The sequence below is a fragment of the Tasmannia lanceolata genome, unplaced genomic scaffold, assembly GCF_043159265.1.
Source record: "Tasmannia lanceolata isolate RefF3 unplaced genomic scaffold, GAP_Taslan_0.1 ptg000023l, whole genome shotgun sequence".
Classification (NCBI taxonomy): domain Eukaryota; kingdom Viridiplantae; phylum Streptophyta; class Magnoliopsida; order Canellales; family Winteraceae; genus Tasmannia; species Tasmannia lanceolata.
The window spans coordinates 24,982,496-25,054,584 of record NW_027518700.1 but is presented as its reverse complement, the minus strand read 5'-3'; positions in this window follow the sequence as shown (position 1 = coordinate 25,054,584).

Sequence of the window (72,089 nt, the reverse complement as noted above, 5' to 3'; positions counted from 1 at the left end):
GCAAAAACAAGGTTTGATGGTGGAGAGGCTGGCCGGAGATGGGGATGGTGGCCAAAAACAATGGAGGAGAGTTTGGGTTTTCGAAAATGGGTTTTGGGGAAAAAGGCTGAGATGGAGAAGAGGGTTTGGATGGTGGCTGATTTGGGTAGAGGGAAGAAGAAGGAGCTGGAAAATAGCCGGAGCTTGGCCGGATTCCGACCGGAATCTCGTCGGAGAAGACAAAGATGGGTTAGGGTTTGGTGATTCTCACATTTGCTCTATTTTTCTCTCTGTTTATAGGTGAAAATGGGGGTAGCTGTGGTGGGAAGAAGATGCAGAGGTTGTGGTGGGTGGTGGAGCCAAAGTGGAGGCACGACGGTGGTGGGTGGAGCTCCCTATCTCCTCCTTCTTCCCTCAATTTCTTCTCTCCTATCTCTCTCTCTCTCTCTCTCTCTCTCTCGAATTTTCTTGCAAAAAGAAATGAGGCCTCTCCCTTGAGAAAACCCTAGCCGAACCTTTTATTGAAAGGTAAATGATATATTCCACCCCCTTTTCTGCCTTTGAACATCCCTATAGTGGTTTATGACAACTCTTTTTTTAATCTAAAATGGGGAGCCTAGGTAGAAAATAGGGTAAAAAATTCTTTTCTCCTCAAATGATCCTAACCCTCTAATTCGATCCAATGGCTGCTAAGGGTTGCTTACAACAAAAGTAATACCAGACTTACAAAATTACCCTTGTAAAGATAGCAAACCCCCTTTTCACCCTGAAGAAGGAAAATGATATCAACACACCAGATTTTGATATTTGCACAACTCAACTTGTCTCTTCTTCTTCCCTTATGATTTTTGCAGGGTATTTTATAAAATGATAATGATCACTGATGACCCCTTAAGTACCTAAAGAAGATAAGCTATCTAACATGCCATGGAGCTTAGGGGTACGAATAGAGGAGTGGTAATATCAAAACTCACAGGCATTTCATAATTTCAGGAACATGGGTACGAGGACCAGGGTCGGCGATTCCAGGGTACAAATGCGATCTTGGGTTTTCCTGGGTTGTGAAAAATGTTCAATGGGCTAGGCAACAACAATATTTTTCAAAAATTTTGGGTTTATTTCTCACCTGGGACCTTATTCAACCTCGGGATTTTATTTGAATACGCGGGTTTAGGGCCCGGTCAAAATGGGGTGTCTACAGATGCCCCTCTTTGGTAGAGGGCATACGACGCGCGAATGCCGAAGCTGAAGAGACAACACATTTTGACTGGCCCAAGATTTCAAACGGAAGGGATGTAAAAGTATAACAAGATGGGTTGACGAGATAAATTCTCATCAGATTAATAAAGAAATGAATGATAAGATGAATTGACGAGACAGATTCTCTTAAAGAAAACTGAGATAGATGATTAATAGTGAGACAGGCTATTATCGAATAGTGAGACAGACTCTTAATGGGATGGTGAGACAGACTCTCAAATAAATGGTGAGACAAGCTCTCAGTGGATGGTGAGACAGGTTCTCAAAGGGACAATGAGACAGACTCTCAATGGGATAGTGAGACAGACTCTCAATGGAATGGTGAGACAGACTCTTAATGGATGGTGAGACAGACTCTCAATGGGATAATGAGACAGACTCTCAAGAAAATAGTGAGACAGACTCTCAACTGAAGGACGAGACAGACTCTCGATGAAATGGTGAGACAGACTTTCAATTGAATGGTGAGACAGACTCTCAATGGGATAATGAGACAAACTCTCAACTGAAGGATGAGACAGAATCTCGATGGGATGGTTAGACAGACTCTCAACTAAAGGATGAGACAGACGCTAGATGGGATAATAAGACAGACTCTCAAAAGGATGATGAGACAGACTCTCAATGGGAAAATGAGACAGACTCTTGAAAGGATATGGAGATAGACTCTCAACTGAAGGACGAGATAGACTCTCGATGAGATAATGAGACAGACTCTCAAAAGGGTGATGAGACAGACTCTCGACTAAAGGACGAGACAGACTCTCGATGAAATAGCAAGACAGACTCTCATAGAAAGCACAATGGAATGGTTAGACAACCTCTAATTAAGCAACTCAAGGATTTAGAGGATTACAGAGCGGAATGATTAGACAATCATCATAATCAAGCCACTACAAGATCTGAGAAGACGGCTTCTTAACCGATCAACAAAGCAGAATGATTCGACCATCATCATGATCAAACCACTTTAGGATCTTAGAAGACGGCCTCTTGACAGATCAACAAAGCAGAATGATTAGACGATCATCATGACCATTCCCAATCCAAGAGCTGAGAAGACGGCTTCTTAACAGATCGATAAAACGGAATGACTAGACAATCATCATAATCATTCCCAAATCAGGATATGAGAAGACGGCTTCTTAACAGGTCAACAAAGCGGAATGATTAGACCATCATCATGATCAAGACATTCCAGGATCTGAGAAGATGGCCTCTTGACAGATCAACAAAGCGAAATGATTAGACCATCATCATGATCAAGCCATTCCAGGATCTGAGAAGACGGCCTCTTGACAGATCAGCAAAGCGGAATGAATAGACAATTATCATGATCAAACCACTTTAGGATATGAGAAGACGGCCTCTTAACACATCAACAAAGTGGAATGATTAGACAATTATCAAGATCATTCCCAATTTGAAAATTTGACTTGGAAAACGTGTTCAAGTTTCTCAAATCTTGACTTGCTAAGATTGCTATCTCAACTATCATCGCATGCTAGGTATCTTTTATGGCTTGACTTTTACCAGGACATAAAAGATGCCCATAGTATAATTTTACATCCAATACAGGAGTCATAACAAAACTCGAACAGATTCAAGCTTCCTTTCATGAAATTTGGGTTACAAAGATTTGGTTTTTTGAAAGTTTTCTTTTTCTTTTCAACAACTTTGAAAGATTTTTTTTTTTTGAAAGTTTTTTCTTTTTCTTTTCAACAGCTTGGGAAGATTTACAACAGTTTTTACCATACCATAAATTGCAATGATAAGACAGTTGCTCGTCACATAACCACTTAAGTTTGTGAGACAGTCTCTCACCAAGCACACACTAAAATTGTGAGACAGTCTCTCACTAAACAAATCAAGAACATGAAACTCAAGAAGGAACGATTTTGATTCAAGAAACTGAGATTTTGATCAGTTCCGTTACAGGATTGATCGTCTCTTGCTGAGAACTTTAGGAGTGTCTATTGAGAACCAGACCCTAGTAACTTGCTGAGGTTGAGTATTGACCATTTTTTCTGAGAGAACTGAATTCTGCTGGGGATTGAAGGCTGCGCGAGCAAATTCTAGACTCCGCTGGGGAAACTGATTTTCTTGGAGAATTGACTCTTCTGAAGAGTGGACTCAACTGGGGAGTTTAGAGGTTTGGCTTGAGATGTGCTTGTACCCCTCTTATCTTAACTTGCTGGAGACATTGTTACTGATTGCCTTTGTGTGGTTGACATCTTTTATGACGCAAGTCATAAAAGATGCCCCTAGTATATTGTATTTCCGTGACAAGAGTTTTAAGGAGGCAGGGCAATGATGGTTGAAGAAAAGATGTTTCGTTTCATGAAGGCTTGAGGATGCAAAGTTTTTTTTTATATAGAGAGAGTAGGACAATCACCATGATGGCTAAGTCTGAGAATCCCTTCTTTCGCATTGCTCACTTTTGGAGGCTTAAGGTCTCAGGTAGGTTTGAACAAGATGTCTCTCGCCCCTTCTGATACCTAAACCAGGATTTACTCTGAATTTTCTTCGCATTTTGGAGGACACACTCCCATTCTTCCAGCACCCAACAGTTTGGATTTTGCAAGGAAAGGGAACACAAATATGAAGGAGGAACAGATTTCCAAGGACTCAATCAAAGAAGATTCTTGTTGTTCGAAGGACTCGACTCGCTTTCGACTCACTCTTAGATCTGATGTGTTATTTTTCAAGGGTATGGCTTAGCCACTCTTAGAGTATTTCGAAGACCGTGTCAAGAGGCACTACTCTCCTCTTTCGGTGTTTATGTCATGGTTATTATTCCTTTCGGATTGCTCGGTTTCAATGCCCCTAGTTTAGAGGAATGTTAAAGTAAGCTTGCTGGCACTACTTGGACTCCGAGATTTTACCCTGGTTGAAGACTGTTTCTCCATCTCAATGATTCGCTTTTTTTGTTGGAAGTCATTGCCATTGACCAGATTGCCTTTTTCAGGTTTTCAATCTGACAGACCGCTTGCCCTAACTTTTGCCTGGTTCCCCCTTTCGGGTTTTCAATCCAGCGGGCTTGATACCCTAACTTTTGCCTAAGCCGACCTTTCAGTTGTCAACTTAGCGGGTGAATGACCAAAAATTTTGCCTAGACCGCCCTCTCGGGTTTTCAGCCTAGCGGGTCTTCAAACTCCATCGTTTTTTTTTTCTCTTGACTTTGAACCTCTGCTTATTCACCAGAAGGACTTTCTAGGTGGGCTTGGGTTCAAATGGGTTGGATATTTCTTTTGGATTTCAAAGTTGCGACCGAACCTGGATTGGCCAGGTTGCCTACGTACTCCAAAACTGGAGGATCAGGTCCGCGTAGTTCGCTGGGGTTTGGAACAGAATGATTTGGCTTTTAAGCTCAAAGGTTGAAAGGGAATAATTTGACTTTTATTCCAAAGGTTGACTGAACCTGAATTGATCAAGTTGCCTACGTACCCTGAAGAAAGGGATCAGGTCAGACGTAGTTCGGAACGAAATGCCCCTGGTTTGTGGGTGTTTGAAAAGAATGTTTGATTTTGTTGAGGCTCGAAGGTGTTTGTAAAAGGATTTTTTTAAACTTGGGATTTTGGCATTTAAGGCTCAGGCGTCCAAGGATGGCCTTCTGATGTTTTGGCATACAAGCTTCTTGAATGGCTAAGGTTCAATGGCTTTGAACTTTTTCTCTTTCTCTTTTTTTTGAGGAGTCTGGCGGCATTTTCTGGCAAGATGAAGACTTCATCTGCACTGTGCAAGCTAGATGTAGACACCCCCATTTTGCTACGCTTTAAAAAGCGAAAGATTAGGTAGTATCATCGAGTCTTGAGTCCGTATTCAGCATTAGATTAGGCATCTATGCATTTTAGGGTAGATTTCACCTCATTATGGGAGTTTTGAAGTTGATTCGCGATCCTGAAGGTCTCTAGGGGGTTCCTTTGGCTTCTGGAAGATGAAAGTTTAAGTTTCCAAGCAAATGAAAAAACCTGCTATTTTTAGAATTTTCAGGGTTTCCCTCATTTTTGCCTATTTTGCACTGCAGGGGTATTTGGTCATTCCCGATGTGTCTCGTTTGACCCCCGAGTTATATTTGAGAAATCTTGAGAGATTTTAGAAATTTTGAAAAAGCTGCTATTTTTAGAAACTCATGAGGCTTCCACATTTTCATCATCTTATGGATATTTCAATCATTTCTCATATGTCCAAAACCATCTCGAGGGTACGGCTGATGGATTAAGAGTAGTTTCGTAAGATTTGGGAAACCTGCTAAATTTAGATCTCTCAAGATTTTCTCTTAGTCTTGCACTTCGGGGGTATTTTAGGCATTTCCAAACATATCATATTTGGTCCCTAAGTTGTGTCTAAGAAATCTTGAGTCCGTTCATAAATTTTTGAAAATCTGCTATTTTTAGAATTTCTCAGGGTTTTCCCTAGTCTCGCTAAATTCTAGCACCTCGGGGTAATTTGGTCTTTTCCTGTGTAATTCTTTTGATCCCCGAAATATGTCTGAGAGATTATGAATGATTTCCTGACTTTTGGAAAACCTTCTAAATTTAGAATTTCTCAGGAGTTTCGCTTAATTTGAAAATTCTAAGTGTTGAGGGCATTTTGGGTATTTTCAGGGGATACCAAATGATCATGTTTAATATTGCTCACCGAAAGGACCCAATTTTAAAAGTTTATATTTTTGAAGTTTGAACACAACGACTTTCCATTTTTAATTTTTTCCTTTAGGGGTGAATCAATCTGAGGGTATTTTGGTCGCTTTTGGATGTCTAACGGTCAAATAGGGGCATTTTGGTCCGAAAGGTTATTTTCCAAAAAAGATGGTCCGATCATGTGTGAGGGATGCACCATAAATGTCAAATGGGTTTGGGTCCATATATAGAATGTTGAATTTAGAAAGATTTTATTGATTTTTTACGGAAAAACCCAAAACCCGTGTGAAATGGCCCATTGGGATAAAACCCGCAAAGATGGAGCTCATGTGGGTTCACCCATATGGGTCAACCATCATGGTGGGCGGCCCATATGGTTGACCCAAATGAGTTGAGCACCCAACCTTGATGATGTCACAATGGTGACATCATATTTGCTAAAAGAAAAATAAAAAGAATAAAAAATGAAAAGAAGGAAAGAAGGAAAAGAGGAATGATTGCTTAAAAAAGTTTTCTTTCAAAGAAGTAATGTGGAATGAGAATAGCATGTCTTGATTGACAAGAAATTAAGATTGGAATCAAATCCAATTTGGAAATAAGAAAGAAAGAAAGCAAGAGGGAAAAATTGGAAACAAGCCAAAAAGGGAGCTCTCACATTGGAAATTACTATTTCTCTCTTAACCCTAGCTTTTTTGTATAAAAATCAAAGCAAACAATGCTAGAAAGGATTGGAAAAAATCCAAATTCGTCCTTTTTCTCTCTCCTCCCAAATTTTTTTTTCTCTCTTTAAGTGTGATATCTCTCTCAAGTGTTCTTCACAAAAGAAATTCTTGAATTCCTTCTTCTCCAAGGCATCACACAATCAAGAATTATTGGAGTGTTCTTTCTACCTTTTTTTAGCGTATAAAAGGGTTGGACAAAGCGTATATCTTGGATCACCAACCCTAAAGACAAGGATCGCGATCAACGGTAAGGATTCCTCATCTTTGTGAAGTAGAAAATGCATGCTAGGGTTTTAATTTTGATGGATCAAATCAACGAGTTTTTCTTTGAAATTCCAGTATGTTATAATATAGATTATGAGTTTTCAAAATCCAAAATTTGATCCAAAAATTAATTTTTCTCAATTTAAAAATGGTTTTATTTTGTTTTTAATCAATATGGATTTAAATTAGATTATCAAAGCAAGTGTTTCAAAACATGTTTCTTTTTAAAAAAATGATATTTTCTGGGTTTTATATAAAATACAAAACTACTGGAAACTTAATTTTCAACCGCGGTTCAGCCGTTTTATTTTTCATTCTATTTCTCAAAGAATAACCCCGAAAAGGGTTATTTCTTGATGAATGGAGCCAAAATTATATCAAATCATGTCCAAATTTAGTGAAAGTTTGTTTCGAGTAGTTTTACAAGGTTTTTAGATCACCCAAAAATTTTCATATTTTTTGGAGTTCATTTAATTAGATTATTAATTATTTTAAATTTCGGCTATTTTTAATAAATACCAAATCATTTTAAAAATTGATGAAAATTTCCAGAATTAAAGCCTAATAATAAATGGAAGTTTCCATTGAAAAATAGTTTAAAACAAATATGATTTTTACTATTTTCTAATTGCTTCCCTGTTTTACGTGCCATAATTATTTTTCTTAATAAATTAATATATTTTCAAAATTTTTCTTTACAAACCAGTAAATTTGGTGACTGGAATGTTAGAGAAATATTTTCAATTAATTTTGCAGAGATTTGATAAGGTTTTACAATTTATTTTAATAAACGGGTTTTAACGCCTAGGAAACAAATTGATCTCTTATATTTAAAAACCAATTTTATGGAGGAGATTTAAATTTTAAGTTTTGAAATTTGATAATAAATTCTATAATATATTATATATCTACTGAAATTTTTCATTTGATTTTAGGATGCCATTAGGTTTGCTTTTTAAGTAATTCTTTGGTTTTATTTGATTTTTGTGTGAATTTAAATGTGCATCAAATCATCATAAAAATCCATGAAAGTCATACAGTAGTCTAATCTCATGATTATCTTTATACGGTAAGAGTTTAAGTTGATTTGAAATTGATATGCTATAGGTTACTGTGTTAATCTATAATCTGATTTGAATTTTAAAAAATCGGACATTGATATCTAATCTTAATGATAATTCATGCAAAATTTTCAGTAACCTTTAATCATTTATATCTTTATTCTGTAAAAGTTTGGAGTAATTTAAAAGATATGATATAGGTTGCTGTGTTAATCTATAATCTGATTTGGATTTTAAAAAATCGGGAATTGATATCAAATCTTAATGATAATTCATGAAAATTTTCCAGTAAGCCACAATCATCCATATCTTGTTATTGGAAAAGTTTTAACTGATTTGGAGTTCGATTGCTTAGGGTTACTGTGTATTCTTAGCAATCTGGTCTTAATGATATTAAATTACAATTTAATAGCAAATCAATACAAAATTCAGTAAAAATCTCCAAAAAATCTTAACTTTTCATCATAAATTCAATCCCTAACCTTTTTAAAATAGAAACCTTAGGGTTCATAGATTGCCTTTGTAAATTGGGTATCTATGACAATTTAACTGCCGAGATCGCAACCGTAATCGTATACTAATTGCGATTAATCCTGCATAATTGGAGTGCGTAAATTATAATATGATATTGGCTCCGAGGTCCACTGTCCACGGAAAGCCTGAGAAATATGCCAGGCAATAAGATACTATAATTTACGTGCTAAATTATACAAGTGTTGAGAGCACGATTCCCTTCCATGGTTGCGATTCGAGGCCGAAACTTGCGAACCATAGAGCCTTTGGTATTCCTTAGATGTTTAGGAATAAAAAATCCTCAAAAATTAAAAATCATTAAGTTCAACAAATCAAATTAACTCGATCCGTGTCTTAGGAGCCGTTGGATTACGGTCTCCTATCGTAGGAACCTTTAGGGCCCCTTAGGAACACTTATGTCACGTTGTGTCCTAAGTTTTAGGGGGTCCTAGAGTTAGGAGTCCAGCCTCATCACGGGCGTTTGCTATGGATAGCAACCGTGCCATAGATCTAGTTACACTAGTCACCCAATCTTTCCCTAGGACAAGCCTAGTTACCTAGGATGTAGGTTAACCTGCATTAGTCTAAGGGACAACTTGCACTTAGATAGGATCATATAGCATCTTAGATGAAGTCCTAGGATAATAAAATCTTCAACTTGAATTAAATAACTTCTCTTAAACTGTTGAAACAGTCAATCCAGTCTAGATCGGTGACTTAGATGAGTTAGGCATAAGTAGCTTAGCTTAGGTGCCCCGAACTACGATCGACTCTGATCCCAGTGATGCTTGGGTACGTAGGCAGCTTGGATACTTGATGGCATACCAATCACGAGTCGGCTCCACACATAAGTGGGGTTTTGTATATTAATCCTTAAATTAAAAGTAATTAAATCACTTAGGACTTTTCATGAAATTAGACTTTAGGAGAACTTTTACTTAGATTGAATTCAAACAAATTAAGAAAATTAAGATACATATTTAGGAATTACATTGAAATTAGATCTTAGGATGCATGTTACATAGTTCGCACATTAATATAGAGTTAAATGAGCCATTTAAAAGAAATTCAAAAGAGTTAACTTTTGGAATTGAAGACCGATTATCGGGCAGGAATGGTGCATGTGGTGGTAACTCCCCATACCTTCCATTCTCGTAACCAGGTAACGAGTCTAGATTTCTTGTCAATTATGGGTCCTAGATCCCTCATCTAGGTGACGACTCTGTCACTCTGTTTTGCGTGGAATTCGGATTGCCTTAGTGATCCCAAGTTCACGGAAAAAATGAATTAAATCACACCTCGCTAGGCTCGGCGGCTTACCCCTGCCCTTAGGGGTACTGGGTTGCACGTTTGTTTGCACCTTATGGCTTGGTTGCTGCCTGCTTGGTTGGGTAATTAAAATCAATAATAAAAAGCACACGCCATTCGCGTGGGTACGAGAGACCAAGAGAGAGCGTGGCGCCTCGTGCGCTCGCGACCCTCTCGCGGGATCGGGTGCCACACTAGACTGATTGAATTCCTACTTTGTCTTTGGGATCATGCACTGATATTCAAGATTCTACGACTCTGGGTCTTCTCTGAATGCTGAAGATGATTTTGAAATTTCCAATCTATTTATCGACTCCGCTTCCTGCGATTCTGACGTTCTTGAGGAGTTGACGTGGGGGCATGCTCCCTTCTCCTTTCTTCTCTGGATTCTATCTTTTTTTCTTTGTTCATTATTCTTTTTTTTTCTCACTTGAAATGCGGGAATGCCCTTACTCTTTGATTACTTTGACTTAAAATTCCATCGGAATGTATAGCCCAAGTATTCTTTTTGGGGTTCATGTTCTATGCTCATGACTTTGTTATCCGGAAGTCTTCTCTCAATTTTTCATTAACTTCATTTGATGTCTGGTATTCTTCATTTGAAATTTTTGCTTTTTCGACATGATGTCTGAAGCTGAGGGTGACTTACGTTGAACAGTGCCAATGCACGCTTCCGGTTTATCCTCATAGGACCAAGCAACACTTCTTTGAACCCTCTAAATAGGTTTATCGATTCTTTATGCTCTTAGGGAGATAAAATTTTACCAATCCTTATTTCTCGAGTTTCAGATTTCGATACCACTATCCATGGTATCGATTTCATCTTCAAGTGGCTTTGCTCGACACTCTTTCTCTCGTTGGATCATCTTTCAAATCTCGAGGAGAATTTCATCGGCATCCTCGTCCGAGGAGGGTGTCTTAATTTGTTTATTAACATTAGATCCAAGAGTGAACATATACAAGAATATTGACGACACTGGAATCAAATGTTCATTGCATTGAATGTTTGAAGTACATCAATGATTTTTGACGCGCCACGATAGGCTCAAATTCAACAAAAGACTGGACATTGGCTCACAATGTGAGAGACCAATAAACACAACATACTTAGAATTGATAGTGACATGGTTAGACTTGCCAACTTTGACAGGAGGGTTGGTATACACACTTCAAAACAAATTTCAATGATGAGACACTTCATCGGAGGCCACGGATTGGCGCTGAAAGTTCAAGGACAACGTGCCTTCCTTAATGATGATAATGATTGGAGAGATCGACCCTGGAGTTAGAATCTTAGAAGGGGCAATCCTATAATGTCCTATCAACTTGGCTCAAACTAATCCATTGGCATTGGTGGGATTTTCTCTGGCATGGTTTATCTCCTGAATTTCAAACTCTGACATCTTTCATTTTCCTTATGCAATCAATTTACTTCCTAGCCCCAGGTTGGTATAGGTAAAGGTGGTAAGATATATGAAGGGTTGAATTGGTGAAATGGTTCTCATGGTGGGTGAAAGAGGTGCAACACGGTTAGGTGTAGGGTTCTTGGAAGCACTTGAGTTCAAGAATAATGACGGGATCTTTGTCTATCAGGTCATGGATATCATCATCATCTCTCTCATTTCTGTCAAGACGAGATTTTCAGTATTTTCAGCCATCTGGGCAATGTGAGAGGAAATAGGTACAACGGACTAGCTAGACCAAGCGAGTTTAGAGATGAAAGCTCTTTTGGGGTTGATGGTAGATGAGTGACTAAGACTCCTGTCATGGACACCATAAACACTAGGCTCAATGAGAATTAATCGCATGACAATGTAATGTGCAAGTTGAAACAAAAGGTAGCACAAACACATCCTTCCCTTCGATAAAATCCGACAGCATAACAGCTGTACATGAAGATGTGGTACGGCAAGTACATGGTTTGTCAACAAGCCTAAAAGGATGATGACCACACTCAAGGTATTTGGAGAAAATTCGGCAGCATAACGGCTATACTACGAAATGTGGTAAGGTAAGCGCATGGTTTGTCAACGAACCCAAAAGGATAATGATTACGCTCAAGGGTTCTGAAAAAAATCGACAGCAAGACATTTATGCTAGGAGGGTCTCAACAACTAAACATGAAGAGTATGCAGTCATGGTCAAGATAAAGCAGGGCTTTCAGCAAAAACACACACTCCGGTAATGATAATGGCAAGATAGACTCATAATCGACATGCGGAGTACATCTGATCAGGATCAATCAAATGATCAAGCTCATGGGAGATAGATCATGGCTAAAAGAGCCAAGCATCTGATGATAATCCACAGAATGGATAGAGAGGAATAATTGATTAGATTATGAAGAAAAACTTAACTAGATTATTTGAGTATCATATCATTCACATTCATTCTAGATACTTCAATTCATTGATTCATTCTTTGTATCTAGATTATTTGAGCTTAATTGTTATATTCTTTTATCCATGAATATAGATCTCATATGTGTGATGCTTGTAACTTGCGATGTATCTATATTCATTTGTGCTTAAATGGTCACATATTTTTATTTTTATAATCTAAGTATAATTCAATAATATATTTTATCCTAGATTATAGTTTTATGTTTATTGAATATCTTTTAGAAAAGCCTATCTAAGTACAAATCACATCACTTGTGCACTTAGCATCCACATAGTAAATCCACAATAGAAAATTCAAATGTGAGAACCATATGTGTGGTTCCATAAAAATTAACCATCCCTTTTTGCCCTCGAGTTCAAATTGATATTTCAAGTTCATTCCCTTCATTTTTAAACTCTATCTAGGACAGTTTTGGCATTTGCTAGATCTTTATATATTCAACTTAGGAAGAATATCATTTCTAGCAAAATTGAGTGTTAAAAGTCATGTCTATGGAAATCCACTTTGATCCTTTCTTAGGCATCTCATTTGCCCTAGGTGAGTAAGTATGTTTATTACTATGCACCTAGTTGTCCTTTAAACCCATTCTTATGTGCTTAATGATTATCATTAAATGCATAAGAAATCTTGAAGGGTTAAATTGATGTATTACAAAAAGCTTAAAATGAATATCCTCTCATGACTAAGATAAAATAATCTAGTCATAGTAGTTTATTTTGGAATGCATGTCTCTGAGGTGTTCATCACTTGACATTCTCTAGAAGTCCTTGGACTATTCTCTACAGTCCCGCATGAATATCTTTGTTTGTGTAGAGAATTGAAAATGAGTCTAGATTGAATGTATGAAATTCAATTGAGTAAAATTAAAAATGTCATAGGAATCTAGTACCATTGTTGGGAATTTTCTCATTGTTATGGTTATCATGTAACACATTGTGTTGGGAACACTTGTTTCCCACACATATTGGGTTTTCATGGGCCTTTTGCACTTTGTGCTTAAATGCCCTATTTTTATATGGTTGTTTGTGGATATAGGCATAGATGTTTGGACCATGATTCGTGTGTCCAAACATGGTAGACTATCCATGAATGCTCTCATTGAATGAGCCATGGATGTCCCTCTTAGACATGAGATTCTATTGATCCCTCTTATAATATCTAAGTTCTATAGAATTGTGCTTAATTGATATTATATATATATATATTCTATAATTTTTCCCTTGTATGCTACTGGGTAAATGGTAAAGATGGAAAACTTAAATTTAAAAAATCACTCAATTAGTACTCTTAGTCCTTTTACCCTGTAAGATGGAGAGTGTACACTCATCTTTAATTAAAACATCTAATTACTTTGGCTTTTAGCCAGCATCTTAACCATAATAAGCCATATGTGCCTTGTGTGTTATCTATACATATATATTATTTGCACATATTTAGGGGGAGCATGGTTTGCTAGGTTGTCACATCTTTTGGTATAATATGACTACCTATAACAATCATGCTTTAGTGGCCCAAGGGTGGTTTGAAAATCATTCACCTTTAAATACCTTGGTGTCTATGTGGTTGGACAACCCTTTGGATTCATACAGTGTATGAGTCAGTTACAAAGGGAGAGCTATACATGTTCAATGTTTGTCCATCCACCTTATCATATGATGTGTGATGTGCATCACATATGATAAGTACACTCATGTGGAGCCACATTGCTCCATGTGTGTTGTAGTTGGGTCTTGTCCTATTATTTAAACTTGAGATCATCTCTCATCATTTGACAGGATCCCTTTGCCTGTGCCTCAGTGCCATATCTTCTCAGGCATTATACTTATCTTGGATAGACTTATATGTTTCTATCTTTGCCAATAATAAGTATCTTGTTCTAGAGTTTGAAAAATCTCTAGAACTCCTCTGTATAGAATAGTGATTGAGATGATCATCCTATCTTCTATGAAGTAATCTCTTATCATGTATTTTTAAATGAAAATATGTTATTATGATAAGTTCCAATGGCTGTGCTTTTACATTCTTATTTATAGCCATTGTGTATTTTCAGGCCTTGTATTATAAGAATTATCAAAGGCCAATGACAATCTCTTGGAAGAGGGATGATTTAAAAATATTTTTGAGTTTGTCATATCGCATCATCTCTTCAAAGATTATAGCTTCGGAGGACCCCACTCAGATCATATGTCATTTCTAGCTTGTCTATGGTACTTGTCTCATTTCATCGTGCCAGATGTAATAAGATGGTAGATGTATTCAATTTTCCTCTGTCCATCTCTACATTCTTCCACAGTGAAGGATGAACAGAGACTTAGGAAATTGAAGACTCTGTCTAACGGCTGGCATGTGTACTTCATGATCATCCTCTCAAGGATGACCTTTTGATGAAGGAGAAGAGTTGAAATAAGTACCCAATCTCTCAATCCGGAAATAACTTTTAAAGATGCTCCCTTACATGGAAGAAATTGTCAAGCATTGATCTAAGCTCTTCTAAACATTCATCAGTAGAAGTGTGCTGGATAGAATAAAAAAAGTTCAGTTTTACTTCTTTCGAGAGATTTCCAAATACCACTTTTATCATTTATTGAAGTGATAAAATAAATGTGGTATTAATCTTCCATTTTGATCACGTATATTGAGCTTTATGGTTCTCATCTATTTATACATAATCTTTTGATCGCCATGGATATGGTATTCACTATTTTATTTTTGTATCCATGTGTTTATTAGACTATCTTCTTAAACTCATATCCTCGGTCTAATAATCATCCATTCATATTCAAAGTGTGATTGGTTTATAAATGGAGCAATCCAAATGGATAAAGGTGATTAATTAAATCATGGGTTCTATGTGCCTTGAACTATTACATTTAAATTAGATGCACATAGTCAGGGGGAGCTTTCATTTGCAAATATACAAATCCTCTAAGGGCAAGTAACTGAAACTCAAAAGTTATTTTATAGTTCTGAGCATGTTCATGCTCAGGAAGAGACTTATCTGCCCTATGACAAGAAAACCCCAATTCAAAGCAACTTGTGAACCTAAATGGTTATGTCATCAATTTGAGCATATTCTTGCTCAGATAGAGACTCGTCCTCTTGCAAGTTGCAAATGAAGCACAAGGGTTTAAATCACTCACCTTTTTAACCATTCTGTCTGGTCATGCCCTTTCACATAGGTTTCACCTATGGCCAATGACAAATAAAAGGGGGGAGAGCCAAATGGTTGCTTTTTCATGTTTATATAGACCATTGTGATATGCTCACATAATCTGTTGCGCCCATAATTATGCTTAACTTACATAACTTTCGAAAAAAAAAATCTGCTTATCATGCATTTTACTTTGTTTTATATTCTGATAAGCATTCTATGAGCTTTATTGTCAAATCATATACACTTTGAATAGCTCGTACGCGTTATTCTTCATCTTGACACCCCACTTGCACTTTCACTTGCATATCCCTACCTTTTTGCTGTTGCCAAAAGGGGGAGAATTTTTAGAATTGATTAGGTAGTCCAATTGTATATGCACCATATGTTTTACAGTCATTAATTATATTTGTGCATAGAGTGAGGGGGAGCTATGCTCTATTGTGTATATCATATCATGCTTATTCATCTATTGGTTGATATCTCCTTCCTCCCTAATCAATTTATTTGCCATCATAAAAAATGGGAGAATGTAATCCTAAGGGTTCCCATGGGTTCAATCATTCGCCTTACCTTCTTGTTTTTATGCTAGCAAACCAAATTGATTAGCATTTATGGGCTCATGTGTTGCTTTGAGGTGTTGGGTCATATACAGGATTTTCATGTTATAATCGCCATTACTCAACTCTTCTCAACACATGACTTGTGGATCAAGGATCAAAGGAACCAAGAGATTGCACCTACAATTGAGACATCCTCATTTGAAGATGTTCAAGTCATGAAGCTCATCATGAAGATCCTACAAGTTCCCAACAAGTGTCAAGAAGAAGCTTGGAGTTGAACAAGTCATTGGTGACACCTCATGCACCTTCCAACATGCATTGAAGATTGGAGGAGTCACAAGAATCAAACGAATGTTCAAGAAGTTCACTCTCAAGATGAAGAAGTCCAAAGAAGTACAAATGAGCCAAGACATTTCAAGAAGACTCAATGGTATACACTATTAGAATGTATTTGGAGTCTTAATTCTATGTTTAAATGCACTTTCAAAAGGTTTTCAAATAGTTTTTATACTTAACATTTTACATCTTTGAAAACCATCAACACACCTAAAAATGTGTTTGAAAACCTTGGACTTAAGCCCAAAGACCACTGCCCAAAAGCCCTTGGATTTTAATGTTAAAATGGAATTTCACTCAGGCCGGTCGACCGGGCTATGCCGGTCGACCGCGGGATGGAACCTGAAAATCCAGGCCATCTCGAATTTTATCGGGCCGGTTGACCGGGTGAAGCCGGGCGACTACAGATATGTGTCTGTTTCAAAACAGAACAATCTTACATGGTTTGGGCGGGCGATCGCCGTGGGTCGGTAGACCGGGATAGGTTTTATGAACCAGATTTTTGAGCAAACAGTTGGCCTTCGCCAGGCGACCGCCATGTGGCCTGTCGACTGCGACGGTAAGAAATTTGAAAATAGAATAGGGCTCCCGATAGGGGTGGACGACCGCCATAGCCCGGTCGACCACCGCGGTCGAGCAAACTAGCCGTTGGGGCATTTTCTAATCGACTTTTTCAAGCCAATAATTTACAGTTTTACCCCAAACGGTCATATTTTCAAATACTCTATATATACATGATTAAAACCTATCTCTACAAGCTTTTGAACATTAGAGAAAGATCAAATCCCATTTCTCTTTGAGCTTCAACATTTTATTTCAAAAGCTGAAAACCTCTTTGATCTTCAATTTCTACATGTTATCAAGAGGCACTCCATAGGGCTTTTATTTGTTTACTTCTCGGAGTGAATGTGAGCTTATGAAGTTGTAATCCGCCTATTAAGAGGCATTGAGTGTTTTTCATTTTATTTGTTCTTTGAGAGGGTCTTCTCTTCGGCCTGTAAAGAAAGGTGAAGAAAATGGTCTCCGATTCAGCCCGTGAAGAAAGGTGAATCATGTGTGAGGGTTTGATTCCTTTGCCAAGGCTTCGTGCGACGGGCTTTGCTTTGGCCCTTGAGAATGGAAAAGCTTATTGTAAGAGCTTCGAGATTAGGCTTGAAATCTCACCATAGTGGAGTACCCAAGGAGCCAAACTTGGAAGAGTGGAGTAGGTCAAGTTGTGTAAGCCCAAGGGTCTACTCTCCTTTCTTGTTTTGATGATTCTAAACATAATTGATTATGTCCTTGAATACTAATCAATTTGCCCTGAAGTGTTGTGTGTTAAGAAATGTTGATCATTGAAGGAACCAATACACCACATGGTCATGCTTGAAGATGTACCACACAAGAGTCAAATGAGCTAAGTGGAGCTCACATTATCTCTCAAGCAAGCATACACAAGATGGAAGACCAATTGAAGACCAAGGCTAAAGAGAAGTCACCTAGATTTCATTGTACATCTTTTCTTTTTAGATTTCTAAGTCAAGGCAAGGTTTTTCAAAATAGTTTTTAAAACCACTTGAGAACTAAAATGGTTAAGTAATGGTTATGTGGTGGACCAACATGTTGGGACCCTCATAAACATTCCAAATTATCATAGGAATTGAGTTCCAAAAGCCCAAAATCAAATAAGGAATAAAAATATAAAAATCTGCTTATTTTAGGCTTCTCGAAACTCCGAGAAATGGTCCAGTAGTATTTTCCAACTTCTGGCCATTTTCTCGAAATTCCGAGAAATGGTCCAGTAGAATTTTTCTTCTTCTGGCCGTTCTCTCGGAACTCCGAGAATGGTTCTCGGAACTCCGAGAACGTCGCGACAGCACAGAATAGAGCCGTTGGGATTTGAATTAAAAATTAATTTTTGTTATTAACACCCCAAACGGTCATATCTTCTCAAGGGCTATAAAAACACTTTCAAGAGGGTTATTTTTCCTCTCTTGAACTATTTGAAAAACACCCTTAAGCATTTCAAAGAACTTGCAAATTCCTTTGGCTTGAGATTTTATTTTTCTCCTCTCCAAACTTGCCTTGCAACTTGCAAATCTTTTGAGTTTGGATTTAGGCTTTCATTTGCATTCTATTGTGGAGAAGCATTCAAGGGGACTACATCGTGCATCAAGCTTTCAAGAGAAGCCAAGCAATTCATCTTCTATTCTTGTAAAGGTGGCTAGGGCATCTTATCTTAATACCCTAGGGAGTATCGCTTAGAACTCGGCGAAGAAGGAGAGTCGGTGTAAAGGTATCAAGGGCATCCTCATTTAATATCCCTTGGAAGTGTAATCGTGTCGGAGCCGGGCATCGTGGAGGTCTCGCATAGTGGAAATCCTTAAGGACGATCTTAAGAAGAGTGGAGTAGGGCTTTGCCCGAACCACTATATATCGGTGTGTTCTTTCTTTGTCTTGCACTTTCATTCTTGATTTTGGTTTGGCATTTCATTTTGTTTGATCTTATTTTGAACTAACCAAAATCTAATCAAGAGAAAAAAAATCAAATTAGGTTTAATACTTAAATTTAAATAGGTATAAATTAGTGTTAAAACCAATTCACCCCCCTCTTGTTTATTTCAATTGGTATCAGAGCGTCGTCTCTACTTTATTTAAAATCCTAACCGGTCTAGAGAAAAGATTCTAAAAATGGCAAACTACCCTCAACACCATGAAGTGTACTCAAACACTAAGCCACCCTATTTTGATGGAACCAAGTATGGATTTTGAAAAACCAAAATGAAAATCTTTTTAACCCAAGATTACCAAATGTGGAGAGTCATTTATAATGGATATACATTACCCACTAGAAATCTAAATGATTGGACCGAACCCGAACATTAAGCCTCAAACTACAATGCCAAAGCCATGAGTTCCCTTATTTGTGCTTTGTCACCCGGAGAATTCAATAGAGTTTCAAACTTGAATTCGGCAAAGAAAATTTGGGACACCTTAGAAGTTACACATGAGGGAACTAACCAAGTTAAAGAATCTAAAATGAATCATATATTTAGGCAATATGAACTCTTTCAAATGACACCTGATGAAACTATTGCCCACATGTACACTAGATTCACTAACCAAGTAAATGGACTAAGGGGACTTGGAAAACAATTTTCAAATAGAGATTTAGTGACCAAAATCCTTAGATCCCTACCTTTGTCATGGGAATCCAAAACCTCCGCAATCACCGAAGCCAAGGACATGAACACACTAAACCTAGATGAACTAATAGGGTCCTTGATAACCCATGAGATGAATTTCAAACAAAAGCACCCGAAATTGAAAATAAAATTGAAAAAGGAAAATGTGTTGCTTTTGCTTGCAATTTAGGTGATGATGAAGAGGCTAAGGAAGACATGGAAGATGATGTAGCCCTCCTAACAAGAAGGATCAAGTTCTTGCAAAGGAATATGGGAGGCATGAGAAATAGAAGAACCAATCCTCCATTCAAGAAGAAAGAAGAGCTCGGTGACGGATCATCTCAACCCCGATGCTACGGATGCAAGAAACTTGGACACATTCGCCCGGATTGTCCACTCAACAATGAGCCTACTTCAAACAATCATTTCAAGAGAAGAGAAGGCAAGAAAGGAATGACCGCCACATGGGATGAGGACAATGAAAGTGAAGGTGAACCAAATGATGGAGAAGATTCCTTGATAGCAAAAAATGTTTGCTTCATGGCCTCAACAAATGACAATCAAGAGGTAAGTACTTTAAATGATGTCATTATTTTAAAAGAAGTTCTTGATTCCTTGCAAAGTGCACATGATGAACTTGAAATAGAACTTGATAAAAATGCATCTCTTGAAAATTCTCTTTCTAGCATAACAAAGGAATTTGGTTGGTTAAAGAAAGATCATGAATTTTTAGATGATGAAAATGAAAAATATAAAATTAAAATTCATAATCTAAACGCTACCATCAAGATTTTAAATGAAAATCGACAAGAACTATCTATTGAAAACAACAAGCTAAAGCAAGAAAATAGTAAACTATCTCATGAATATGATGAGTTAAAGAAACTCTTTGAAAAATTTGAACATGGTTCACTAAAATCGGATAGGCTTGTTAATATTCAAAGATTATCACATGATAAAAGTGGACTTGGACATAAATGGAATACTACAATATCAAACTATAAAAATAAAATTGTAAATGCTTCTTCTAGTGGTACTAAAACTTGCTTTTATTGTGGTCTAGAAGGACATTATAAGGTTGCTTGCATGTATGCTAAACAAGATAAAATCAAATTGAACTCTAGAGTGAAAATAAATGAACTTAGCAAGATTAGGAAAATTTGGGTACCTAAGGGATCTCATTTGCTTATTCATATGAAGGTATGCCTTAAAAGCAATAACAAGAAGAACACATGGTACCTTGATAGTGGATGCTCTAGATACATGACCGGAGACCTCACTCAATTTGCATCCCTATCACTCAAGGATGGTGGAGATGTTACCTTTGGAGGTGATAAGAAAAGAAAAGTCAAAGGAGAAGGCACCATAGGTAACTCTACCTCTCCCATACATGATGTACTTTATGTTGATGGCTTATCTCATAATCTTATTAGCATTAGTCAATCGTGTGACAATGGTTTTGAAGTAGTCTTCAACCCCGACAAATGCATTGTTAAAAATAAGATAGATGGAAAAGTACAATTCATAGGTTCTAGAGACAATAACATTTACACTATTGTGCTAGATGATCTTAGACTCCAAAATGTAACTTGTCTTAATGCCATTAGTGAAGATTCTTGGTTATGGCATAGGAGATTGGGTCCTGCCGGAATGGATCTCATTTCAACCCTCTCCTCAAAAGACATTGTTAGAGGATTACTTAAGTTCAAATACACCAAAGATCACATTTGTAGAACTTGTCAATTAGGGAAACAATTGAAGAACTCATTTGCCCCTAAAAATATAATCTCTACCACTTACCCCTTGCAACTACTTCATATGGATCTTTTTGGACCAATGAAGACAAGTAGCCTTGGTGGAAAGAGGTACGTGTTTGTCGTTGTAGATGACTTCTCACGATTTACATGGGTCATATTTTTAGCACATAAAGATGAAACCTATGAAAATTTTCTTAAGTTGTGTAATCAAGTCCAAAATGAGAAAGATATTGCCATATCTTACATTAGGAGTGACCATGGAATGAAATTTGAAAATGTACACTTTGACACTTACTGTAATGAACATGGCATCAAACACAATTTTTCGGACATAGCAAGGCATATAGAGTATTTAATAGAAGAACCCTAGTTGTAGAAGAATTCATGCATGTCACATTTGATGAGAGAGAGCCAACACCTCAAGAAATGCCACATGATGAGGATGAACCTATTGAGTACCTCTTACCTAAGACAAATGCTCCTCCCCATGCATCTACAAGTAATACATTACCTAGTGAGGAAGTTGAGAGTGTAGATGATGCCTCATTACCTAGGGATAGGAGAATATTGGTAGATCATCCTGAATCCCAAATCTTAGGTGATGCCACATCGCCGGTAAGAACAAGATCATACTATCGAAGTGTGAGTAACAACTTGGCGTTCCTATCCGAATTAGAACCTAAGTCCATCAAGGAAGCAGAAAAGGATGAATATTGGTTGATGGCTATGCAAGAAGAGTTAAGTCAATTCGAAAGGAACAAGGTGTGGAGGCTAGTGCCTAGGCCTAGTGATCATCTAGTCATTGGCACAAGATGGGTGTATAGAAACAAAATGGATGAAAATAGAATTATCACTAGAAATAAAGCTAGGCTTGTAGCCCAAGGGTACAATCAGGAGGAAGGAATAGACTATGATGAGACATTTGCTCCTGTTGCCCGTATGGAAGCTATTATGATACTCCTGGCTTATGCATCTCATAAAGGATTTAAACTATATCAAATGGATGTCAAAAGTGCCTTCCTAAATGGCTATATCCAAGAGGAAGTGTATATTGAGCAACCTCTAGGTTTTGAAGACTACAAACATCCAAATCATGTCTTCAAGCTTGATAAAGCTTTATATGGGTTGAAGCAAGCTCCTAGAGCTTGGTATGAGAGGCTTTGCACCTTCCTACTGGAAAAAGGTTTTGAGATGGGAAAGGTGGATAAAATAATATTTATCAAAAGAGAAAATCAAGATATCCTCCTTGTTCAAATCTATGTGGATGACACCATCTGTGGCTCGACTAATAAAAAAATGTGTGATAAATTTGCAACCCTAATGAAAAATGAATTTGAAATGAGCATGATGGGTGAGTTAACCTACTTCTTAGGACTCCAAATCCAACAATACCAAAATGGGATATTTATAAATCAAGACAAATATACAAGGAGTTATTAAAGAAGTATGGTATGGATAGCAGTAAGACATCAAGAATCCCCATGAGTACAACAGCTAAGTTAGAAAAGGATGAATTTGGCAAATCTGTGGACCAAAAGATGTATAGGGGTATGATAGGTAGCCTACTCTATTTGACAGCCAGCAGACTAGACATTATGTTTACTGTCTATTTCTGTGCTCGATTTCAATCGGATCCAAAGGAGTCTCATCTATCGGCAGTCAAGAAGATCTTCAAGTACTTAAGAGGAACCCAAAGTCTGGGACTATGGTATGAAAGATCTACTGCCTTCACTCTCATTGGATATTCAGATGCAGACTTTGCTGGATGTAGAGTAGATAGAAAAAGCACTAGTGGGACTTGTCAATTCTTGGGCAAATCACTTGTTTCATAGTTTAGCAAGAAACAAAATTCAGTAGCTCTGTCCACAACAGAAGCAGAATATGTGGCAGCTGGAGCCTGCTGTGCACAAGTCCTATGGATGAAAAGCACATTGATGGACTATGGAATTAAAATGGAAAATATTCTCATCCAATATGACAATACTAGTGCTATAAACTTAACAAAGAACCCCATACAACACTCTAGAACCAAACATATTGAGATTAGGCACCACTTCATTAGAGATCATTCACAAAAAGGGGATATTTGCTTAAAATATATCAACACCGAGGAATAATTGGCTGATATCTTTACAAAACCCCTTAGTGATGATAGAATATGTTATATCCGAAGTGCCTTGAACATTTGGAGTGCGGATCAAGTCAAAGAAATTGCCAAATAAATACTTTGTGCCTTTCACTAGCTTATCTATAAAGTATATATATATATATATATATATATATATATATATATATCATCCTTGTTTGGTAGTATCTGCATGAATGAGATGTCAAACATTAATCTTAAAAATCACTCAATTGGTACTCTTAGCCTTCTTAGTTCTCTAAGATGGAGAGGTACCTTCACCTTAATTAAATTACTTAACAATTTGATAATATGTCAACATCTCGAACATGAACAGGTATATGTGCATTACTTGGCTACATATTTTATACCATATGCATTGATTTAGGGGGAGTACCTAACTCAATCTTCATTCACTCCTAATTGCTATACATGTTAGTTCGCCCTTTCTGTCGATGACAAAAGGGGGAGACGTTTGAAATTGATTATTTTTCGCTTGCCTATATGCACTATATGCTTTTAATTGTTATCGTTTATCATTGTGCATATATTGAGGGGGAGTTCCTGCATTCACTTGCCTATCATGTCACTCCACACACACCTCATAATCAATTTTGTTTGTCATCATAAAAAAGGGGGAGATTGTAAGCCCAATGGTCTACTCTCCTATCTTGTTTTGATGATTCTAAACATAATTGATTATGTTCTTGAATACTAATCAATTTGCCTTGAAGTGTTGTGTGTTAAGAAAGGTTGATCATTGAAGGAACCAACACACCACATGGTCATGCTTGAAGATGTACCACACAAGAGTCAAAGGAGCTAAGTGGAGCTTACATTATCTCTCAAGCAAGCATACACAAGATGGAAGACCAATTGAAGACCAAGGCTAAAGAGAAGTCACCTAGATTTTATTGTACATCTTTTTTCTTTAGATTTCTAAGTCAAGGCAAGGTTTTTCAAAATAGTTTTTAAAACGACTTAAGAACTAAAATGGTTAAGTGAATGGTTATGTGGTGGACCAACATGTTGGGACCCTCATAAACATTCCAAATTATCATAGGAATTGAGTTCCAAAAGCCCAAAATAAAATAAGCAATAAAAACATAAAAAATTGCTTATTTTAGGCTTCTCGGAGCTCCGAGCTCGGAACTCCGAGAAATGGTCCAGTAGTATTTTTCAACTTCTGGCCATTTTCTCGGAACTCCGAGAAATGGTCCAGTAGAATTTTTCTTCTTCTGGCCGTTCTCTCGGAACTCCGAGAATTTGTCTCGGATTTTCGAGAATTTCTCGAAGCTCCGAGAATGGTTCTCGGAACTCCGAGAACGTCGCGACAGCACAGAAAAGAGCCGTTGGGATTTGAATTAAAAATTGATTTTTGTTATTAACACCCCCAAACGGTCATATCTTCTCAAGGGCTATAAAAACACTTTCAAGAGGATTATATTTCCTCTCTTGAACTATTTGAAAAACACCCTTAAGCATTTCAAAGAACTTGCAAATTCCTTTGGCTTGAGATTTTGTTTTTCTTCTCCCCAAACTTGCCTTGCAACTTGCAAATATTTTGAGTTTGGATTTAGGCTTTCATTTGCATTCTATTGTGGAGAAGCATTCAAGGGGACTACATCGTGCATTAAGCTTTCAAGAGAAGCCAAGCAATTCATCTTCTATTCTTGTAAAGGTGGCTAGGGTATCCTATCTTAATACCCTAGGGAGTATCGCTTAGAACTCGGCGAAGAAGGAGAGTCGGTGTAAAGGTGTCAAGGGCATCCTCATTTAATATCCCTTGGAAGTGTAATCGCCTCGGAGCCGGGCATCGTGGAGGTCTCGCATAGTGGAAATCCTTACGGACGATCTTAAGAAGAGTGGAGTAGGGCTTTGCCCGAACCACTATATATCGGTGTGTTCTTTCTTTGTCTTGCACTTTCATTCTTGATTTTGGTTTGGCATTTCATTTTGTTTGATCTTATTTTGAACTAACCAAAATCTAATCAAGAGAAGAAAAATCAAATTAGGTTTAATACTTAAATTTAAAAAGGTATAAATTAGTGTTAAAACCAATTCACCCCTGCTCTTGTTTATTTCAAGTTGTGACCGAACCACTATAAAATCTTGGTGTCCTCATTGTGGTGTGCATTGTCTCTCTCTCTCTCTTCCTTTCATTCTCTTGCACGTGTGGTGATTGGTAATTTCTAACCTTATGTTTATGCTTTAATTGAACAAGGGTTAGTGAATGCATTTAAGTTAAATGTCTAAACCCTTAATTGAATTATAATATCTATTTGAACAAGGGTTAGCTAAATATACATGATTAGAAAGTTTAATCCCTAAATTTTATTGATATGCTTATTTGAACAAGGGTTAAACTAATTAGTGCTTAATTAAATGGATTAATTTTTAAACTCCCTTAATTAAGCCTAAAAATTCTAATTATCCAAATAACCCCCCTCTTGGATTGTCGCACCTGTATTTCATTCTCCTTTCTAAAGGGCCGAAGCGTAAAACCCCTCTTCACAATCTTGATTCTCCTTTCTTACGGGGCCGAATCGAAGACCCTCTATTATAATGAAGAACTAAAAAGAAGAACTCTCAAAGCCTCTTGATATGCGGATTACACAAATGATAGCTCAGAAATCTCTCCAAAAGAATAAGCAAATGAAAAGCCCTATGGAGATCCTCTTGATAAATTCAAATGCACAAATTAAAGCATAGAAGAGGAGAAAACTAAAAACCTTAGATTTGAAAGTTTAAGACTCAAGTAGATTTGAAATGATTTGTTAAAAGGTTGTTTAGTTGGTCATGGATAGGGTATAAATAGCCCATACAAAGATAAGACCGTTTGGGGGCAATATGGTAAAAAACTGGGTTGAAAACCATTTTGAAAAGTGCTGGATTTGGCAAGTGCTGGATTTCCAGCCACTTTGCTGCGGTCGGGCTTTTGTCCAAGGTTTTCAAACATATTTTGGGGATTGTGGATGGTTTCCAAAGATATCAAATTTGTTTATGAAAACCATTTTGAAAACCTTTGAAAGTGCAAATACATTAAAAACAAGAGGACTCAAATACAATCTATAAAAGGTATAACCTTGAGTCTTCTTGGATTGCTTGGCTCCTCAGCACTTTCTTGGACATCTTCAACTTGAGAGTGAACTCTTCGACTTTCTTTGGGTCTTGTGACTTCCTCCATTCTTTAAATCATGTTGAGTGGTACATGAGGTGGTCACCAATGCTAGTTCATCTCCAAGCTTCTCTTGGCACTTTGCTAGGCAACTTGTGTGATCTTTGACTTGAGCTCTTGACTTGAACATCTTTCAGGGATGATATCTTCAATGTATGTACAAGCTCTTTGGTTCCTTTGTGCATGACGATCCTCAAGCAATGTGTTGAGTTGTGTTGTGTAATGGCGAAATGACATGTAAAGTTCCTGTCTAAGGCACAACACTACAAAGCAACACATTAGTCCATAAAGGTAAAGGTGAATAGTTGAACTTATGGGAACCCTTGGGCTAACAATAACGTAAAGAGAGATTGAAAGAAAGACTACAGGTGCTTTGGGACTCGTCATGAGACTCTTCCTAGCGACAACCTATCATTAGTTCCACCTTGACAAAATTAGGTGTCTACAGCAGGTCTGTTGCATGGCACAAGACTGTTAGTAACTTAGTTAGCCACTTGGATTATTGAAGCAAGAATAATCACAGGCACAAATATTGGAACAAAAGTTCTCATTCCGAGGATAATATTGACATCCACTGAATCTAAGTGGCCCTTCGTATTGAGGCGAAGACAATTTCCGGTGAGAGTCTGTTATGCAATGACCATTAATAAAAGCTAGGGACAAACTATTAAACATGTTGGTCTTTATTTGCCGAAGCTTGTTTTCACCCATGGCCAACTATATGTTGTTGTTTCCCGCGTAACATCTCCAACGGGTTTGAAAATTTTGATAAAAGATAATGATAATAATAAATTGGCTACACGGAAAACATTGTATACAAAGAAGTTTTTAATTGGTTAGGTGTGGAGATTACTCAATTTCCTGAAAACATTTATCAATACCAACAAATACAAAAACAACTCAATAAATTATTTATATAGCAAAAAACAAGACAAACAAATCTTATATAAATTATTTCATCTTGCAGATTAAATTTTAAAAAAATGAAAGGCGAATGTCATTTCATTAGTGAGTTACAGAATAACAAAGATGATTGGAAGATTCATATTTAAGTAACGAGATTGTGAGATGCTATCATTGTCAGGACAAATAATGAACTGATCAGTATTGATCTCATTATGCTCGATGAGAAAGTGAGTATTACGTAACAGTAGTGATTTATAAGTTTTAAAAGTTATTTGTTTTATTCATATAAATAAATTTTCAACCTTTGCGTATTCTTATAAATCTATCTGTTTATGTACAGGGTGACCATATTCACAAGTCTATTAGGAAAAGAATTTCACATCAATTTAGACCATTAATCAAGGAGGGAAATGTCTACATAATAGAGAATTTCAATGTGGTTGACAATAAAGAGAAATACAAGGTTGTTAACAACAAATATATGATAAACTTTCATGAAAGAACCACCGTTATGGAGAAACAAACCGAAAAGGAAGATATCACAAAGCACATATTCGAATTCGTAACATTTGATCACATTGAAGAGCGAGTCAATGATGACACTCATTTCACAGGTAAAACATCCATTATATTCAACAATTTAATAGTACTAAGTTTTTCCCAATATTTACTAACACAAAAAAAATTTGTATTGTACATATGTGATTGGAGAAATTACTGCAATATCTGAAATTGATGAGATTGAGGCAAGAGGGAGAAGGGTGAACAAAAGAGTCATTAAGCGTCAGGATAAAACGTAAAAAAAGGAATAGAAATAATAAAAATATAATAATAAGTTTGAAGAATTAATAGATAAACCTTACAATACTTTTGAATTTTTTTATAAAAGCAAAAAGAAGCTTCAAGTAACACTGTGGGGACGACTAATGGAGGCAACAAACAAAGAAATTTGGTTCCGTGATTCTGAGCCTGTCATAATTATTCTCACGTCAACAACTATCAAAAACTTTATGAGTATGTTACTAAGCTCTAAGCATTTTTCAAATTTGCCACGGTCAAATTTAATAAGATAGTGTAGCTTCTCTTTCACTTGAATTTTCTCAGGGACTATATCTCTATCTTCTACAAACTCTACAAAGATATATGTGGACTTAGACATTCCATACGTGATAGAGTTCAAGAAAATGTATCAAATATAAAATTATACTTTTAACAAAATATTTGAAATTTTTTTAATAATTACATGTTATACAGTGTTACAGGTACAAAAGAAAGACTCCGTTTGATAGAGCTACTGAAAAATACCATCACTGCTGACAACGGGACAATGGAGAAGAACATGAGAAGTTTGTGGGAGTTATTAATTTTACTAGAGAAGGAGACATACGGGTATAACAAATATAATTTAAACATTGCAATATTAATATACTATATATTTAAATGCCATTAATTAAAACTAATATAGGAAAAATCCAGGATGCAACATTTTTTTGTAAAGCTACTATCATAAAAGTACATGCACAAAATGACTGCACATATATCTGCACATATCTCTCATGTAATGATTGTCAGAGGAAATTAAGACCAAGCGATTCAAAATTTTGGTGTGACACATGCGGAAAGGAAGCCGCCTTCCCAATCTTGATGTAAAATAATTAAATATTACTGAACCTAACCTTAAATAATTTTTTATTTTATAATTTAATAGAAATAATAAATTACAGGTATAGGTTGGAAGTTGAGTTGAAGATAGCACATAAGTAACAAATTTTGTGCTATTTGACATGTAGAAAAAATCATTAATGTGCCTGTTTCACAGATAAAATTCTCGAACAAATGGTGACCACATAATTGTTAATCTTTAAGTGAAGAAAAATAGAAAATAAAGATTTTATAAAACCATACGTAGACGAGATACTTTACTTTTCATATAATGTTTTTAATATGTTTATCAACATTTTCAAATGACAGCAAGAACAAACAGATATTCTGCCAGATGCTCTTAAAAATTTGATAGGTAGATCTTATCTCTTTCAAGTAAGAGTGACAAAATACAATTTCTCAGCGAAAAGGCAGAATTTTACTTTGACAAAAGTACTTGATGTTGATAAATATAACAAAATTCAAGAAAAAACAGGTGGGACACTAAAATTCGCATAATTTATAACCATTACTATATTTTTATGTTATATCATCATTAAAAGGAAACTTATTATAGGATAAATATTCTAAACAATTGCATGTGACCAATTATTTGTCATAAAAAAGAGCTGCGGAATGCGAGGAACCGACAGAAGAGATGAATAAGGGTCAAATGCACAACTTATTATCTCAACTCCTCCAAAACAAACTCCTGCAAAAAAAATCTGCAACAGGAAGTAAGTCAAACTGTAAATATAAATTATATTACTTAAGTGTATTACTCTTTGTTGAAGAAGAAACACTGACTTTTGCAGGGATTTTGAAGATCGATTGTCATTGCGGCATCAGTTTAGTGCGAGATTTCCTTGAATTTTATTTCAGCATTAACTTAGACAATATTTGATATTACATTAAATCATCTTTTGTACTTTGATAAACATCATTGCTTTTTTATTATTCATTTTGGGAAGAAAGTTGTTCAGAAAACATTTCTATATATAGACTTTATCTTTTATTTGAATGTTATATAAATGACTATGCGTTAGGTTTTTGTCGATTTTCTATAAGATTTGAGAATTATGTCTCTTACTATGTGAATCATTTGTTCCACTATATATTGCATGGATACAAAATATTTGAAAATTTCATAACCCTCCATACATTATAGCATATGTCCTTATCTAACTTTCATGTTGATATATTGACATGCCACGTGACACCCCCTCTTTATCTAACAGGAATTACAAATTTCAGAATTCCAACAGTCATTTCCATTTTACGAGAAGTTGGAATTCCAAAAGCAAACTTGTTTTTATTTTTATTCTAAATCTCCCCCAAAGGAATCCTAAGCACCGCAAATTCCATTTCTGTCAGCCACATTCAATTAATAAGATCTCCTTCCCACATGAAGCCATGTTTTCCAGTTTGCGTAAATTTATTTTTTCTCCATGATAGTGATAGCTTATGATTTTACTTTCCTTTTTAACAGAATCTGAAAGAAATCCGGTGGCACAAAAAAAAAGGATGGAAAGGAGAAGATAATTTCCCATCATGAGAAATAATGTGGGTCAGATTATTTTGTCCCACAATCCTTCCAAATATCGACACAAACCTATACATGAGCAGAGGATTACAGTGAGGAGATTGCGGACGCTATGCGCGATTGGATTCTTTAGGAAGTGATTAATTTGATTTGGGCTCTTGTACTTCTTAGTTAGTTATGGTGTAAGGTGTTTTTATTTGGATCATAGTTATTACTTTTTGAGTGAGCTGTGTGGAGTTTTCTGGCTGAAGTGATCTTATTTTTTTTTTAAGCTTCTTTTAGGTTATTCCAAGATCTTTGCTAAAGAACTACTCTACGAGATAGCGGGCTTCCTTAATTTCTCTCTGGTCTCTAAGAAGCCAAGCTGCGATTCCGATCTATTGTGAGCCATCAATTCAGAGATAAAATGCGTCAATGATCATTATAACGTGAGTATCTATAACAACCATTTCTGTACAACTACCATGTTTTTTTCCTCTTTTGAGATTTCTATTTTTTATTCTTCTTCGTTGTTTCATTTTTGTTTTTTAGGTCCAAAGTGTTGCTTCCTTAACGTAATTTCGCAACAGTTGCAGTTTCTTTCTGTTAGTTATACATCATATTTCTTTCTTTATACAACTCTTAATATAACATGATGGGAACAAAATTAAGAAGAAAAGGAATTTACCCATTAGTTTCTTTTTTTTAACTCATGTAAAGAGGGGTCAGCTATCTAAAAGAGGGGTAAGTTATATATACAAAGGCGTGGCTGTTGCATAAAGTGAACTAATTTTTTTTCATTATTTACCTATATAAAGGCATGATGGCTTTATTTGAGGGATATTCTTTCATTTCTTCGTGAACCCTAACAAAGCATATCAAGACAGAGAGAGAGAGAGAGAGAGAGAGAGAGAGAGAGGAAAAATCCTCAAACCCTAAAACTCCTCTTCTCCTATCATTCCCTTCGGCAAGCTGTAACCCCAAGGGTCTACTCTCCTATCTTGTTTTGATGATTCTAAACTAAATTGATTATGTTTTTGAATACTAATCAAATTTGCCTTGAAGTGTTGTGATAAGATAAGTTGATCATAGAAGGAACCATCACATCACTTGGCCGTGCTTGAAAGATGTACCACAAAAGAGTCAAAGGAGCTAGAGTCCACATGGGACAACTTTCCTTGGAAGAACAATCAATGTGAAGCTCACCTCCACACACTCAGGCAAAGTAAGCACAGAATAAAAGATCTATGAAGACCAAGACTAACGAGGAGCGTAATTATACTTAGACTTGTTGCACATCCTCTCTCTTTGAATTTCTAAGTCAAGGCAAATTTTTCAAAATGTATTTTTTTCAAAAAGACTTAAATGGTTAAGTGAATGTTTGTGAGGTGGACCAACCTTTTTAGACCCTCATAACATTCAATTTATCTTATTAAAATTGAGTTCCAAAAGCCCAAAATTAATCAGCAACAAAAACAGGAAATGACTGCTGTTTTAGGCTTCTCGGAACTCCGAGAATTTTCTCGGAGCTCGGAACTTCGAGAAATCTCCCGGAGCTCCGAGAAACTTTCTAGGAAGTTTTTCTTAAGTTCTGTTTGATTTCTCGGAACTCCGAGAAAATATCTCAGAACTCCGAGAAACATTCTAGAAAGCCTTCTGGTAGTTTTCTCGGAGCTCCGAGAAATGTTCTCGGAACTCTGAGAACGTCGCAAGAGCAAAAAAAAAATAACAGTTTTATTTCAAACGGCTAGTTGCTTTTTGGGGACTTTTTGATACATCCACCCCCAAAAGGTCATATCATTTTAAGGGCTTATAAATACACATTCAAGATGATCATCTACCTCTCTTGAATGATTGAAAAACAACCTTAAGGATTCAAAGCATTTGAAAACCCTTTTGGCTTAAGCTTTTATTTTCTTCTCCACCAAACTTTTCTTGCACTTGCAAATCATTAGAGTTTGGATTTAGGGATTTTATTTGCAATCCTTTTGCGGAGAATATTCAAGGAGCAATCAATGTGCATCAAGCCTTCAAGAGAGGCCAAGCAATCTTCTTTCCATTCATTGTAAAGGTGGCTAGGGCATCCTATTCTTAATGCCCTAGGGAGTAGCGCTTAGAACTCGGCGAAGAAGGAGAGTCGGTGTAAAGGTGGCAAGGGCATCCTTATTTAATACCCTTGAAAGTGTAATCGCCTCGGAGTCCGGCATCGTGGAGGTCTCAAATAGTGGAAATCCTTGAGGAGGATCTCAAGAAGAGTGGAGTAGGGCTTTACCCGAACCACTATACATCGGTGTGTTTCTTATCTTATTCTTGCGCTCTTATTTTTGTTTTTGGTTTAATATTTCCTTTTACTTTGATATTATTTGAACTAACAAAAAAAAAAAACTAAGCAAGAGAAAAAAAAAAGAATTAGGTTAAAACTTTGAATTTAAAATGGGATAAATTTTTAATAAAACCAATTCACCCCCCTCTTGGTTCCATAGACCTAAATTTCACAAGCTCACGGAGCTCCGGCCAACATTTTTTCCTTTCCTTTCTGCAGTTATTCTTCATGTCAATCCCTATTTTTACACCGTCTCTTACATCTCTTGAAAGGATCTAGAATGTTCCCACTTTGAAGCCATAGTTTTACACCTTATACCTTAGATTTATCATTTTCAGTTTAAAAGCCCTAGCCCTGTACCCTCAGACCTTAGATTTGAACCCTAAACCAACCTTTCTTACTCAGATCTGCTATTGTACTCTCATAAAAACCTAAATTTTAATTCTAGCCTCATTTTGTCTTATCGAATTTTGCTGAAATTGTGTGAAATTAAGCCATTTGTTTCTCAGATCAAGCTATTTTTAGTATAGCTCAAGATCTGTTTGGTTCGTTGGAAAGAGGATAAGGTAGATTGAAGAAGAAGATCAGTAAGGTTTATTTGATTGAAGGTCTTAAACACCAGATTAGGTAAGTAATATTATCAATTCTTTTAAATTACTTGCTAGGGATGAGGAATATGATGATCCTTGTTAGTTTTCTTTCCTGAATATATGATGCATGTTTGTCTATCTTGTTTCTTTACAAGATTTTAATATATGAAAGTAGAGATGATTTAATATTGTTGCCAAAGCATAATACTGCCTGTAGCTATCCCTTTGCAAGTTAAAAGTTTATGTGTCTTGTTTCAACAGATGCTTGTGAATCTTTCTTTTTCTGAAATCCTAATACAGTGCCTGTTCTGTTGAAATTTTTTATAATGTTCATCTAGTTTGTCAAATTTGGATGCTAGACCTGGTTGTTTTCTTTGACTACACATATTCGAGCCTGGTTGTTTTCTTTGACTACACATATTCGAGCATGAGAAATGATTGTGTAAGAGTCGAACCTATAAACATCATTTCCTTAATTTTGTGAGCTTAAAAATTGGCGATCAGGAGGTGCTCGTAGGTTGAGTTGGGTTCAATAGACAAGGTGTGGTTATGTGTGTGTGAATTTTCTCAATTAGCTTCTCATATGTGTAAATTTAGAAGGGGAATCCTACTCAACTTCACAAAACATCTTTTTTTTTTTAATGTGTAAATATATTTGTTCACTGAGATTGGCACAATTACTTTGTGAAGAATTGGTTGGTGTTTGTATTGAGAAATGTGATTCAAAGGTAATGCAAGGGTAATCATTTTCATGAGTCTATCTTAGCTACTATGAAGAAAGCTAGACTCATGTCTTCATAGGTATAAGCCTTTGTTGGATCCGATTTATTCTTTTAACCATTACATTCCTTGTTATGTTAAAAAAAATTAGTGGCTATTATGAAATAGATAGAGAGCATGTGGAGTTGTTTGGAATCACTGCATATATTCCCCTGGTTTGAAATGTATAGGCATCCCTGTTTTAACTTGAAATTATCATCATTGTTCCTTTTTCTTTTGTAAATTGGGAATATGGTTTTATTTTGGCCTTGATTTTCATCTTAGAGGATAGGAAATAGAAAGTTGTGTGATACTTGGGGAATTTGGGGCTATAGTTGAGCTCTTTAATTTTTTTATGCACTATATATTCTCCTTTTCATAGGCCATGGACTTTCTCATCACAAAATTTAAGTAGTAAGATTGATTTCATGTGTGATTGTGATGATTGCTTAAAGCTACAGTAGTTATCAAGGAGCTTAAAATGTGGAAAAAAAGAGAGAATGTTATCTGCATTTTATAAAGAATGCATGAATCAGATAGTTGGATAGCAAGAATGACCTATCATAAAATCTGAGTTTGGATGACGCCAAGATAAATGGTTTAATTTAATTTTTACCAAGGGTCTAGGCTTGTTCTTTTGGTTTACCCATTACATGACTTGGATCTAGTGTGCTTAAAATTTCAATTAACAGGACTTATATTGTTTAAAATCATCGAAAATTATTTGATTTGCTACGTTCAGTCTACTGGTTAATAAGGAAAATTAGTATGTAATCATTGGGTGATATAAACTTTTAGACCTAATCTTTTAACAAAACTGATAATTTTTCTTATGAAACATTGTTTTTATTTTGTAAAACCTTATTTGGCCTGATGTGCTTGGTCTTCTATATTATGGCCCATGATTTTTCATTATACCTTGTTTTCTTACTGTACCATAATTCTTATAGTCAGCTTTAATGTTTTTTTTTTAATAATGGGAACAGTTATCCTTGATCATGAAATCATTCTTTATACTATCTATGGAATTCAAAAGAACAATTCATTTTAGGTTTTAGATAATTTGTTTCATAGTATCTCTTCTTTTCTTTCTTGGAAATAATTGTAGTATCTTGTTGTTCAGATAGATTGACTTGTTTATGTCTGGACTTCTTAGAGTCCTTGAGAGTTGTGATATTCATGGTAGAAAGCCTGAAAGGAAGTGGATATAACGCAATTTTAACAAAAGTTCTTCTTTGAGATTTTTCTCATTTCTCTTACAGTTGAGTATGTTCATTTTTTTATTCATATAACCTGTTTATAGGAATTATTGGAGAATGTTGAAATACCCCATTATTCTTCAAGTAGAAAGGGGAAAATGGGGCGAAAATAATTAAAGAAGCATGGTATGGTCCTGCCAACTTTGTTTCCAAAGATACTTTTAGAAGTTTTCATATGTATTTTCATGAGCCGAGGCCTTTATTTTCTTATCTACCCAATTCAGTATTTTATCCAGCTTTCTAAGGCATTATGGACTTTTTCTCGCCCTTAACCCCATGTTTATTCTTTCCCAGTTTCTTTTTCATTAATAGTTGATATTGTACCATAAGAGGATATTTAGGGATCATCATCTTCTCATAATGTAGGAGAAGGCATGCACTGGCAAGTTCTTTAACTCCAGTTAATCTTCTTTTTACCTGATGACCATCCCCAGTTTTTTTCTTAAATATAAAATAAAGGGGGAGGTTCAGGTTCATAAATGATAGTCTATTACTTGGTTGGTAGATTCCTTGCTCATTTAATGCTTTATAATCTAGTTATTTTGTTATTTTTTAAGCTATAATCTTGATGAGCTGCTATAATTAATTTCAATGAATGCTCTGCACCATTAAAGGAAAATGTTGTTTTGAAAAATAAGAGTGATTTAAAATTTATGATTAATATAGTGTAAGCCCAATGGTTCCCACCTTGGCAATTCTCATCTTATTTTGATGATTCCAATACACAAGTGATTTATGATCACTAATGTGTTTGATTGTCTAAGTTGTAGATCACATTGGTGCTAAGACAACATTGCTTGGATTGAGGCCAAGAAGATCTCATTGGACCACATCATGAAGGCCAAAGACATCGAAGTCCAAGACAAATGAAGACTTGAAGAATCCATTGAAGATCAAAGTTATATTAGATTGTATTAAGATCCAATCCTAGTTTAGGTTTTTGAAAGGCATAATTAAGTAAATAAACACACACCCTAAATATATAAGTGATTGTCTTTGTGGAGTTCCAACACCTTGGAACCCTCATAGCAATCCCAACTTGGTGTTAAGTTGGAAGCCTAAAAACATGAAGAGAAAATCTGCTCAGCATAGGCTTCTCGGAACTCCGAGAATTCTCGGAACTCCGAGAAATATTCTCGGAACTCCGAGAAATGGTCCAGTAGACTTTTTTTCATCTTCTGTTAGTATTCCCGGAACTCCGAGATTTTTTCTCGGAACTCCGAGAAATATTCTCGGAACTCCGAGAACACTATAACGGTCATATTTTGAGCCGTTGGGAATTTTGCTGGAATTACCACAATGCCATTGAACGGTCATATTTTGGTTTTCCTATATATATGGGCATTCTAAACTTCCAAATAATCAATCCTAACACTCTAAAAACTTCATTTGAACATCCAAAGAGTGAACCAAACTTGATTATGCCTCTCATCCTCTAAGATTAGGATTTGGATCTATAGGCTCAATTTGTACATCTTCTACACTTTGTAAACCCTTGTGAGGGATTTTTTGTTCTTTCTTTCTTATCAAGAACGTTGTATCGGGCGAGTGTTCGGAGAAGCGTAGCCCACTCTCCGTGGTGAAGATTGCCACCAAGGTTAAAGGTAATCGGAATTTGTAAACGGCACCGATCTTCGCCGAAGTTAAGAAGATCACATAGTGAAGCCATCAACGTGTTTGGTTGGTGGAGTGGAGTAGGCCTCACGTTTAGAAGACCGAACCACTTTAAATCTCGGGTGCAATCTCTCTTACTCTTGCTCTTTATTTTGCATTTGCACTTTAGATTTAACTTGTGTGCTTGAACTTTATTGTTGATCTCTTAATTTCCAAAATTGGGTTTGATTTTTCAAAAGAGTTAAAACTTGTTAGCAACCTAATTTCTCACTCCTCATAAGTTGCCGTACTCGGGACCACCCTTGGAATTTCACTTGGTATCAGAGCAAAGGCTCTTAAAAGATTTTTTTTATATAAATCTTTGGTAAATTTTTCTTTAAAAAAATTTCAAACAAGGGAAAGATCATAAGATCTTTGGCAACTTTCTAATTGTGAAATGGCGGATAGAAATGGAACCGGACTTCCGGAGGGCCATTCCACAACTAGACCTCCCTTCTTTAATGGGTCCAACTATGGACATTGGAAGACAAGGATGCGCATCTATCTCCTTTCGATAGATGTGGAACTTTGGCACGTTGTTGAAAATGGATACATGTTGCCTTCCAAACCATTTGAAGAATGGAATGTCGTAGAAAAAAGGCATGTAAATTTAAATTACAAAGCTATAAATTCTTTATTTTGCGCCTCATCTACGGAGGAGTTTAATCGAGTTGCTCTTTTTGATTCCGCCAAGGTTATTTGGGATACACTTGCCGTTACCCATGAGGGAACATCTCAAGTTAAGGATTCCAAAATAAACTTGTTAAAGAGCAAATATGAAATGTTTAGAATGGATCAAAACAAAAGCATTTCCGAAATGTATACTCGTTTTTCTAAAATTTCTAATGAATTAGCAAATCTTGGTAAATCTTATCCTACTGATGAGCTTGTGAGTAAGTTGCTTAGGTCTCTTCCTCCATATTGGGATCCAAAGGTAACCGCCATACAAGAATCAAAGAATCTCAAGACGCTAACCATGGAGGAGCTTGTAGGATCTCTCATCACCCATGAGATGCTCCTCACTAGCCGACAAGAGGAGAAGAAGCCGAAAGAGAAAGAGAAAGAGAAAGAGAGTCGATCTCTAGCTCTAAAAGCCTTCAAAGCAAACTCATCATCCTCTAGCGAGGCGGATAGCGATGAAGAAGAAGCGTTAAGGAAATTTAAAAACTTACGGAGAAAGAAACATAAAAAGGATAAAACAAAGAAAAAAGAAGAAAGTGAAGTAGAAGGAGGAATAAGGTGCTATAATTGCAAGAAGGCCGGACACAAAAGACCGGATTGTCCACTTCTCAAGTCATCTTCCTCAAAATACAAGGGAAAGAAGGAATTGAAGAAACATAAAGCTCTTGCCGCCGGATGGGATGCTACTAGCACCTCGGGAAAGAGTTCAAGCGAAGGGGAAGAAAAGAAAGACGATCTTTGCTTCATGGCACTCACCCATGAAGACGAGGTAAACTCTAACCCTTCATGTTATTCATCTAGTAGTGATAGTGAAAAAAATATCATATGATGAATTGTGCTCAACCTTGCACTCTCAAATTTCTAAAAATAAAGTTCAAAAGAAATCCATTTCAAAATTAGAAAATGAACTTAATTTTTTGAAAAATGAATTTTCTTCCAAATCTCAAATACAACTTGAAAATTTTAAACTTGAGATTGAAACTCTTAAGGGTTGTTTGGATGAGAAATCTTGCCAAATTGCAAAACTCCAAGATGTGGCAAGCTCTTCCAAATCTTATGAAGATGAATTTAATGATTTTCTAAATCAAATAACCCATCTTCATAATGAAAATGAAAGGTTAAGATTATGTCTCCATGGATTCTTAAATGGTGACAAAATTATTGACATAATCTTAAAGAAGACTAGTCAAAGACCTAAACATGCATATGATAGGACTAGCGTATCTAACCCTCATCTTAGATGCCATTATTGTAGAATAAATGGTCATTACCAATTCCAATGTGCATCTAAGATTAGGGATTATGGTGGAACCAAGAAATCTTGGGTTCCCAAAGCCCTAATATGATTTTCATCATATGTGCTTAGATTAGGGGCTTGCTCTAAAATTGAATATCTTTCTATGGATAATTAAAATATCCCCTCTTATGTTGAATAAAAATTCTAAATAGGGGGAGTTCTAGGTTTGTCTTTTTTCTTGAAAAAGGGGGAGCTTTAAATTGAATATTTCATCCCTTTTGTTTCTCTTTTACCCCAATCTTTTTGATTGATGCCAAAGGGGGAGAGAATTCTAGTGTAAGGAAAATATGAATGCTTTTATTGGAAAATCTCTTGTGCTTGTCATCATCAAAAAGGGGGAGATTGTAAGCCCAATGGTTCCCACCTTGGCAATTCCCATCTTATTTTGATGATTCCAATACACAAGTGATTTATGATCACTAATGTGTTTGATTGTCTAAGTTGTAGATCACATTGGTGCTAAGACAACATTGCTTGGATTGAGGCCAAGAAGATCTCATTGGACCACATCATGAAGGCCAAAGACATCGAAGTCCAAGACAAATGAAGACTTGAAGAATCCATTGAAGATCAAAGTTATATTAGATTGTATTAAGATCCAATCCTAGTTTAGGTTTTTGAAAGGCATAATTAAGTAAATAAACACACACCCTAAATATATAAGTGATTGTCTTTGTGGAGTTCCAACACCATGGAACCCTCATAGCAATCCCAACTTGGTGTTAAGTTGGAAGCCTAAAAACATGAAGAGAAAATCTGCTCAGCATAGGCTTCTCGGAACTCTGAGATAAATTCTCGGAACTCCGAGAAATGGTCCAGTAGACTTGTTTTCATCTTCTGTTAGTATTCCCGGAACTCCGAGATTTTTTCTCGGAACTCCGAGAAATATTCTCGGAACTCCGAGAACACTATAACGGTCATATTTTGAGCCGTTGGGAATTTTGTTGGAATTACCATAATGCCATTGAACGGTCATATTTTGGTTTTCCCAAATAATCAATCATAACACTCTAAAAACTTCATTTGAACATCCAAAGAGTGAACCAAACTTGATTATGCCTCTCATCCTCTAAGATTAGGATTTGGATCTATAGGCTCAATTTGTACATCTTCTACACTTTGTAAACCCTTGTGAGTGATTTTTTGTTCTTTCTTTCTTATCAAGAACGTTGTATCGGGCGAGTGTTCGGGGAAGCGTAGCCCACTATCCGTGGTGAAGATTGCCACCAAGGTTAAAGGTAATCGGAATTTGTAAACGGCACCGATCTTCGCCGAAGTTAAGAAGATCACATCGTGAAGCCATCAACGTGTTTGGTTGGTAGAGTGGAGTAGGCCTCACGTTTAGAGGACCGAACCACTTTAAATCTCGGGTGCAATCTCTCTTACTCTTGCTCTTTATTTTGCATTTGCACTTAAGATTTAACTTGTGTGCTTGAACTTTATTGTTGATCTCTTAATTTCCAAAATTGGGTTTGATTTTTCAAAAGAGTTAAAACTTGTTAGCAACCTAATTTCTCACTCCTCATAAGTTGCCGTACTTGGGACCACCCTTGGAATTTCATATAGATATATTTAGATGGCAAGAATATTTAGATTGAGGATTGAACTGGTGCATGCAAATATAGACAAAGATAATCTCTTCTATTTCATTTCGGACCTTATTTCTATTACCTATTTATACACAGACGTTTTTTATGACTTCAAAAGAAAATACAAGGACTTTATGAATTTAAGGATCTATTTGAGTTCTTGGGGAGTGAAAAGAATGTATAAATTGAGGTGTATTAGTTTTCATGATTTTTAGTTTAAAGAGAATGATTTTATCATGAATACATGCGAATTGGTCATGTGATAATTGAGTTAATATGATAATTTCTTGGTCCAAATTAGGAACAGACCTCATGTTTATTTTATGCTTTACATCATATAGACAGGTACTACCTTGTTTGGTCTGCTGTCATTCCCATAATTCATTTCCATTTGTGTTATGTTTTCAACTTATATAGGTATGAAATTAAATGTACACATCAATAGTTTGGGTATGTTTTGAAGAAGACCTTATATATTGCTTTATGCTTATTAGAGAGTTGATAACACATTGTTAATTTATAGAACATATAATGTGATTTGAAAATAGGAGATGTGAAGGTTAACCTCAAATTATTTGGGGTGTTTGGTATTAATTGATGAAAATTAAATTCAACTTTTTTTAGAAGATTTATGATAAGATTCCAAATTTTAAATATTATACCTTCTTTGAGAAATTATGTCAGTGTAACCTCTAGAACTACATATTTGAACCAGGTTAATCATGGTAATCGCATTACTTATTTTTAAGGGGTTTGCAATCTTTCCACTATCATTGCAAGGGTGATGAAGGAGTCATCCCAAGCCCATCCTTTAGGGGAATTGCTCAGTCCAAGTAACGTTTTCCCCTTTTCCCTTTCATTTAGGGGGGCTTGTTTAGTCTCTAGAAATATTTTTTAGCTATCTATCCCCTCTACTCATAGCAAAAAGGCTATGATGGCACTAGCCAGAGCCTCCCCTTTTAGGAGACATATTTTGTCTCAATAGATAGTTACCCCTCTAGTAGACCACTTTGGTCTAATTAGAAAGTTGCACCCATATGAGACATACATTGTCTCATTAGTGGTAGCTGTTTCCTCTTCATTTTGGAGACAGGCTTTGTCTCATTTACCCTAGTTATCCTCTTCCTCTAGGAGACATGCCTTGTCACATTAACACTACCCTTTATAGAGCCTTATAACATTAGGAGTCAATCCCTTGACTTAGTTATTTTCTCCTTTTTCTTAGAGATTAGTTCAGTTTTGTTAGAGTCTTTACTTGCTTGGGATTTTATCCATTTTCATTTACTTTGGGACACTAGGTCACTTGTTTAGAATTTCCCCTTTAGCCCTAGGAATTTAGACCTAGTGTGTTGCTTTGTATGTTTCTTTTGGCTAAAAGGGTGAAAAATATGAAAATTTCAAAAACAACAGAAACTTTAAAACATAAAAAATACTTCAAAATATTTAAAAACATCTGAAAACTTAAAGTCATTAGGAGCATACTAGGAAAGTCTATTTTAGAACTATGTTGGCTTGATCCTCTCCCACGAGGTACGTAAGCGACTTGTGATCTTTATCCCAAGTCTAGTCAAACCTTTCAAATAAAACTTTGCAAACCTTAAAAAAGAAGTCATTCAAACTTTTTTAAACAAAAATCTTTTAATTAAAACTTCGCAAATATTTTTTTTCTAAAAAGATCTTCCTCTAGAGTTAGGAGTTTGTCCTAGATGTATAGAGAGTTTTAGAGTTAAGAGTTTGTCCTAGATAGAGTGTCCTAGAGTTAGGAACCTCTGTGCGGTCAGTTTGGCGCATAGTCAAACTGATTGCTAGAACTGGATTCACTTAGTTAGCCTATCTTTTCCCTAGGATACAACCTAGTCGCACATAGGATGTAGGGCCCACTTGCATTAGTTTAGGATAAAACTTGCATTTAGTTAGGGCATATAGGGTGTCCTAACTGCTTATCTTATCTCATTATACCTGCTCATTATATCTGATATTATCTGCTTAGCTGTAGCTGTACATGTGATTGTTTACCGCTTTCTTAGATGTGATGAGTTAGGATTAGATGGGATGTGTAGAGATAGGTAGCAGGATTATCTGATATTGGATTAGCATTAGTCTTCTCCGCCTCCTTATGAGATGGCGGATTCTAGTATTCATTCCAATGTCAGGTGACATTGATATCAACTCTCATTAGGACTTGGATGTTTTATTCTTCTTTTGCCCATCCCTGGGTCATGCATGCTTAGGTAGACGTTTTCTCGGAGTGCCTGTTCCCATTTCACATGATTTTCACCCAAAATTCTTCAAAAATAATAGAAATGGCATAAGAGATCGAGTGCGCTCGGGTGAGTGGGGTGCCTAACACCTTCCTTACTCGTAACTAGGTACAGACCCAATTATGCCTAACACCTTCCTTACTCGTAACTAGGTACAGACCCAATTATTTCTGGTTATCCATTGCACAGAGCATATTTTTATTAGTTCCATGGCCTTAATCCATGGATGGCGACTCTTTACTATTTTTAGGTACATCTTGATTCCGGACTCTGTCTCCAAATCAAGAGGTATCTCATTTATCACCACTCATGCTGTGAGGGCACCATTTCGAGAGTTCCTTCGTAGAGCTCTCCTCCACATGTGGAGATCCAAAGGATGAGGGGGATCCGTCCCTAATCATTCTCGGATCGGGGTCCACAGGGGCATTTTTGTATAAATATCCACCTAGAATAGGTGTCTATTTATACAAAAATACATTTTGTCCCAATACAACAACACAGACAATTGGAGATAAAAGCAAAACAAGTCAAACTGATCCATATATAAGTATACGTATGATCAATACAAAAGAAAAATAAATACATCTCATTCCCCAACTGGGGGAACCAAAAAGATAAAGAAAATCACTGCTCAGTCAGAGGGTCTGTCGAACTCTGCTCCGGAGGATCGTGGACTGCACCTGCGGTGGACAACGGGTCCGCTCTATGCTGGGAGACTGAAGACTCCCTTAGCTCCCAAGATCCCTCAAACATGAAATCCATGGCTGATTCAGTAGCAAAACAACATGTGGAAGAAATAAGGAGAGTGAAATTCTCAAAAGGAGGAGAGTCCAACCTTCTAACACAAGATCTTCACCATGCTGCTAGGAATCTTTCTGCAGACCTCTCTATCACGGAAGAGCAAAAAAAGATGATCCGTTGTACGCGTTAGAAGCGTACCCTGATACAAAAAGCTCGATCCTGCTCGTCCCCGGAGGGCTCTCTCCTTGCATCCCTCCTCCCTCGTAGGTAGGGTCGTCGCGCCATAGCGACTCAGAAGCACAAAAGGGGACGAAGAAAGAACCAAAAATCTCAGAGCGAAACTAAACTCAAAACGAGTTGAAAATGAGAAAATGAACGTCGTACGGATATTTATATCCGTACAACGAAGGTGGCTGAAATCCAAATTCGGTCCCCACGAATTCCAAATTTGCTAGGGGCGAAATTGGGGGAATATTCCCCTAGTTTCGTCTCTTTCCCCCTCGGTTTCGTCTCTTTTGCGGCCCTGTTTTGGCCCGTTTCATCGTGATTCGTTCGCGAATTTCAGGAATCTTTCAATGATGAATCTATCAACTCTACGGGCATTCCTTAGATCTTCCAATTTCATTCATTCGGTGTCCTCCCGGCAGAATTAAGCTCCTTGTATTCCTGAATAACCAAGGATTTGCATATCCTTCCTCATAGAGTCCGGCAACCAATGCCTTTAAAAAATCTTTTCCACCGAGATTCCGAGATCCTAGGAGACAATCCGATATGTCTTGCCTCTTCCCTGACAAAATCCAATCACTCCAAAGGAGTCTCCCATGATGTCAAATCTATTCCAAGGCGCGAAATCGTCTGATTTCTCCTCAACTGAGTGTGTCAACATTCATTCACCATTGGAAATATTCTAAAGCAAGCTTCTGCCATCCAAAGCCTCTCCAAAAGAGCCCTGTTTATTCTCCAAAGTCACTCAGAAGCTCTCAACAGGGTCTTTGCCATCGTGATATGCACTCAAAGATTTGTAAACCCAAGTTTATCTCTCGCGAGATCGGATACTATAAGCCCAAGGGTTTACATGGGTTAATCATTCATCTTACCTTTTATTTTGATGCTAGCAAACAAAATCGATTAGCATTTATGGACTGATGTGTTGCTTTGAGGTGTTGTGTTATATACAAGATTTTCATGTTATAATTGCCATTACACAACTCGTCTTAACACATGGCTTGTGTATCAAGGATCAAAGGAACCAAGAGCTTGCACCTACATTGGAGACATCCTCATTTGAAGATGTTCAAGTTAAGAACCTCAACATGAAGATCCCACAAGTTTCCTAAGCAAGTGTCAAGAAGGAGCTTGGAGTTGAACATGCCATGGTGACACCTCATGTACCTCAACATGCATTCAAGATTGGAGGACAAGTCACAAGAGCCAAACAAGGTCAAGAAGTTCACTCACAAGCCGAAGAAGTCCAAAAAAGTGCAAAGGAGCCAATACATTCCAAGAAGACTCAAGGTTCTTATTTTTAGAATGTATTTGGAGTCCTCTTGATTTAATGTTTAAATGCACTTTCAAAAGGTTTTCAGATGGTTTTTATACTTAACATTTTACATCTTTGAAAACCATCAACACAGCCAAAAATATGTTTGAAAACCTTGGACTTAAGCCCAAAGACAATAGCCCAAAAGCCCCTGATCTTTAAAGTAAAATGGAATTTTATATAGGGCCGGTCGACTGGGGTGTCCCGGGCGACTGCGGCAAGGTAACTGGAAATCAAGCACTTGCTGGATATTGGCTGGCCGGTCGACCGGGTCAATCCGGGTGACCGCGGATACGTGTCTGTTTTCAAACAGAACAATCCGTCATGGTTTGGGCCGGCGACCGCCGTGGGTCGGTCGACCGAGATAGGTTTTTGAGCCGAATTTTCTGAGTAAACATTTAGCCCTCGCCGGGCGACCGCCATGGGCTGGTCGACTGCGACGGTAAGAAATTTGAAAATAGAATAGGGCGCCAGATAGGGGCGGGCGACCGCCGCGGTTGAGCAAACTTGCCGTTGGGCGTTTTCTGCTTGACTTTTTCAAGCCATTTATTTATAGTTTTACCCCAAACGGTCATATTTTTAAATACACTATATATACATGATTAAAACTTATCTCTACAAGCTTTTGAACATTTGAGAAAGATAAAATCTCATTTCTCTTTGAGCTTCAACATTTTATTTCAAAAGCTAAAAACCTCTTTGATCTTCTATTTTTATATCTTATCAAGAGGCACTCCATAAGGCTTTTCATTTGTATTTTCTTAGAGTGATTGTGAGCTTATAAAATTGTAATCCACCTATTAAGAGGTATTGAGTGTTTTTCATTTTATTTATTCTTCATTGAGGGTCTTCTGTTAGGCCTGGTAAGAATTGTGAAGAAGAGGGTCTTCTCTTCGGCCTGTGAAGAAAGGTGAAGCCGAGGGTCTCCTCTTCGGCCCAAGAAAGGTGAAGACAGCATATGAGGGTGTGTCCCCTCGCCGAAGGCTTCGTGCAGATGGGGTTCACTTTGGCCCTTGAGAATGAAAAAGTAAGGGTTTGTTCCCTTTGGAGATGAAGGAGTCGGGTGTACGGCTTCATCATTTTAGTGGAGATCCCAAGGAGGTAAACTTGGAAGAGTGGAGTAGGTCTTGTGATAGATCGAAGCACTATAAATCTTGTGCCTTGTGGAGGCTTGCCCTTCTCTCTCTTTTTCTTGCACGTGTGGTGATTGGTAATTTCTAACCCTAACTTAGTTATGCTTTTAATGGAAAAGGGTTAGTAAATGCACTTGATTAAATGTTTAAACTTTAATTCTAAAAATCTACAAGAGAAAAGATCCGTGACAATTCCTATGGATTATGAGAAAGGCCGATCCACCGTAATTCCTCCATTCATTGATGGAACGAATTATGGAGCTTGGAAAGTGCAAATGCAAGCATATCTCAAATCCATAGATCATGACATCTTAGATGTCATTGAAGAGGGAATTTCTTTTTCGAGGAAATACACTAAGGAGATATAAAATTATTTTCCTTGAACTCAAAGGCTATGATTTTATTGTGTTGTGGTTTAACTCCATTCATTTTTAACATTATTTCGAATTGCATTAATGTAAAAGATACTTGGACTTCATTAGAAAATACTTTTGAGAAAAATATTTGTCTCTTTTCAAATGATAAAATTTATTGTAAAAAGGAGACTTCACAAAAATCTTTTGCATATGAAAATTCTTTCAAACATTCTATTTTCGATTTAAAAATTCAAATTGAAAATCTGAAATTGGAAACAAATGAAAGTTTGAAAAGAATTGAGAAATTAAGTCAATTGAGCATATTTTTGATAAATAAAAATGTTGACTTATTTCAAAAATACAATGCCTTTGAGAAAGAAATTAAAAGCGTTGAAATCACAAACATGGAACTTGTTGAAAAATATAAACATGTTTGTGAAAATGAAGAACAAATGAATGAAGAACTCTCCATTAAGAATCAAAGACTTTATGAAGAAAAAGATAAACATACTTCAAAGTCTTATGATTCTAATTGCTCTTCATCTACCAATCGTAATTATTGTGGTAGAGTTGAGCATCACAATTCTGAGTGTAAGCTTGGAATTGTGAAATATAACAAGTTTGTTTGGATAAGTAAATGTACACTCCCACTAACAAACTAGGATGAAATTAAAGGGATTTGGGTTCCAAAAGAATCCCTCTAATCTAATTAGTGAATGAGTTAGTTTAGAGGCTATGCTAAATTGTTTTATCCTTCACATTCTTACTAGATACTTTAATTCACTGAATACTCTTTGTATATAGTTTTTATGAGCTTAATGATTATCTTTTTAATTTTGAGCTTAAATGATCACATTTTTTTTGTGCTTTATTGAATATCTTTACTTGAAAAGCCTATCTAAGTGCAAATCACATCACTTGTGTACTTAGTATCCACATAGCAAATCCACAATAAAAAATTCAATGTGAAAACCATATGTGTGCTTTCATAGAATCAACCATCCCTTTTTGCCCTTGAGTTCAAATTGATCTTTCAAGTTCATTCCTTTTATTCTTGAACTCTATTTAGGACAATCTTGGCATTTGCTAGATCTCAGTATATTCAACTTTGGTAGAATATCATTTTTAGCAAAATTGAGTGTTAAAAGCCATGTCTAAGAAAACTCACTCAAATCCTTTCTTAGACATCTCTTTTACCCTAGGTGAGTAAGTATGTTTACTACAATGCACCTAGTTGTCCTTTAAATCCATTCTTATGTGCTTAATGATTATCATTAAATGCATAAGAAATCTTGATGGGTTAAATTAATGTATTCCAAAAAGCTTAAAATGAATATCCTCTCATGACTAAGATAAAATTATCTAGTCATAGTAATTTATTTTGGAATGCATGTATGCAAGGTGTTAATCACCTAACATTCTTTGAAGTCCTTGGATTATTCTCTACAGTCCTGCATGAATATCTTTTTGTAGAGAATTAAAAATGAGTCTAGATTCAATGTATGAAACTCAATTGAGTAAAATTAAAAATGTCATAGGAATCTAGTACCATTGTTGGGCAGTTTCTCATTGTAGTGGTTATCATGTAACACATTGTGATGGGAACACTTGTTTTCCACACTTCTTGGTTTTTCATGAGGCTTTTGTACCATGTGCTTAAATGCCCTATCTTTATATGGTGGTTTGTGGATGTAGGCATAGAGGACCATGATTCTTGTGTCCAAACATGGTAGACTATCCATGAATGCTCTCATTGGATGAGCCATGAATGTCTTTCTTAGAGATGGGATTCTATTGATCCCTCCTATATTGGCTAAGTTTTATAGATTTAAGCTTAATTGATAATCTATATAATCTATAGGTATTTCCCCTTGTATGCTACTAGGTACATGGTAAAGATGGTAAACTTAAATTTAAAAAATCACTCAATTGGTACTCTTAGTCCTCTTACCTAGTAAGTTGGAGAGTGTACACTTAAAACATCTAATTACTTTGGCTTCTAGCCAACATCTTAATCATGATAAGCCATATGTGCTTTGTATGTTATACCTATATATATTATTTGCACATATTTAGGAGGAGCATGGTTTGCTAGGTTGTCATCATCTCTTTTGGTATCATATGACCACCTATAGCAATCATGCATTAGTGGCCCAAGCATGGTTTAAAAAGCATTCACCTTTAAATCCCTTGGTGTCTATGTGGGTGGACAAACCTTTGGATTCATACACTATATGAGTTTCTTACAAAAGGAGAGCTATACATGCTTAATGTTTGTCCATCCATCTTATCATATGATGTGTGATGTGCATCACATATGATAAGTACACTCATGTGGAGCTACATTGCTCCATGTGTGTTGTAGTTAGGTCTTGTCCTTTTCTTTAAATTTGAGATCATCTCTAATATTTTGACAAGATCCCATTGCCTAAAGCCTTAGTGCCATATCATTTTTGGCCTTATACTTATCTTGGATAGACTAATATGTTTCTATCTCTGCCAATGATAAGTATCTTGCTCTAGAATTTGAAAAATCTCTAGAACTCTTCTTCATAGAATAGTGATTGAGATGATCATCCTATCTCCTATGAAGTAATCTCTTATCATGTGCTCTTAAAGATAAGAACATCTTTTATCATGATAAGTTCCAATGGCTGTGCTTTTTACATTTTTATCTATAGCCATTGTGTATTGTCAGGCCTTGCATTATAAGAATTATCAAAGGCTAATGATAATTTCTTGAAAGAGGGATGATTTAAAAATATTTTTATGTTTGTCATGTCCCATCATCTCTTCCAAGATTCTAGCTTCGGAGGACCCCACTCAGATCATATGTTCTTCGTAGCTTATCTATGGTACTTGTCTCCTTTCATTGTGTTAGATGTAATAAGATGGTAGATGTACTCAATTCTCCTCTGTCCATCTCTACATTCTTCCACAGTGAAGGATGAAAAGAGACTAAGAAAATTGAAGATTCATGTCTAAAGGCTGGCATGTGCACTTCATGATCATCCTCTCAAGGATGACCCTTTGATGAAGGGGAAGAGTTAAAACAAGTACCTAATCTCTCAATTCGGGAAGAACTTTTTAAAAAGGCTACCCTTACATGGAAGAAAGAGTCAAGCATTGATCTAAGCTCTTCTAAACAATTATCTGTAGAAGAGTTCCGGATATAAGAATGTGAAGTTCAACTTTACATCTTTTGAGAGATTTCCAAATACCACTTATATCATTTAAGAAATATTACTTGAAATGTGGTATCAATCTTCTAGTTTTGGTTCATTATATAGAACTTTATTTTTATCCTATTCACGTATATACATGTTCCATTATTTGCCATGGATATGGTATTCACTCTTCTATTTTGTATCCATGTGCATATTTATATCAGACCATAGTCATTTTTGAAATCCCAGGGTAGATGGCAACCCAAGAGGGGGGTGAATTGGGTTTTAAAAACTTTGCCAAAAATATTGTGAAAATGAAAAACTAAATGGCAAATTAAAACTTTAAACACAAATGAAAATAAACCACAAATGCACAATCACAAAATAAAGAGAGTGAGAGAAATAGAGAGAGTACACCCGAGATTTATAGTGGTTCGGTCACTAAAGGACCTACTCCACTCTACCAAGACCTCTTGGTGATTTCACTATGGATTCCCTTAATGGCGGAGAATCAACCCAATTACAAAGGTTCGGCTCCGCCTCGCAAGACTCGCCACGAACCGGAGAAAGCTCTGTGTCTCCAATACTCGCTCTTGAGATGGCTACGTATCTCTTTGCACTCACCAAAAGACAATGTTCTTCAAAGAAAGAAAACTAAAAATCCCTTTACAAGGGTTACAAAGGATGGATGAAGATGTACAAATATAAGCCTTATTCGACTTCCTTGCTTAGAGATGAGAGAGGCACTAAAACACTTTGGTTTGATCTTTTTGAATGTTCAAAATAATGTTCAAAGATTGTTTAGAAAGGTTTAGATAGTGTATATATAGCTCATTTAAAAATATGACCGTTTGGGGGTAAAACTGTAAAAAACGGAGTTGAAAAAGTCAACAAGAAAAAGCCCCAACGGCTCTTTTACCAGGCCGCGGCGGTCGACTGGGCCACAACGGTCGCCCGCCCTTATTGGGCGCCATTTTTATTTTCAAAATCTCCACCGATGCGGTCGACCGACCCAATGGCGGTCGTTCGGCGAGGACTACCTGTTCGCTCAACAAATTCGGCTCAAAAACTTTACGCGGTCGACCGACCCCTGGCGGTCGTCCGTCCAAACCATGCTGGATTATTTCTGCCAAAACAGAAACATATCCACGGTCGTCTGGGAGTACCCCGGTCGACCGGTCTGATAAATTTCGAGATGCTTGGAATTTCAGTTCCATCTCGCGGTCCCCCGACATAGCCTGGTCGACCGGCCCTATGTAAAATACCAGTTTTACTTTGAAAAGTTTAGGGACTTTTGGGCGATGGTCTTTGGGATTTATTCCTATATTTTCAAATACATTTTAACCTATGTTAAGTGCCTTTGACATCTCTAGAAACAAGGAGAGGAGTACAAACTCTATTGACTTGATAAGCACTACAATCTTCTCTTGGTCTTCAAGGCTTTAAGTCCACCATGCTTCTTGGATCAAGCTAGCTTTGGCACTTCAAATGCTTTCCAATTTATCTTCAATGCCTTGATCCAAGCTTCCTTGAATTCACACTAATGAGATCTACAACTTAGACAATCAAACTCATTAGTATTACAAAATCACTTGAGATTGGAATCATCAAAACAAGAATGAGAAGCTAAGGGTGGGAACCATTGGGCTTACAGTCTCCCCCTTTTTGATGATGACAACCACAAGGGATTTTCCAATAAGCATATACAATTCTCTCCCCCTATGGCATCAACAAAAAGATGGGGCAAGAGACAATAACAAGGGAAAAGATATGCAATATATAAAATCCCCAAAAATCAAGGAAAACATGCACATATATAACTCCCCCTGTTTTATTGACAAATATAATAGATGAGGGATTATAAAAAAAGATATACAATATAAGTTAAAGCTCTTCCCTTTTATAAAAGAAGTAACTCCCCCTATCAAAGGTAAAAACTCAAAACAAGAGGGATTTTGTTTTTGATTATTTTAAAGACAAAATATGCCAAAGTAAGCAGGTAGCCAAGAATACATTTGAACCTTGAGCTTTAATTCATCACATGCAATGGATATTCAAGATTTAGCACAAGCCCCTAATACTAAACTAATTTCAAAACGAAATTAAGTTGGGGCTTTGGGAACCCAAGATCTTTTGGTCCCAATGCTATCCCTACTCAATTTTGATGCACATTGGAATTGATAATGCCCATGAAGGCCGCAATAATGACATCGAATTGAGGGGTTAGCTAGGCAAGTTACATTATAATATCACATCTAGATCTTACATTAGCCTTTTTAAGGATTATGTCTATAATCTTATCTCCATTCATAAAGCCATAGAGACACATCCTTAGCCTCTCATTTTCATTTTGAAGATGATTTAAATGGTTTGAAAACTCAAATCTTTTATCTTTAAGAGACTTGGATGAACTTGCCAAGTTTTAAAAACTCAAAACTTGAGTCTCAAGTTCACTCAAGCGAACCTTTAAGGGTCTCATTTTCAAGCTTTAAATCTTCTTCCATTTTGGTTTGGGCTTGAAACTTAGAAGAAAAATTTTGATTTAAAGATTTAAGTTCTTTTTGAATATGAGAAAGATTTTTCTTTAAAGCTTTACTTTTAGACATTTGCAAATCCAAAGTTTCACAAACCTTATTATAAGACACTTCATTATCATTAGAACTTGAACTAGAAGATGGATGGGAGCATACCTCATTTTTATCCTCTTCGATGTTGGCCATAAGACATATGGTAGGATCAACATGGGCTGAGATACAGAAGTTTGATTTTTCTTCCATGGAGCTCTTACTTGATGATGAATTAGTGCTATCACTAACCCCATCCCAATTTGCTATGTGTGCTCTAAACTTCTTCTTCCCATATTTCTTCTTCTTGTTCTTGAGGAGAGGGCATTCCGGTTTTATGTGTCCGGGTTTGCCACATTCATAGCATCTTATTGGGTCCTCCTTCTTTTTTTCTTCCTTTTTTCTTCTTATCTTTTATTCCTTTCTTCTTCCACATCTTCTTAAACTTGTTGAAAGCTTCTAATTCATCGCTATCGAAACTTGAGGAAAAAAATGACGATTTGGTGGTGAAGGCAATGGATTTTCCTTTATCTTTCTCCTTGAGTTTTGAAGCCTCGGCTTATTGGTTTTCCCTTCTCTTCATATTCATTTCATGTGTAATGAGGGATCCGACTAATTTATCTAACTTCACACTGTCAAGATCTTTAGATTCTTCGATCGCCGTGACCTTCGGGTCCCAACTAAATGGAAGACACCGGAGAAGCCTCGTCACCAATTCCAAATTTGCATAGGTTTTACCTAAACCTTCAAGCTCATTAACAATATTAGTAAAATGAGAATACATTTCGGAAATGGATTCATTTTCGTTCATTTTAAAAGCTTCTAGATTACTAATAAGAAGAGTAACTTTAGACTTTTTGACTTGTGAAGTCCCCTCATGAGTGGATTCAAGGATTGTCCATATGCCTTTAACCGTTTTACAAGTAGACACCCGATTGAATTTGTAGGGAGATAGAGCACAAAAGATTGTGTTCACTCCTTTAGCATTCAATGCGGCTCTCTTCTTTTGAGCGGCCGACCAGTCACTTCTATCACTTGTGGGAGGAATGTATCCATCTTCATTTAACTCTCACATTTCAAAATCTAAAGATTGTAAAAAGAAATCCATCCGGGTTTTCCAGTACCTATAATTTGAACTATTAAAGTATGGGGGTCTAGAAACGAATTGCCCTTCAACATATCCGGATGGGCTTGCCATAATCGTTTTCCTTCCTATTTTTGAAAAATTTTCAAAAATCTATATAAGAGCCTTGTGCTCTGATACCAAATGAAATCCCAAGGTAGATAGCAACCCAAGAGGGGGGTGAATTGAGTTTTAAAAACTTTGCCAAAAATATTGCGGAAATGAAAAACTAAATGGCAAATTAAAACTTTAAACACCAATGAAAATAAATCACAAATGCACAATCACAAAATAAAGAGAGTGAGAGAAATAGAGAGAGTGCACCCGAGATTTATAGTGGTTCGGTCACTCAAGGACCTACTCCACTCCACCAAGACCTCTTGGTGATTTCACTACGGATTTCCTTAATGGCGGGGAATCAACCCAATTACAAAAGTTCGGCTCTGCCTCGTAAGACTCGCCACGAACCGGAGAAAGCTCCACGTCTCCAACACTCGCTCTTAAGATGGCTATGCGTCTCTTCGCACTCGCCAAAATATAATGTTCTTCAAAGAAAGAAAACTAAAAATCCCTTTACAAGGGTTACAATGGATGGATGAAGATGCCTTGTTCCACTTCCTTGCTTAGAGATGAAAGAGGCACTAAAACACTTTGGTTTGATCTTTTTGAATGTTCAAAGATTGTTTAGAAAGGTTTAGATAGTGTATATATAGCTCATTTGAAAATATGACCGTTTGGGGGTAAAACTGTAAAAATCGGAGTTGAAAAAGCCCCAACGGCTCTTTTTCTAAGCCGCGGCGGTCTACCGCCCTTATCAAGCACCATTTTTTATTTTGAAAATCTCTACCGAGGCGGTCGACCAACCCAATGGCGGTCGTTCGGCGAGGACTACCGGTCGACCGACCCTTGGCGGTCGTCCGCCCAAACCATGCTGGATTATTTCTGCCAAAACAGAAACATATCCACGGTCGTCCGGGACTACCCCGGTCGACCAGCCCGATAAATTTCAAGATGCTTAAAATTTCAGGTTCCATCTCGCGGTCGCCCGGCATAGCCTGGTTGACCGGCCCTGTGTAAAAAAACAATTTTACTTTGAAAACTTTAGGGACTTTTGGGCCATGGTCTTTGGGATTTATTCCTACATTTTCAAATACATTTTAACCTATGTTAATTGCCTTTGACATCTCTAAAAATAAGGAGAGCAGTAGAAACTCTATTGACTTGATAAGCACTACACTCTTCTCTTGATCTTCAAGGCTTCAAGTCCACCATGCTTCTTGGATCAAGCTAGCTTTGGCACTTCAAATGCTTTCCAATATAGCTTCAATGCCTTGATCCAAGCTTCCTTGAATGCACACTAATGAGATCTACAACTTAGACAATCAAACTCATTAGTAATACAAAATCACTTGAGATTGGAATCATCAAAACAAGAATGAGATGCCAAGGGTGGGAACCATTGGGCTTACAATTTCATTTGGTATATCTTCTGTCTGATATCCCTCCATTCACATTTTAAATGCAAAATTCTTTTGAATGGATTAATAATGAATGGTTAAATGTGTAAAGTGGCAATTCAATTGCCATATGTGCTTGAACTATTACATTTAGTCCATATGCACATAGTCATAGGGAGCTTTAATTTCAAATCTCTAGGGTGAGCAACTTGTGCTTAAAAAGTTATTTTATAAGTTCAGAGTATATCCTTGCCTGGGAAGATCAAAATAATTAAAAACAAATCTGCTTATCATGCACTTTACCTTGTTTTATATTTTGATAAGCATCCTACGAGCTTTAATGTAATATCATATACTTGGTATATAGCATAGATAAGCTCTCATTCATCTTGACACCCCACTTGCCCTCAACCTGCATATACCTACCTTTTTGCTGTAGCCAAAAGGGGGAGAATTTTGGGAATTGATTAAGTAGTCCATATTTTTTGTATGCACCATATGCTTTACATTATCATATTATTGATGTGCATATAGTGAGGAGGAGCATTGCTTCATTGTTTATAGTATTTAATGCTTATTCATCTATTTGTTTAATATCTCCTACCTCCCTAATCAATTTGTTTACCATCATAAAAAATGGGGAGAATGTAAGCCCAAAGGTTCCCATGGGTTAATCCTTCATCTTACCTCTTGTTTTGATGCTAGCAAACCAAATTGATTAGCATTTATGGATTGATGTGTTGCTTTGAGGTGTTGTGTTATATACAGGATTTTCATGTCATAATCGCCATTACACAACTCGTCTCAACACATGGCTTGTGGATCAATGATAAAAGGAACCAAGAGCTTGCACCTACATTGGAGACATCCTCATTTGAAGATGTTCAAGTAAAGAAGCTCATGATGAAGATCCCACAAGTTTCCTAAGCAAGTGTCAAGAAGGAGCTTGGAGTTGAACATGCCATGGTGACACCTCAGTACCTCAACATGCATTGAAGATTGGAGGACAAGTCACAAGAGCCAAACAAAGTCAAGAAGTTCACTCACAAGCCGAAGAAGTCCAAGAAAGTGCAAAGGAGCCAAGACATTCTAAGAAGACTCAAGGTTCTTATTTTTAGAATGTATTTGGAGTCCTCTTGATTTTATGTTTAAATGCACTTTCAAAAGGTTTTCAGATGGTTTTTATACTTAACATTATACATCTTCGAAAACCATCACATACCAAAAAATGTGTTTGAAAATCTTAGACTTAAGCCCAAAGACCATAGCCGAAAAGCCCCTGATCTTTAAAGTAAAATGGAATTTTATACAGGGCCGGTCGACTGGGGTGTCCCGGGCGACCACAGAAAGGTAGCTAGAAATCCAGCACTTGCCGGATATTGGTGCGTCAGTCGACCGGGTCAAGCCGTGTGACCGCGGATATGTGTCTGTTTTCAAACAGAACAATTCGTCACGGTTTGGGCGGGCGACCACCGTGGGTCGGTCGACCGAGATAAGTTTTTGAGCCGAATTTTCTGAGCAAACATTTAGCCCTCGCCGGGCGACCGCCATGGGGCCAGTCGACCGTGACGGTAAGAAATTTAAAAATAGAATAGGGCGTCCGATAGGGGCGGGCGACTGTTGTAGCCCGGTCGACAGCCGCGGTCGAGCAAACTAGCCGTTGGGGCATTTTCTGCTTGACTTTTTCAAGCCATTTATTTACAGTTTTACCCCAAACGGTCATATTTTCAAATACACTATATATACATGATTAAAACCTATCTCTACAAACTTTTGAACATTTGAGAAAGATAAAATCCCATTTCTCTTTGAGCTTCAACATTTTATTTCAAAAGCTAAAAACCTCTTTGATCTTCCATTTCTACATCTTATCAAGAGGCACTCCATAGGGGTTTACATTTGTATTTTCTTGGAGTGATTATGAGCTTATAAAGTTGTAATCTACCTATTAAGAGGCATTGAATGTCTTTCAATTTATTTGTTCTTCATTAAGGGTCTTCTCTTCTGCCCGGTAAGAATTGTGAAGAAGAGGGTCTTCTCTTCGGCCCGTGAAGAAAGGTGAAGACGAGGGTATCCTCTTCGGCCCAAGAAAGGTAAAGACGACATATGAGGGTGTGTCCCCTCGCCGAAGGCTTCGTGCAGATGGGCTTCGCTTTGGCCCTTGAGAATGGAAACACAATGGTTTGTTCCCTTTGGAGATGAAGGAGTCGGGTGTACGGCTTCATCATTTTAGTGGAGATCCCAAGGAGGTAAACTTGGAAGAGTGGAGTAGGTCTTGTGATAGACCGAACCACTATAAATCTTGTGCCTTGTGGATGCTTGCTCTTCTCTCTCTTTCTCTTGCACTTGTGGTGATTGGTAATCTCTAACCCTAACTTAGTTATGCTTTTAATGGAACAAGGGTTAGTAAATGCGCTTGATTAAAATGTTTAATCCCTAAGCATTATAATATCTATTTGAACAAGGGTTAGCAAATGTGCATGATTATAATGTTTAATCCTTAAGTTTCACTGATATGCCTATTTGAACAAGGGTTAAACTATTTAGTGTTTCATTAGTGGATTAACTTTTAATCTTCCTCCTAATTAAGCCTAAAATTTATAATTGACCAATTCACCCCCGCTCTTGGGTTGTCACACCTGTATTTCAGATACAAAAAATCCTTTCTCCTCATTAGAGTCAATGCTTTGCATATGTTCGTCAGAACATTGACTCCCCAACATAGTTGGACCATATTGTTTTGGCAATCCGAACTCCGTTTGATTCAAGGACCCGGATTAAGACAACCAACAATCCCTAGCTTCTATGGTTATCCCCATCGGAGTCCAAACAACATGTGACCTCCGCCAAATGGTTAAACGTCGGAGAATCTCTCTTTATTGCAGAGAAAGTCCCTGGCGGATGCTGCTTATTGTTTGTATCATCCTCACCAACAAGTCCTTTACGTATAAACTCTCAACAGAGAACGTATACTCTTGGTCCTTCCCCTTTATTCCGAGTCAATTTCGATTGACTCTCAGCTGACTTAAGGCGCTCAAAAAGCCTTACTAGCCTCGTTAGCATTTACGATCTCCACCAAGGTTGAGGTGACACTTTGTGCACCCGATATCCCCAGAGAGTCGTGCACCCCATATCCCCAGAGAGTCGTTCGTACCTAGTCTCTAACAAAGGACGTACGTTCCCAGATTCTCCAACATGATTTCACCAATTCCCCAACAGAGTTTGTAATCAATTCCCCTGCAGAACCATTCAAAACATATTTGAATCTTCAGCCAGAGTGAGTGTAGACACCTAATTTTGTCAAGATAGTATTAATGATAGGTGACGCGAGGAAGAACCTTATGACGAGTTCTAGAGCACCAGTTGTGTTTCTCTCAAATCTCTCTTTAGGGTACCAAATAATTTCTGAGTGCCATTTTGAAAGCTACCGACAAGCCTGTTTCCACACAGCACCCGCCTTTTACGGCACAACTGGTAAGTCCGTTTGTACACGGCGATTCAATCGGTAGGTTAACCTAAGGCCCGAAACTCTCTTTTAAGAACCCTGAAAGACACCTTATCTCTTGAAAGAATCCGATTTCTAGTTTATTGGAAAGCCCTGGACACAAGGGATACAACAGACCTGATTGCGTGCGAATCAGAGTCGAATCACAAAAGATATGGACGATCGAACTTATTGGTAAGAGACGAAAACAACCGCCACCAGAAAGCCCGTTTTAACATGGCAAACGCCTTTTTCGGTGAATCAGAAGCCTGTCCACTCAGTACCCGCCATTTACGGCATAAACCGATAAACTCGTCTGCACAAGGCATTCCCAATCGGTAGGTTAACTTTGGATCCGAAACTTTCTTTTTGCACCAAAAGGGCACCCGGTTTCCCGAAAGCACCTGATTCCTGGTTCATTGGAAAGCCCTAAACACAAGGAATCCAACAGACCTAATCGCGTGCGAATCGAAGTCCAATCGAAAGAGATATGGACTACCGAATGAACTGATAAAAGATGAAACCACTACGGAACAAAACGGACGAAAGATGAATCAAGGGGGGAGCGTGACATCACCCACCTTTTTGGGCGTGATGTCACCTCAAATTCATCTCAGACGAATTCCAAATTCGTCTGAGATGAATTTGGGTTGAACCCAGATATTTTTCCCCCTCCCCTATAAACATGGGAGGGGGTAAGTATTTTTTATCCCGCTTCTCTCTCTCTCCTTGGTGTATACACCTTCTTTCGGTGTATTTCTCCCCTTTTTTCAAACCCCGAACCCCTGCAGAAAATCAGACAGAAACCCTAGTTAGCTTGCTTTAGAAGAGAGAAAGTAGAGAAACACTAGGGCCGCTGAATTTTCGAAGATTCATAACGTCTTTTTTTCTTGTTTACGCCGTTGTTCTGCCGAATTTCGTAGAACTACGAGCTACTTTTCCATAGTAGTGCTGTTGTTTTGTTGAAATCACGGTAAACTCGGAGCAATTCGGCTATACAGTGTTGTTGCGTCGCCGAATTCTCCGCAGCCTCGAAGGCCTTCCTCTTCAACACAAGCGCGGTTAAGATGGCCAACTCTCCAAGTGGTAAGAATAAACGCAAAAAAATGTAAATAAGTAATCCATTTACTTTTCAGTTGTGTATTTACAAAACGGGTAGGGTGGGTTTAATCATCCGTGATGTCAAGCACCTCTACCTGCCCCTTTACTACTTTCAGCTATTTACAGCTTTCATTTACAAAACGGATACGGTGGGTTTCATCATTCGTAATATCAAGCCCCTTCATTTGCCCCTTTCCATTTAATTTGAGTTAATCTGTGTCGTGAGTAAGTTGTGAAATCAGGCTCTGCCGCAAGCAACTTATGTTACTCATCAGGTTAACTATATTTACTTTCTGTTGTGTATTTACGAAACTTATACGGTGGGTTTCATCATTCGTGGTGTCAAGCCCCTCTACATGCCTTTTACTAATTCTAGCACTTTACAGCTTTCATGTACAAAACTGTTAGGGTGGGTTTCATCGTCCAGATGTCAAGCCCCTCTACCTGCCTTTTACTAATTCTAGCACTTTACTACTTTCTGTATTTTTACATTTCAAAGTAGGTGTCAAAGAGACTTGTTCCGCTACGGCCGAACGCTTGAGACATTATTCCCTCTAACTTGCTTTTACTTTATGTATTTACTGCTTTACGAAATTAAGATATGTGGTGGTGAATAAGTTCTTCGGCCCACGTCGAACTTATATAAACCCCACTATCTTTCTTTTTGTTTTACTCTCTGTACTGTCATTTTCCATTTGATTTAGGGAGAGGGGGCCTACTTGAGATCAGTTGCAGAGTTCCATTGGAGCCTGTGACATATGGTCTCAAACAGGATCGAACCGAACCACGCCTTTGTTTTGATTACTTTTTACATTCAGTAAAGTCATTTTCCGTTTGATTTAAGTTAACCTGCGTTATGAGTAAGTTGCGATATCTGGATCTTCCGTAAGCAACTTACAATATCAATCAGGTTAACTATCGCTTATTCTTTATTTCTTTTATAAATCCACTTCATTTATATTCGGAATTAAGCATAATCTAGCAAGGGAAATAAAATTCTTTCGTTTTAAATCCTTCCAAAATGCCAATTTAAGTTTAGAGACTGGATTAATCCGGGCAAGAGGGGTGCTTAACACCTTCCCCAATTGTAACCACAACCCTTACCCGAATATCTGTAAGGACTACGCCTTAAGCAAACAGAGTAAAATATAAGGTTCTAGGCCCAGAGTAAAGGAACTCTGATTACTATTCTTCTAATGAAATTCGAGTCATTACTCATTTCCTTGGAAGAATAGACGCGGGTCCTAGGCCCTAACCTAGGTGGCGACTCTGAGTTTCTCTAACTTGCGAAGTTAGGACTACGGTCTCAAGTTCGCAAGATACGCAGATCAAATAACACCCTCTAACCCCTCCCTGAAAACCCGATTGTGGTGATCCCCTGTCGTCCTGCGCAAACACAGGAAAAAACCAGCTCCCACAGTGAGTCCCCCGGGCATCCAACCAATGTGAGTCCCCTGAGGCATTTCAGCCAGAGTCAGTCCCCTGAGGCATCCAACCAGTGTGATTCCCGTAAGGCATCAAAACCAATGTGAGTCCCCTGAGGCAACCCAAACCGGTGTGAGTACCCTAAGGCATTCAAACCAGAGTAAGTCCCCTGAGGCATCCAACCAATGTGAGTCCCTTAAGGCATTTCAGGCAGAGTAAGTCCCCTGAGCCATCCCAACCAAATGTGAGTCCCCTGAGGCATTTCAACCAATGTGAGTCCCCTGGGGCATTTCAACCAATATGAGTCCCCTGAGGTGCCCAAGTCAGTAAGAATCCTTTAAAATCATCTAAACCAACCAAAGTCTCCCTCAGAGCATCTGCCTAGAATTTCCAGACTATGGAAGCTCACTTAGGTAATCCAAATAAGTGTAAACCCGTTATCACACGGTATCAAATCAGAGCAAGCTCGTTATCGCGCTTTAGCTCTTCAGGGTAAGTCCGTTTCTACTCGGCAACCCTCCAAGCCGGTGTAAACCCATTATTACATGGTGTCCAATCAGAGCAAACCCGTTACGACTCGTTAGCTCTTCAGGGTAAGTCCGTTTCTACACGGTAGCACTCCAAGCCAGTGTAAACCCGTTATCACACGGTATCCAATCCGAGCAACCCCATTATCATGCGGTAGCTCTCTAGGGTAAGTCTGTTTCTACGCGGTAGCCCTCTAAGCCAGTGTAAACTCGTTATGACTTGGTATCCAATCCGAGCAACCCGGTTATCACGTGGTAGTTGTCCAGGGTAAGTCCGTTTCTACACAGTAGCCCTCTAAGTCGATCTAAATCCGTTATCACACAGTATCCAATTCGAGCAACCCCGTTATCACGCGGTAGCTCTCCAGGGTAAGTCTGTTTCTACGTGGTAACCCTCCAAATCAGTGTAAACCCGTTATCACAAGGTACCCAATCGGAGCAAACCCGTTACGACGCGGTAGCTCTTTAGGGTAAGTCCGTTTCTACGCGATAACCCTCCAAATTAGTGTAAACCTGTTATCACACTGTATTCAATCAGAGCGAGCCCGTTATTGCGCGTTAGCTCTCCAGGGTAAGTCCGTTTCTACGTGGTACCCCTCCAAGCTTGTGTAAATCCATTATCACACTGTATCCAATCCGAGCAACCCCGTTATCGCGCGGTAGCTCTCAAGGGGAAGTTCATTTCTACGCGGTAACCCTCCAAATCAGTGTAAACCCGTTATCACATGGGTATCCAATCAGAGCAAACCCATTACGACGCTGTAGCTCTTCAAGATAAGTCTGTTTCTACGCGGCAACCATCCAAATAAGTGTAAACCCGTTATCACACGGTATCAAATCAGAGTGAGCCTGTTATCGCTGTAGACACCCACTTTGCTACGCTTTAAAAGGGAAAGATTCGGTAGTATCATCGAGTCTTGAGTCCGTATTCAGCATTAGATTAAGCATCTATGCATTTTAGGGTAGATTTCACCTCATTATGGGAGTTTTCAAGTTGATTTGCGATCATGAAGGTCTCTAGGGGGTTCCTTTCGCATCTGAAAGATGAAAGTTCAAGTTTCCAATCAAATGAAAAAACCTGCTATTTTTAGAATTTTCAAGGTTTCCCTCATTTTTGCCTCTTTTGAACTGCAGAGGTATTTTGGTCATTCCCGATGTGTCTCATTTGACCCCCGAGTTATATTTGAGAAATCTTGAGTGATTTTACAAATTTTGAAAAAACTGCTATTTTTAGAAACTCATGGGGCTTCCACATTTTCATCATCTTATGGATATTTCAATCATTTCTCATATGTTTGAAACCATCTCGAGGGTACAACTGATGGATTAAGAGTAATTTCGTAAGATTTGGGAAACTTGCTAAATTTAGATCTCTCAAGATTTTCTCTTAGTCTTGCACTTCGGGGGTATTTTAGACATTTCCCAAACATATCATATTTGGTCCCTAAGTTGTGTCTAAGAAATCTTGAGTCCGTTCATAAATTTTCGAAAATCTGCTATTTTTAGAATTTCTCAGGGTTTTCCCTAGTCTCGCCAAATTCTAGCACCTCGGGGTAATTTGGTCTTTTCCTGTGTAATTCTTTTGATCCCCGAAATATGTCTGAGAGATTATGAATGATTTCCTAACTTTTGAAAAACCTGCTAAATTTAGAATTTCTCAGGAGTTTCGCTTAATTTGAAAATTCTAAGTGTTGAGGGCATTTTGGGTATTTTCAGGGGGTACCAAATGATCCTGTTTGATATTGCTCATCAAAAGGACCCAACTTTAAAAGTTTTTATTTTTGAAGTTTGATCACAAAGACTTTCCATTTTTAACTTTTCCCTTTAGGGGTGAACCAATTTAAGGTTATTTTGGTCACATTTGGATGTGTAATTGTCAAATAGGGGCATTTTGGTCCGAAAAATTATTTTCCCAAAAAAGATGGTTCAATCATGTGTGAGGGATGCACCATAAATGTCAAATAGGTTGGGTCCATATATAGAATGTTGAATTTAGAAAGATTTTATTGAATTTTTACGGAAAAACCCGAAACCTGTGTGAAATGGCCCATTGGGCTAAAGCACGTAAAGATGGAGCTCATGTGGGTTCACCCATATGGGTCGACCACCATGGGGGGCGCCCCACATGGCTGACCCACATGAATTGAACACCCAACCTTGATGATGTCACAATGGTGACATCATATTTGTTAAAAGAAAAATAAAAAGAATAAAAAAAAGAAAAGAAGGAAAGAAGGAAAAGATGAATGATTGCTTAAAAAAGGTTTTCTTCCAAAGAAGCAATGTGGAATAAAGAATAGCATGTCTTGATTGACAATAAATTAAGATTGGAATCAAATCCAATTTGGAAACAAGAAAGAAAGCAAGCAAGAGGGGAAAATTGGAAACAAGCCAAAAATAAGAGCTCTCACATTGGGAACTACTATTTCTCTCTTAACCCTAGCTTTTTTGTATAAAAATCAAAGCAAACAATCCTAAAAAAAAGATTGGAAAAAGTTCCAAATTCGTTTTTTTCTCTCTCCTCCCAAGAAGAAAAAAAAATCTCTTCTCTCTTGAAGTGTGATCTCTTTCTCAAGTGTTCTTCACAAAAGGAATTCTTGAATTCCTTCTTCTTCTCCAAGGCATGACACTATCAAGAATTATTAGAGTGTTATTTGGGTCTTCTTCATCATATAAAAGGGTGAGACAAAGCGTATACCTCGGATCTACGCACCCTAGAGACAAGGAGCGCGATCAACGGTAGGATCTTTATCTTTGTAATATAAAAAGTGGAAAAGCTTGCTAGGGTTTTACTTTTGATAGACAAATCAATGAATTTTTTCTTGAAATTCCAGTATGTTATAATATAGATTATAAGTTTTCAAAATTCAAAATTTCACAAAATAATTAAATTTTCTCCATTTAATAATGATTTTCTTTCGTTTTTTATTCAATATGGATTTAAATATGATTATCAAAGCAAGTGTTAGAAAACGTGGGTTTCTTTAAAAACTGATATTTTTTAGGATTTCTATAAAATAAAATACTACTGGAAACTTAATTTCCAATCACGGTTTGGCCGTTTTAATTTTCATTCTAATTTTCAAACAATAACCCCGAAAGGGGTTATTTCTTGATGAACGAATCCAAAAGTATATCAAACCATGTCCAAAATTTATTAAATCGTATTTCCAAACTAATATTTTGATTTCCAGAATACCCAAAAATTTTCAGATTTTTTTGAATTTTTTTAATCCGGTTTTAAATTATTTTAAATTTTGGCCATTTCTAATCGCTTTTTCGTTTTACGTGCCGTAATTCTTTTTCGTATTCAATTAGTAAATTTTGAAATTTTTCTTTACAAACCAGTAACTTAGGTTACTAGAATGTTAGATAAAAATTTTAAATGTGTTTTGCAAAGTTTTAATATGGTTTTGTAATTTATTTTAATAAATGGGTTTCAATTTCTAGGAAACAAATTCCCCTTTTCTATTTAAAAATGGATTTTATGGAGGAGATTTAATTTTTAAGTTTTGAAATTTTGATAGAAAATTTTATAATCTATTATATATCTACTGGAATTTTTTATTTGATTTTAGGATACTATTAGGTTTGCTTTTTAAGTAATTCTTTGGTTTCATCCGAATTTTGTGTGAATTTCAATTGGCATCAAATCGTAATAAAAGTTCATGAAAGTCACACAGTAGTCTAATCTCATGATTATCGTTATTCTGTGAAATTTTGGATTAATTTGAAATTGATATGCTACAAGTTGATGTGTTAATCTATAATCTGATTTAAATTTTGAGAAATTAGAAATTGATATCAAATCTTAATGATAATTCATGAAATGTTTCCAGTAAGCTACAATTATCCATATCTTGTTACTGGAAAAGTTTCAACTGATTTGGAGTTCGATTGCTTAGGGTTACTGTGTATTCCTAGCAATCTGGTCTTAATGATATTAAATCACAATTTAATAGCAAATCAATAAAAAAGTCAGTAAAAATCTTCAAACACCTTAACTTTTCATCATAAATTCAATCCCTAACTTTTTGAAACAGAAACCTTAAGGTTCATAGATTGCCTTTGTAAATTGGCTATGCTGTGACAATTTAACTGCCGAGATCGTAACCATAATCGTATACTAATTGCGATCGATCCAGCATAATTGGAGTGTGTAAATTATAGTATGATATTGGCTCCGAGGTCCACTGTCCACGGAAATCCTAAGAAATATGCCAGGCAATAAGATATTATAATTTACGTGCTAAATTATACAAGGGTTGAGAGCACGATTCCCTTCCATGGTTGTGATCCGAGGCCGAGACTTGCGAACCATAGAGCCTTTGGTATTCCTTAGATGTTTAGGAATAAAAAATCCTCAAAAATTGAAAATCATCAAATTCAACAAATTGAACTAACTCACTCCATATCTTTCGGAACCGGTGGATTGCGGTTTCCATCGTAGGAACCATTAGGGCCCCATTTAGGAACACTTGTGTCATGTTGTGTCCTAAGTTTTAGGGAGTCCTAGAGTTAGGAGTCCAGCCTCATCACGGGCGTTTGCTATGGATAGCAACCGTGCCATAGATCTAGTTACACTAGTCACCTCACTTTTCCCCTATGACAAACCTAGTTACCTAGGATGTAGGTTAACCTGCATTAGTCTAAGGGAAGTCTTGCACTTAGATATGACCATATAGCATCTTAGATGGAGTCATAGGATAATAAAATCTACTCAACTTGAACTAAATAATTTCTCTTAAACTATAAAACAATCAATCCAGTCTAGATCGGTGTCTTAGATGAGTTAGGCATAAGTAGCTTAGTTCAGGTGCACCGAACTACGTCGACTCTGATCCCAGTGAGGCTTGGGTACGTAGGCAGCTTGGATGCTTGATGGCATACCAATCACGAGTCGGCTCCACACATAAGTGGGGTTTTGTACATTAATCCTTAAATTAAAAGTAATTAAATCACTTAGGACTTTCCATGAAATTAGAACTTTAGGAGAACTTTCACTTAGATTGAATTCAAACAAATTAAGAAACTTAAGATACACATTTAGGAATTACATTGAAATTAGATCTTAGGATGCATGTCACATAGTTCGCATATTAATATAGAGTTAAATGAGCCATTTAAAAGAAATTCAAAAGAGTTAACTTTTGGAATTGAAGACCGATTATCGGGCAGGAATGGTGCATGTGGTGGTAACTCCTCATACCTTCTATTATTGTAACCAGGTAACGAGTCTAGATTTTTGGTCAATTATGGGTCCTAGATCCCTCATCTAGGTGGCGACTCTGTCACTCTCTTTTGTGTGGAATTCGGATTGCCTTAGTGATCCCAAGTTTAGGGAAAAGTTGAATTAAATCACACCTTGCTAGGCTCGGCGGCTTACCCCTGCCCTTATGGGTACTGGGTTGCACGTTTGTTTGCACCCTATGGCTTGGTTGCTGCCTGCTTGGTTGGGTAATTAAAATCAATAATAAAAAGCACATGCCATTCGCGTGGGTACGAGAGACCAAGAGAGAGCGTGGCGGCTCGCGCCGCAACCCTCTCGCGGGATCGGGTCCCACAGTTTGGCGACTCTGCTGGGGATCACCTAACTTCATTAAAACTTCAAAGGATAACTCATTTGAATTTAATTTAACTGGCTCATAAAAATTCTATCTCTTATATGCTTGGTAGATTAGTTTGTTTACTTTCTCATCACATAATAGTCAAACTTAATCTAACAAAACCTGAAGGCATCATAGATTGCATAAACATATTGCACACACTTACATCACTTGCATCTAAATCCTTGCATCTCACATGCACACGCGTCCTATTTTAGGAACCCGGAGTGTTATCTAGCATGGTTGACTGGGATTTCATCACCTGGTGCCTCTGTGTTAGAGAAGCATTCCACCCTTAGCCTAGTACCTTTATGGTGTGTAAACGGATCTCTTGTTCATGTACTGATAAGTCGAACACTGGTACAGTATATTGAGCATGGATTTGCACTAAGGGAACTCTTGGTCTTACCCTTAGATTAATCCACACATGCATGTAGTATACGAACACACGTGTATCACGTGTGTGAGCCTAGTTTAGGATATCCTACCCATTTGTGTCTAGATTAGGCCGTAGTCCATCTTCCAATGGCTACGATCGGTCTTTAGGTATAGAAACAAAGTCATGAGTCGAGATTCTCTCTCCACTCCGCTAGATTAGGATTAGGGTTTGATGCCTTCAGGTAACACTGTTAAAATGTACGAAGATTAAAAAACTTTCCCTTTGGGATTAGGATATAAATCCCATCTTTCCTAAGATCTCTCAGGATTAGCCATTCCTGATCTACTCGTTGAAAGCAATCTTATGCAATCTCATCTTTTGATCATGTGTCTATCATTCGCCTCTTGTGGGATTCGATTATGTCTTCATTCCCTTTCTCAATTGGCAGGAATTGTGTCTTAATCATTTGATTGTGCAATCTTGATGATCTGATCGTACTTGTATCCTTAGTCTCTTCTTACTCTAAGAGTAACCTTTTTCAAGAATATTTTGCTAAGTCCTTTAGAGTTCACTCTCATGATCCTTGAACTAGGGGCATTTTCTTATACGATTTTGTCATCATTGTCATGTCTTGGTCCTTTAGGATTCATTCTATTGTCCCAATTACTTGCTTAAATGTGTAATCTTTTTTTCAGTCATTGAGAATGAACACTCCTTGAATGTCAAGTTCATATACCGTTCTTATTGTTTCCATGTCAGGACTGTTCATAACTAAAAATCTAGGAAAGCTTCTTGGGTTTGAATCTATTCGCGGTTAGTGAGGAAGCTAATTCCCCATTTTCTTTGGAAGCGTCTCTAATCCTCTCCTTCCATACTCGTGGCAGACTCTATGAAAAATTCATAGCTCTCTTACATCATGGAAGCCTTAACCTAGCTCCTCCAACAGACGAAGGAATTGAAGGAAGAAAATCGATTCATCAAAGCTCAACTTACTGAGAAATTTGGTCCAACCACTGTTGTTTCTAAGGGCAAAGATCCGAGCCTCTCCATGGTTATGGGTTCGGAAGAACTAATTGTGAATCTCTCTAGACAAATGGTTGCGCTAACAGAAGAAGTTCATCAGATGAAGCAACAAATGCAAACCTGGTATTGTCAGTCCCAAAGTTCTGAACATTTCGCTGACAAAAATACCAAAGTCCAGGATGTTGTTACCAGGAACTCTGTCTCTCAGCACCAGCAGGATTCTGTTGGGCCCTTAATTCTTGAATATGACCAAGAACCACCATCTGAGATTCCTAAAAAAGAATTCACTGACTTGCCGATTTCACGACCTGCTGCTTTGAAATGGTTGCTTAAGGAAAGAATGATAACACTATTGGGACCAGAGCCTGTTTCTAATCCTCTGCCCAGTCCCAGGACCTTCCAAATGAAAGAATTTTGTGATTACCATTTACGTCCTGGTCATGCTACTGATAAATGCCTCAGTTTGAAATATGATATTCAAAACCTTATAGACACGGAGCTCCTCGACCCTCAAAATCTTTTGTCAAGCGACGAAACTCCATCCTTTCCTGATGACCGTAAACCGTGGTTTGAGCAAATGAAGAGAGTCTCACGATAATCACGACCAGCAATGTACAATGATGGGTCGAAATATATTGAGCCCGGTCTCCATAGGTCAGGAAATCAAAGTGGCCACAACACATGGGGCTTATAACAGAGGCAATTTTACTTCAAAAGAAATCAAGGAGCTACAAAATCCTATGGTATTCAAATACAATCAGTTAACGGCTACACCTAAGCAAGCGCTTAAGAAGGAATTCACCCCTCTCTCATTTCCACCATCAGTCATTTTGCAGCAAGGGTTAGCTTCAGGTCACATTACCCTACTCGGCATTAGGGCTCCTCCTAATCCTTTACCAGCAAATTGGAGAATGGACCAGTATTGTGAAAATCATAGAGGCCCTGGCCACCTTACTGATAATTGCATTGCCTTAAAATTTAGGATCCAAAAGTTGATTGATGAAAGAAATTAGCCTACCCGAATCATGCAGTACTGCCGCCAGCCGATCGCAATGCTTAGATAACTGAGGGTTCAAAGAAGCACAGGTCTGGTTGCAATGAAAAGAATCAGAAGTTGAAAGTACCATTTATGAGCCAGCTTTCGCCGAGCCTCCAAAGCTGTACAGTTGGAGCAGTTAAAGTTTTAGTCATTTACTATTTTATGTTGAGTCAGTCATCATGGTCAGTACAATTGTTGAGTCCAGCCTTACAGTTCAAGGTCAATGCCCAGTCCAGGCAAGTTATCTGTTGCTCTTCTTTTTATTTAGAGTTGTGAATCCTGAGCATGTTCAGGATAGGTCGTCAGATGTAATAGCTTTATCTTTAAATAAAATTTCAGTACCAATAGTTCATTTGTGTCTGTTTCTTAAGTATGCTTCTGATCTTAAAGTAAGACTCCCTCCTCAAATGAGGACAAAATTGACGAAACTCCACTTGAGTCACAACAATTACTTGAACAAGAGGAGGAGCGCCAATCCAGCCTTTCAAAGATGAAATTAAAGTGATAAACACTGGCACTGAAACTTTGATTCAGTGAATGCTGATTGAAAATACATTACTCTCTGAAGAATGTGAGGAATTGATAAACCTATTTCAAGAATAAAGAGATGGTCCAGTAAGCGCTACCATTAATGCCAGGAGAAAGACCCAGATAGAAGGTTCAAGAAAGAATGAAGTGAATATCATATGCTATACGAGGGGCATAGAGTGGAAACAACTTTCATATTTTCAATCAATGACCTTGGTTCTCAAATTCATAACATGAAGCCAACAAATTCAAGATAAGAAGTTCAAGAGCAAGCATTGAAAAGTGATCATCAAATATCAAGAGTTTCAAATCCATAGATGGAGGATGTCAAAGAACAAGTTTCGCTCTATGAAAGTCGAAAGCACATAGTAGAATCTTGAAAGAAGAAGATCCATTATCTCTTACTTGGAAATGCCGTCAAAATCCGAAAAAAAAGAAATAATAAAAAGAGAACTCATCAACCTAGATCAATTCCAAACCTGAACATTGGAAGGCCTCCTTTGGCCGAACAAATCCTAGAATCATAACCCAATGTCAAAACAAATATCAGTTTGTAAACCCTTTGAGCCTAAATGAAATTTTCTTGAAAACCCATCAAACTAGGGGCATCCGCCCCGAACTACGCAAGACCTGATCCCTACACTGGGGTACGTAGGCAGCTCGGTTAAACCGAGTTCGGTCGATTCAAAAAAAAGAAAAGAAAAGAAATTCAATCGTTCCAAAAAAAAAGAGGGACAAGTTCTAAAAGAAGAGAAATCAATCATTCCAGAAAGAAAAGAAAAAAGAAAAATCAATTAACCTTCAAACAATTTATCTTCAAACTAGAGGCATTCGCCCTGAACTACGCACGACCTGATTCCTACCTTGGGATACGTAGGCAACCTGTTCACAGGTTCGGTCGAAATATTTGTTCAACCATAAGCCATTCTTTGAAAAGCCATATCCTACCTATAAAGTCCTTCAGATGTTCAGAATGAAAGATCTATTCCTTAAAAAAAAAAAATATGAATAAGAAAAAGAACGGAGTTTGAAGATCTGCTAGACTGAAAACCTGAAAAGGCGGTTTAGGCAAAATTTAAGATCATTCCCCTACTAAGTTGAAAACCCGAAAGGGCGGCTTAGGCAAAAGCTAAGGAGATAGCCTGCTGGATCAAAAATCTAGAAAGGCGGTTCAGGCAAAAGTTAAGGCTAACACGGTCCGCCAAGTTAAAAAACCTGAAGAGATGACTTGGTCACGGTAAGAGAATCATTATAAGAAGGCTACAGCCGGTATCAAGACTGAAGATAAAAAAAAAAGTTCAAGCGAGTTCTAGTGTCATCCTAGAAATTGGGGGCATTGAAACCAAGCAATCTTAGGAATGGTAACCAAATCCTTGAGGCATTACTGTTTTAAGGAAGAAGTCCAGTGTTTATTAATTAAGAAACTACTCTTTGAAAAGATAGACTTACTAAACAAAACGTTAACTAAGTCAGAAGCATCACTGTGTCTGTCAGTGTAGTTAGTCAATCTTTGTCATTCTAAGTTCACTCTTTCGGAGTTTCTTAATCCTTTGAATAGTGTCCTTTACCCAAATTTCCTCTTTAAGAAGAGTCAGCCGTCGTCCTTGTGTCCAAATGATGCAACTCTCTCGGTGAAAGAGGCTCAGTGTCGTCAGCTCCCTGCGATTGTACCTGCGCCAAGTTAATCCTGAAGGAAAGATCTCGAGCATCTAGTCAAACAAAGAAGATCAACTCAGATGAATTCAGAAGTAGAAACATCAGAAAGCCCAGTTCTAGTAAGAAGATCATACCCCAGGAAGGCACTTTAAGCTTGGAAGAGCCTCAGATGCAATGGTGGTTGAGCCAATTTCCTAGAAAGATGAACCATTAAAATTCAGAATTTCCTTCCAGTTAGTTAAATACTATCCTGGTCAAGAAATGTTTATCTAAACACCTGTCAAGAGGCAAATCCCACTTTTCCAAGTTAGTATCCAAGAGAGCCGTTGTTC